Genomic DNA, 71,559 nt, shown 5'->3' with positions numbered 1-71,559 from the left:
CTGCCTGCCTGAACATCTCCATCCTTTATTCTGGAGAGGAACAGGCACTGAGCAGAGGGGCAGAGCTCAGTGAACACACCACAAACACCCTGCCCTGTGCTCACGGCTATTTTCACTTTTCACTGCTGTTTCCACACGGGCTGGTTGCAGCAAGGAAGCAGAGGCTGGGTTTGGACACTCCCCTGAGTGCTCTTTGCTGATTTTCTGGGATATATTAAAGCAAAAGGCCATTTGTTTGAACAGCACAGATGCCATGGCAAAGCTGAGTGTCTTTAAATGTTAGCTTTTATTTTATCAGCTCATCTCACTTCCACCTCATTGCATTGTCTGTGCTGCAGTGACACAACTTGCTGCAGTGTTAACAGTTCCAAAACACAGAAATTGCTTTTCCAAGACATCTTGTCCAAAACAAATATCCCCTTCTCACTAATTTAGTTTGATAGATAATCTTTATGAAACATACTTAAAATACACATACTACTTTAATCCTATGTAAGAAATGTATTTTTATCCTAGTATGCAAAGATTTCTCTGCTGTTTCTACTGTTTGCTCTTACTGTTACCTATATCTATTTATATTACATTATCTCAATTCTTACTGAATAGAGATTCACAATCTCTCTACCTTTAAAATAATGAGAGGTGCAAATTGCAGAACTACTGGGAAGCATTTTTGACCCAAGATTTCAATTATATTCAAGCACAGACACATTATAATTTACAACTGCATGTGTGGTTATAACAAGAGAATTTGTGGTACTCTGACTTGCAAATGCTCATTGAGTTGAAAAATCACAGTGACGAGGATTCATTTTGTTTTACTGAATGAGGAAGACTGTGGCATTTTAACTCATAACAACCTCTCTTACCCATACCATTCTATTAAAGCAGAAGAAGGAAACAAAAAATATCTTTAAAAGATGCTTTGAGTAGAATTTAAATTAAATATTTATTCACGTAGATTTTCTGACTCAAAACTGCTGCTGTGGGTCTGGCAGGATAAAACAAAATCACATTATTAAGCTTTAAGAGCACTTCTCACTTCAATTCTCTGTTGCTAGCAGTTGTGTTGCAAATTACCTTTCCTCCACTGAGTAGCTTTTCCACTGTGTGAGTAGTTTCTGTCATAGGAATTACAACTCTCAAGCTTACTTGTGTGCATGATCAGGCTTAGATAATGTCAGTAGATGTTACTCTTTAGAAATGTATTTGTACACTTTTGCTATTGTGAAAGTAACACTGTATGAGATTTCAGGTTCTTTTACGCTAAATTACCTCCACTCTGCAAGTGTCTTAAATAAATTCAAGCTCACATTTGTGTACATACAAACACATCTTCTACAAATTTAGCCTGCAATTAAAGCCCTGAGAGCAGCTGAACTGATTGATCAGTTATTTACAGCGTGCACAAACCCAGGGCTGGAGGAAGTAAATCAACACACCAGAGGTTGGTTGCTGTTACAACAAATCCCTTTTTGCCAGAATGTTTGACCAACACTTGCAACCCTGCACCCCCACCCCCTTCGAGTCCCCCTTGGATTGATTAAATTGGCTCAAGATGACACCAATAATTGGCTCAAGATGCCGCTTCGACAGACCCAATGATCCATATCTTTGCATTCCCTAAAATCAGCCCTTTCAGCTCTGTGTTAGATTTAGGATGGTTTACATTGGCTCTGTCACAAACATTTTAATAAAGTCCCAGAGAAACCTCAAACTGGTGACATCACTGGATGGTGTTAAAAAAAAGTTCCACTTTGCTGGTTAGTTGTTAGCCTTTATAATCCGATCAGAACCTTTTTTTCCACTATATTTTGTCATTCCTTTATAACTCTCTGCAATTAGGACCATGGTATTAAAAAGAGAAAAAAATAATATTAGCTATAAGGAGAAAACAATTTTAAGTATTTTGACATCAAGCAGTAAAATGAAAAAAGCAAAGCTTCAACATTTACTGTATCGTAATGGCAGGAGCTCGAAACTGCCGGGTGTATTATTTTTGAAATATTAGATGAATTAATTACAATGAAACTATTGGCTGTTCTCATGAGACTGTTGTATAAAATAAATAATGCCATCAAGCTCACTGGAAAGGCTAATACTCATCTAAGTACTTTTAGAAAATAAGTTGCAAATTCTTCAGCGTGTCTGAAGACTGTGCATGTGCCTGGTTCAGACTGCTGGGTCTGACTCCCCTGTAGTTTATGTGCAAGAAAGGCAGAGATTCCCACCTCCATCACAGGAGCAATGCCAGTCTGAGGCCTGGGGCTCAGAACTGTTCCCAAGCCAGTTGTCTATATTTCCTGAATGCACAGATTTTTAACAATTAGGGTTTTCCTCATTAATTCCCATCCACTTCAAGAACGGAGCTGCTGAGGAGCTGCGCCACGCAGCATTTCTGTTATCTGATACCCAGGCTCCCTGAGCTCTCCAGTTCTTTGAGTCTAAACAGATGACAGTCCTTGTGTCATCAGATGTTATTACTTAATTACTTCTAGCAGTGGACTTTATATAAAAAGGATACTCTGAGTATTTTTTTCCACAGCACACTGGAAACTTTGACGTGCTTTTCGTTTTAGAACTCAAAGGCTGATTTCACATCCTGAATTTCCATACAATTGTCCTTGAAAAGATGAAAATCCCAAGTAAATGACAACTGAAGTCCACATCCAGTTTAAAGCACAGGAACAGCCTGCCTTGCTGTGGTGCCAGGATTTCCTGTGAAATCTTATTTCTAAAGCAGTAGCACCCTGACCCTACAGCACAGTCTGACAGCTACCAGTGCTAAAAGTTCTGCTGATCTGTGGGTGATGCTCCAAGCCCTCATCCCAGGCTCCATCACTGGAACCCAAAGCAGAGCAGGGCAGCAGAAGAGGGAGCAAAGGGTTAGGAAATTACTGGCTCAAGGTCAGCAGCAGAGGCAGCATCTGAACCCTGGGCTCTCCTCTTTATGGTGGGGCATTATCAGCAAATTTTCTGCCTCGCATGTGCCAGACCTGGGTGCTCCTGCCATGGGCCAGGAGACACTCAGAGGGTCACAGGCACAGAGAGGAGCCCACAGGCACTCCCTGAGCTGCTTCCTCCTCCCCAGTCCTTCAACACAAGGTGCAGAGCAACAGGTCTGGAGCTTGCCCTGGTCCTTCCTAAAGCAAACCCCGTGTCCAAATGCTTGGCTGGTGCTCAGCACATCCTCATCCTCAATTTCCACTCCTCACCCAGCACATCCTCATCCTCAATTTCCACTCCTCACTAAGGAAAAGGCAGCCTGCCTGATTCCTGTAGCCATTCTGAGCTCCTTTGAAAAGTCAAGCACAAAGGACTTTCCTATCAAAACAGAGAAATTTATTTTTAACACATTAGTTAAAAACTCTATTGCATGCCTTAGTCATCTTAAAAATAAACTGGCTTTCAAAACTAAATCAGCTTTCTTGGCAGATATAATGCTTACAACCAGTGTAAGACCATAATGATACTTTTACACAAATATTAGGGAATTACAATGTTTTTTTATTTCTCTTCTTTTTCAGAATTCTTTACAACACTGAGATAAAATACAAATACATTTTTAAAAGCCTATTATCTAGAATATTTCTAGTAAATCTGAAAAGTCTTACTCTTTTATTCTTTTGGTTTTGGTGGGCTTTTTTTATTTTTCTTAGTAAGAAAAACCACACCAGGATAACTGCAAGCATATTTCCAAAATAAAACAAAAAAGGTGATTTTCCAGGTTTCAATATGTAACAGCTTTTTAAATTATCCAATACGCTGCCTTGATTCTGTACAAATGTTCCCTTCCTTCAAAGAGACAAAAAAGCATGTACTGCCAGATCTGATTGTATGTTGAGAGTGGATCTGATCCCCTTGTCACTAAGGTTACTAATCAAATTTCCATCCAATATGCTCATGCAGGATTTCCTGATCAAACACTTAAATCTGCCCCCTCTGCACCCCCATTAGCTAACATGTTTTATATGTAGTGGGGTCATCAAAAGTGTAATTCCCTTAAAGAAACCTAATCCTGCCCCTTGTCAACTAGCAGATAGCTAATAATGCTCTCCATCCTACACTTTTTGAACATCAAGAACATACCAAAAATTAAAATCTTATTTTAATCTCACAGCAAGTGTTCAAAATGAAGCTATTGTATACATGCGTTACATGTATTTAAAAAGCATCAGGTGAAGAAATAAGGAAGTTTCAAGTAAGACTAGCTGGGGGTTCATCAGAAAAATACCAAGAAGGGCTTTTTTTCTGCGTGGGCTGGGTAAGTGTCCTGCAGAACCCCACGAAAGAAGGTTCCAGAGGAGTTTCACTGGTGGAGTGGTTCTCTGGGGAGCTGTGGAGGCAGTGTGGATCTGTTCCAGTGCTTGCTCACAATTCCTGTGCTCACCCTCACTTTCCTTTCCTGCTGGATTCCTACAACTTTCTGCTCTGAGCACTCACAAAATGTGTTAGCACTGCTTTTCTTTCATATGAGGAAAAAAGCCACAGCACAAAGCAAACGATGCAAATTCCCAAACCAGTTTCACTGCAAACAAGATTCAGTCCTGTTAGTGAAGGTAGTTTTCATTATCAAGACCACCTTTTAAATTTTTAATAATAAAATCAAACCTTGAAGACTTGGTTCAAGATTTTTCCTCTTGTTAATTATTTTTTAACAGGTTGAATAAGAATTTGCACTAAAGAAATGTAACTTCCATGATTATACTTTTGGAGGCCTGTGTGTGGGTGCATTTTTTTCCTTTCTCCGTTTTTTTCAGAGCAATGGTCACAATCAGAGTAGAAGAAGTGGGTCAGGAAATTTAACCTGACTGGTCGAACTCTGGGCTGAATCTGTCAGGTCTGCAAGGCTCGGCTTTGTCAGAGCTCTGTGGATTCCATACATCTGAGTGGCAAAACAGATTTAAAATGCTGTCCATTTCAATGTAACATTTGCCCCAGACATCGCTGCATTTCCATCCGTACCCAGCCCACGGCCTCAGCTCGCAGCCGCCGCCGCTGGTCCCGAAATGAAATTGTTCAGTGCACGTGTGGGAGTTCATTTTTTAACTCTGACACACTCGCATTTAACAAACTTTTAATATGTGAAGAGAACAAGTGCAATGTAATCCTGGTGCTTTCAGTTTTTTAGTGCCATTTTATGAAGCCAATTTATAATGCTGACAGATCTGAATAATACTTCACAAGGAATTCTGTGGGACCCTTTAGAAATATTTTTAGTGTAACTGAATGATTTCAACTACTGTATATGGTAAGAAAATGTATTTTAAGCATATAAATACCATTTTGAAAAATGTCTGTTGAGTTTCAGGATTTTATTGGTTTTAAAATGACTTACTGAATAGAGTTAAAGAGAAAGAGCAGAAAGGGGTTATTTAATTTACTTCATATTTTTCTGTACAATATTTCTAATGGAAAACAAGTGGATGGCTTTTGCTTTAACTAGAACAAAATTTAATATAGTAATGTATGGGAACAAATTCAAAAACAAAACTAGGGCTTAAAGAAGAAAATACTTGTTATGCTAAAAATTAATTTTCTTTTTCCAAACCAGATTTTTTCAGGTTCTTTCTCTGATATCTCAGAATTATTTCTCTGATATGCATATTTTTAAACACTAAAATGATAATAATTTTTTAGGCGGTGTCTGAAGATGTTTAAATGAACTGCTAAGATTTTAGTTCCAGAAGCTTAAAAAAGAATTCAGCAAAACTGTTTTATTAGAATAAATTAAATAGCAAGAAAATAAAGTGGGCACTGTAAATTCTTATTTCTATATGTAGAAAAAAATTATTTGTTTACTTGTCAACTCAGAATTTTCAATTAGTGTCCTAGACTGAAATCTTCCATTTGTTATGAATAACACTGTAATTCCATATCTACTGTTATCTTCAGCTTCTTTTTTATTCCCAGCATATTAATGTGCTTCAAAATTTGAAAAGGAAAGAACTGAGTAACTTTCCAAACAGTAACATGAGTCTTAACGAGCGATTTCAAATGAAAACAGTGATGAGTTACGCAAATGCAGCTGATATTGCATCATACTCTCAGATCTTCTCCAAATTAGCTCTGTGTCAGAGGATTCTGCTGGGAGAATGGGTTCTTGTGAAAGTGTGTCAGATTAAAAAGCATTACAATAATATCAGCTTACTGCAAAATCTGACAGATCATTTAATTTCATTGCAGTGAGAAAAGATTTTAAGTTCCTTTTTTGGTTGTTTCATTTTAAAGCTATAGCTTCATTTGATATACATTTAAGAATTGCTTTCCCGATTTTTTCCAACACAAAGCATTTTCTGAGTTCAGTCCACCATGAGCTATAGATACAAGCAGACCTTGCTCACTTGGACACTTGGAGTGCTGGCAGAAGGAGCAGTTCTTTCCTACAAGCCGTGTTAGAATTTCTGAAGTGATTCTAGTTTCTGATGGGGATGGAGAGGGATGCCAGGCAAACACTGCATGCCACCAAGTGTGTCTGTAACTGAATGGAAATACAACAGAGGGAAACATCACAGACATTTGACAGAACAAATTGCTACTCTTTGGGGTGTTCCTGCTCATAAAGTGTTGGAAAATATAAAAAAGGTGAGTCCTCAGACTTAGTGCAAATCTTGGAATATAATTGTGCAGTTGAGAAGGCATCACTGGCCTAATGAAGCTCTGCAGTATTTGATCAGTTGCCAACACAACAGACTAAAATTTAGCCAAAATGATGAACATTAGCAAGAACACAGTTATAACTCAGCTAGAGAACAGAGTTAAAAGGTGCAGAACAAAACCTCTCACCAGGGGTTTGTGTGACATGTTATATATGACTACAGCACTGCAGTGACTGAACTGAGGACCAGAAATATGACTGGGATGCAATTGATACACACAGAGAGAGTATCAAATTCATAGTAGAAAAGTTGTCTGTGCATATCTATGTTTGGCTTACATTTTTATGTTCCTAGAGATGAGTTTCATAGGAGAATAATTAATTTTAGTTTATACACACAGCCTTTTAAATTATTTTGTAGTAACAAAGATATAGTAGTGCAATATAATTATACAGAATATATAATTTCAATGATCTTCGGGAAAGCTTGCTGTGGTTATGCCCCACTAAGCTGATATCATTGCTGAGAGAAAAGACAAGGTTCACATCTCTGAACATCACAACCATTTTTCTCATTTGAGCAACTTTTCCCTGTGTTTCTCTGTTTGTTTTGCTGTGATCATCCCTCTGCACGCCCAGATGAATGTTCAGTGTTTCTGATTAAAGTTCAGTGTGTCAGCCTGGTGCTGGGGCTGTGACTGAGCTCCACACGTGGAAGTGCTGCTGCTGGCACACAGGAGTTGCTGGTGACACCAACTGGGAGGCAAAGGCCAAAGCTCAGCCATCCCAACCCCAAAACCTTCACGTGCCAGCCAGGCAGCCCATGCTGCTGTGCTGCTGTTTGTCTCTCTGTGACGTGCACAATCCCCCTTTTGTCTCTCTGTTACGTGCACAATCCCCCTCTCCATCCCAGGTGCATCCCACAGAGCCCTCGTTTCCCCAGCAGCATGCTGACCCTGGCAGGGTGAGCCCTGCTCCAGGCAGGGGGGACACTCACACCACAAACCACAGCAGCAAAAGAGCACTGTTAGCTCTCTCTAAGCCTTTCCTCCTCTGCTCACTTGGTCTTTTCAAAAAAATAAAATCTCCAAGCCCCTAAGTATTTAATGTACCTGTAACTCATCCTTACAGGCAGAGCAACGAGCATTTATTCAGAAGGGCCATCTGGTTAAATGAAACTCAACCCAACTGTCAGGCTGCCTGAAAATTGAACTCAGAGTTTTCTGCTGTACTCTGAAGTGAAATAGAAGTTGCAGCCTCTGACTTTTTTTGTGGTGCTGCTGTGAACATTTTTTCATTATTGGAGTTTTCCATACTCCAGAAAATCCACCCCCTGGTAGAGGACACGGGGCAGAGGAGCAGGAAGGGCAAACCATAGCTGTGTGTGGCATGGGAACACTTTTTCTTTGGAAGAGAACAGAGACTGTGAAAAAAGGTGGCACTTAACGAGCTCTTGCATCTCAAAATTCCTTGCCCTCTTCTCTTGCACATTGAACATATAGAGTGCATATGTTTCAAACCCTCCTTCCTCACACCCACAGGTACATCAGGCTAAAAAATAAGCTTAAAATGCAAGTGTTCAAGAGTAAAATGCAAAATGGTAAAATGAAAGATTTCTTGGGAAAACTGTGAATAACTCTGTGTCACAGTCCTGTATCTCCTACTCCAGGCCAAAAGGTAAATATTTCTTGTTTGCTGATTATGCTTAAAGAACCGAAGTCTTCATACCAGAAGTCTCACATGTTTGGTTTAGACAGGAATATTTTGATTGTGAAGAGGGAGATTTTGGTACTGTCTGCTAATTGTTTAAAAATAGATATGCGGTAGAGTCAGTAGAGAATAAAAACAAAGGAAATTTTCTTCTTTAAACAAGCTTTCCATTATTTTCTACTTATTTTGTCCACTGCAAATGAAAGGATTTATGATGGATTTTTCTTTTCTTGTTTGGCTGTATCTTGATCAGAAATAGCTGCCTGGCTAATAAACTTTGTACAAAATTTGAACAAAATCCTCATCTTTAAGAAGTCTCCTATTTTATGTTTAGGGAAACAGACAATTTTTGTTGGTATTTGTGGAGTAAGGATTTGAATATATTTGCTTAGACATTTTCCTCAAAATTTATAAAAACTAAAAGATACCAAAATACAGAAAAAAGAAGAGAGAAACCTCATCCTGGAATCTCTAATCAAAGAATAACTTTTTTGTTTGCATAATGACACTTTGACTTCAGGGAAATAATAATTTATGTTTTGTCAATTACTGCGTTTCCCCCACATTTTCTTTTTTATGGTTGAAACTAAATTAGTCAAATTAGACATTCTGTTACTCCATAAGAAACAAGTTAGAAAGCAGTGTAGCTTCGGTTACAAAATACACAACCAAATCTACTTGCTCTGCCTCATGTCATAAATATGGCCACAGGGCACTTCGAATGGGCTCTGTGTTAAAAAGAAAAAATAGTAGAAATACTGAGAAATGTGAGTCTGAAAAAATAATATTCATGCTCCTTCTCAATGGGACTTTCACTGAAGTAAAGTCTGTGACTTACAGCCTTTGCTGCAGTCCTGCAGCATGTGAACATTCAGAGCAAACTGCAAACTCCGATGCACAATACAATTATCAGAAAACCTAAACTGAAATTCAAATGAAACGAGCAGGGCACCATGGCTAATGAGAAACTGCACGTTCCCTTCAGCAAACGCCACCACCATGGTGTCAGGGTGCTGACAATGAACAATTTCAAAAAAGAGGAGTTTTCACTGAAAAATCTGCCATGAAGCAAGAGGCACCCATGAAAGTTAATTCCATCTTTAGTGATTGGCAGGAATCATCTCTTGGAGAAAGACAGAAGGAGACAATTAAATACCTGCCTCTGGAAACGGAACCTGCAGTGCTGCAGCTCCCTGCCTGGTGGCTCCTGTGCTGCACAGAGCAATGGCTGAGCCTCGCAGGTAGGCAGGGAAATCCTTGTGATTCTTCCACCGGTACCTGCTGGGCACAACTTTGAGAGTAGGACTCACTGAGCAGCCTGCTGCTACCAAAAACACAGAATCACTTCATGCTGATCCAGTTTCAGGTGTTTGTACACTGCTGCACGTGTGTTATATGCAACACGAATACGTTGCACACAGAACGTGGGAGTTGTGCCAAATATTGTTACTTTCCTGCCAAAAGCTCTGACCCAGCAGTGGCAGAATGGAAATGAATAAACAAGTTACTGAAGAAAATTATTAATGTACGTGCTGCAGCTTCAATTCCAATCCAAATTCCCTGAGTTGGGCAGGCAGAGCTGGAGCTCTTTGCTCCAGAAAGCCAGTGTGGAACAAGCAGTGAGCCTGTCACCAGTGCCCAGAGATACTGCAAACACACAGTAACTCGTTTTTGGTAATGGTTCCATCTGTGCCAATGCCAAAATGAGCTTTCATTTCAGCCTTGTAACTTCCCAGCTGTGCTGAGTGTGATGTAGGGACATGCCCAGGTCCCAAGGGGTGCTGAGGTGCTGTGCAATGAGGGATCCCACACACTTTTATTTGAAGTGCACCTACCTGAGGTGCATCCAGCTGAAGAGATGGGATTTATATCATTATTTCTGCAGTAGCTGCTTAGCAGGATCCCAGCTACAAAGCATTCTAAAGGGAGAACACTGCTGCCTGTGCAGTGCTGGAACTGCTCAGGATGACAAAAGCTTGATCTACACAGCACCAGTCCCCAGGAATCATTACTGTGCTTCCTTTAATTCCCACTCTAGACAAGCTCTTACTCAATGAAGTCCAGGGGTCTCTCCTCTGTCTCTCATTTCACAGTCAGGGAGGTCCTTTCAATCTCTTCCACAAGCTGAGTGCCAAGGAAGGGCTCAGCCATTTGCTAAAATGTGTGGCTCAGCCATCACTCCCTGCTTTTTGCTTTCTGAAAGGGATTTGGGAGAAAGAAGGGCAGTGGAATAAGAACAGATTGGAAAAGGGAGCAGAGGAGAACAGGAGAAAAATCACTGAGCAGTTCTAGGAGGAAAATGTTTCAGGAGAGGGAACGCCTGATGCATATTACTTTCTGAACCAAGCCAGGTTTTTAAATGGTATTTATAGTCAAGGAGAGGAAAGATGAAGAAAAGCTGTCTGCCAATAGACATGCACTGAATTCCTCAGTGTACGGGCTGCAAACCTTCTCCAGGGGATGGACAGGGGGCCAAACCCCGGGAACTGGATATGAAAGTCCTAATTAGGAGAACTCAATCATCCTGCCTTGAGAGAGGCTGGAGCCTTTTCCAGTCTGCTCTGAAAGCCGAGTCTGATGTACAACAGAAAAGTGGGGAGCACAGAGAGCAGCAGTTCTGACTGAGAAATGATGAAATGATCCTGCCCAATCCTGGGAAATAGACCTTGGCAGCTCTAACACACATTACAGCAGTAGCTTTCTAACAGCTATGAAAATCTATTTGTTATTAGGTGCAGCCACAAAGAAACATGCAAATATCTTCCATGTGCCTGTATTAAATATTATTTATTGATTTTTTTCATTTAAGGATTTAGTTTTGTTTTATGGCAGCTAACAGTATATTTTTCTTTTTAAAATGAGAACCACACCAAACAGAACCATGCTGACCGTCAAAGACAATTTACACATGCTATAAAAAAGCAGAAATCCTTTTATTGATTAATCATAAACTGTAGGTTTCTACCTAAAAACAGTTTAACATACCCAGAGGTCAGAAAAAATCTGAAAAAAAAAAAAAAGAAAAGAAAGTAGGGAAGAAAGGCATACATATATCTATATATATATACATCTATCTGCTTCCTCATAGACAGTAAATACAGTGGGTACTTGAAAAAAATTGTCTATTAGAAAGCCAAGCATTCATAATTCTGTAGAAATGTCCAAAATAGATAATTGTTATGGGACTATACAACAGTATTTGATCAACTGTATTATCTCAAATAACACCATCCTTTTAAAGAACATTTATCTGGTCAGGATCACTTTAGGTTACAAAAGGGCTCATCCCATTCTGACCCCAAGAAATTCTTGTAACCTGAGATATCTTCCTGCTTAATTCCTTAGCAGGAACATTTCTGTGAAATGCCAGATCTGGCTCTGCTCAGGTCCCCACGCTGCTCCATTTGCTCCTGAGATGATGAAATGTATTTTACAGGTAAATTGCACGGCACACCGAGCCTCAGCAGCTCACTCTGTTCTGTCTGGGCTCTAACTTCTCTGCTGATGTTTCTGTCACACTTTAGCTTTAAGGCCTCTGGGACCAGGCCCAGGGAATACTTTACTCATAGTGGTTATGGGCAATGAATCATGAATGCTCTGCTCCTAAAAATAATTAGCACTGCTTGTAACAAATGAGAGCTCTCCTATGGCTTGCAGCAAAGCCTGCCTCTGCCTCTCTTCAGCCTCACTCTGCTCTTGTCTGTGCACCTGAATGATGCTCCACAGCTCCTCCCCACATGCAAATGAGAGCAGCTTTGCCTCAGTCTGCTCAGATTTCTCCTTTTTTTGTGGCAGCCTATATATTTTTTTTTTTTTCTGGGGAGTGTAAAGCTGCAAAACCTCATTGCAGAACTATTGCAATAAAAACAAATAACGTGGCAATTGAGGTAGCAATTCTGGCAACAATCTCTCCTGCCCCTTTAAGTGCAGAATTAAGCACTTTGTGCTGCAAGAGGGACGGGCCTTCAAAAGGCAGATGGCAGAGGACCAAAATTATTCTTTCCTGCTTGACAAATTGTTTGCTTATACAGGCATAAGATGTTATGCTGGAAGCTCTTTAATGGTAGTGTTTAACAAGTGTCTGCTGCTCATCAAAGGCTGAGTGAGACAGCTTTCCACACTGGGAAAAAAGCATTTGAATGTGTTCTTTGGTAGAACAGACAGGGACACTTTCAGCTCTGTAAGTTGTGGCTCTGGGAAAGGATTTACCCACCAAGAAAGCTGTGGTATTCCAGAGGATCTCTCAGGTGCATTCAAATAGGCTGAATTGCACTTCCCTTCCACCTTGGGAAGTTTTTCTCTCATGGTGGTTGACAATATTTCTGATAATCCACTTCCATACTATGTTCAGGCAAGCTTTGTGAATGATCATAAAACGTCCTAGCAGAAACAAGTAAACCAATGAAAATACACATCCCTACTCCATCTAGGAGATTTTTATGCCAAACATGATGGAATTTGTAATTATTTCATTAATTTAGCCTACACATTTCTTTACTGAGGCAGGCAATATTTATATAACTGCTGAAGTAGCATTTATATCAGTCACACAGAAGAACAAGGGGATGTTTCCACAAACTGATATTTCAAATGGCCTAAAACTTGCATTTCCACTTTTAATAATCTTGGGATTTCACTTTGGCAATTCAATATAAACATAAAAGACCCTCTTTCTCTGCATTAAGTTTTATATATCTACATGAACTCTCTACAGAAGTGTGACTAAATAAGCACACACAGCTTTCGAAGCTGTTTATACGTTTAGTGAATTGCTGATATGTGTTTATTTTGGGGTGGAATTCTAGAATGCACAGTTCACAAGACAGAGAAGCAGAGGATGAAAAGGCTGCTTATGTCTTCCATTTGCTCAGCTGAATTAGCAAACAAGAATTTGATTGTATCAAAAGTAGCTTATCACAGACATGCTTAAATTTTTGGTAATTCTTACAGTAAGTTTTGCTATAAAAAATTAGGTTTATATAATTACTGAAAGTAACCTCAGTGAGGATTGAATTTGATTGAAACTACATGACTCTCGTTTCAATAGTCACCCTATCCATGAGAGTTGGAACAGGAAAATAATTTGTGTAGCATAAGCCCCACTTGTGAAGATACTTTAAATCTTCAGGCCACTTGTGGTTGTCTGTGTGGATGGAAAGTGGCTTTAATCCCTGGCTCCCAGCATTGCTGAGAAGTGTGGTCCAAGAAGATCTCACTGTCACAGAGCAGCCAGCTGTGTTTGGCTGAGTTTGTAATTGAAATCCAAGCAGTTTGTTTGGAAAATGATCTTTAGAGAAGGGAGACCTTTCAAGAGATGCTGGTAGACAGCAATGTTCAGTCTATCTGATCAGAGATAGCCATAATCTGAAAATCTAAACTTTTGATTGTTTGCAGTATAAAGAGGCATGGGAGGCCTACGAAGAAGAAAAAAGTCTAAACTCCTCTCTGGAAATCCTACATTAAGATCAGATCTGTGGAATGGAGGAAAAACCTGTAATCTTCACCATATCCCATGCAGATGGAGAATTTAAGGTGTGCATGGGCTTCATGAAGTCAATAGGAAAGGATTGCAAATATTTGTTTTTTCCGCTTTAAAAGGATATAAGAAAACCTCATACCAAAGACTGCTGGTGGGAAAAAACAGATCCAGAAGTGCACATGCTTTTCCAGTTTTCTGAAGCCAAGAAGTAACAACATATTTCCTGGTTCAGCCCCTGAACAGCACCAGCATCAGCATGGGATCCTGTTCAAAAAGGTTATTGGAACCCAACATACACGAAAGTGATGATTTCCTTCACCCCAGCAGAGCAGTGCATTTCAGACTCTCTTCAATGCAGACATCACATAAATTCTGAGAACATCAAAATGGAATTCTCTGTGCACTGTTATGAAATGTGAGAATAGCAACAGGGAAGTGTTACATTTCTGTTGTGCAGTGCTTAAGTGAATGCTTATAAAATAAACCCTGGAGTTTCTACTGACACATGTCTGTGTATGAGATTGTCATTTTCATAAGGTTTCTTGTCTGAAGTTTGTGACAAACTCTGCCTCTGATGCCACTTTAGGCAAAAACATGAATATTTTTATTGAATTTCTTTCATTGCTTCTTCCCTACATGTGCTGGAATACTTTCATGGACTCATGGCTGTGTAGAAATGAAAGGTCTTAAAGTTCTGTTATATTGTTTTGAACACTTTTGCTGTCAATGGAATTGTAGCTGTACACCTGTGCAGCATTCACTGCTGGATTAAGCAGTGCTCTGTGTCCACACACTGAGACAAGTTTCTTTTTCAGAATCGGAGGGGGGGTGGGGGGGTGGGGGGATGGTTGGAGGTTTTTAAAATGCAGAGAAATGTCCTTCGTCCACAAACTAGAGCAGGTTTGGAAATGAAGCAATCATAATCAGAAATGTTTAGTCTCCAATTCCTCTCACCTGAGGTAGGTACACGGAACAGATGAACTTCTCTGGCCATTTCCCTGCACTGATTGTAGGAAAGCCCCAGTCATAAAAAGGAAGCCCAGCCAAATGGATCAGGCATCCACACACCCCATCCCTACATCTCACACTGCCCAGGTGAGCCCCAGCTGCCACATCACTAATTCCAACTTCCCTTGGGGTGCAGAACTCTGCATGAGGTGGATGTGGAGCTCAGCCAGTGCTGAGGGCACAGAGAGGCTCAGGGCCACAACCTGAGTGTGCATTCACACATCATTGCAAAACAGGCCTTGAGATGCCCAAAGTTTGACCCAGATCACCTGTCCTGCCTTGGGCAGAGGCTCTGGGACAGTGAAGTCTGAGATTATAATACTAATATTTTTTAAAGTGCTACAGGTATATGCAACTGGTCCCCATCCCTGAAGGATTTAAGATCAGATCCAGCCCTCCTGCAATTTTTGTAGTCTTTGCATTAATTACAACAGGACTTCAGGGGGCGGGGGGACCAGGAAAACCATCCAAGACACTGATTTTCTACTTTTTATATACTAACATGTACCTGTAAAAATCCATGCCTGAAAGAGCTTTACATGATTTAAAACCCCATGATCTCTGCAGTCCTTCTAGTCTGTGCTTCTTTGTACTAGGTATTGTACAGAACTAGAATTAAGACCTAGAAAAAATTCAAAAGAAGAAAATTGAAAAAAAAAGTCTGGAGAGAATAGCTCCACATCCTAAAGCAATCTGTGTGGTCTTTGCTGTCAGAGAAGGTATTGCAGATACAAACATGCAGCCCAGCACATTTCTGAATTATACTGTGAATGCATTTTAAAAATACACATTAAAGAGCTGCTCAGAAGGATTCTCTTTTTCTCTTTCACAATAACTTTGCAAACAGGGGAAAGAAATATTCATGACCAATTGTATTGCTAATTGTTCAGTGTCCAGCTGTTTATCTTTATTGTCCTTTGTTTCAGATCTAGTTAACTGCATGTTTTACAAATGAGTGGGTGGATTGGATTCAAGCAAATATTTTAATGTCTTGTTGCAGGTCATTTTTGCTCTCTCTTTTTTAATCCTGCATCTATTACTTTCCAAAAGAAAGTCTTCACAGAAAGAAGAATTTCCTTATCATGAAAAAGGTTTCTACTTTGCTACTTACTATTTTATTCTGCATGGCAAGAAGAGAAGATTTCTGTCCTCCAAGGAAGTCAGTTGGAGTCGCACATTCCAATTCATGAGGCAATTATGGCTAAGTGAAGAGGAAGTTAATAGCAATGTTATATTTGGGGTGGCTCCAAGCATGCTTTCACAGCTTTGATAGCTGACACAGAGATGGTCATTTTATGCAAGACAAAATCCATTTACCACTGAGGCTGCCTTGCCAGATTTTTCACTCTGTCTCTGGTAATAAGCGGATGTATAAATGAGCACCGCTATGAAACAATAAGCCCTGGTTAAATCCTGTATTCTCCAAGAGAAATCACGTCACTCTGGTCCTGTGCTGGTGCCTCTGAGGCAGTGCCACCCCAGGTGCTGTCAGGCCGAGCTGCTCCTGCCCACTCCGATGATGCCCAGCTGAGGATGGCTGGGGTGCTGCCGTCCTTCCAGCCTCTGACAGAGCTCAGCCACTCGGGATTAGTGCATGGGCAGATCACAAACATTTGTAACTTCTAATACCTGGCAAAGCTGCGAGGCAGCAGCCCAAGCCTTGGCTCCAGGGTCATTGCCATCAGGCTGGAATCTCTCACTGCAGCGAATCCTTACATATGGTTGTCTTTACTGCTCCTACTGATCCTTTTTCCCATGCACTCACTGACCCCGCTGACTTTCTGAATAAATCTAAGAGTGGGACTGTCCAAAGATATCCTTGGAAACTTGAAATCTAGTGACACCAGGGATATGTTTCTGAATATTGAGACAGTTATCCCTAAGGATACTTCCTATTGCAGGGCTGGCAAGTGTGGAAGCTGCTGTGGTCTTATTTTATGCTCAAAAAAATGGTCAAAAAGTGAAGGAACTGATGCCAAAAATATGCCTTAAAAATTAGAGAATGACAGAGCTAATAATAAGTTTTTGAGCTAGTGAAGAAACAGCTGAGATTCTGTTGCTCACTGTGATAGTCGGAATGAAGGTTGGTGGATCACAAGAAAATTTGAAAACACACCTGAAAGATTTTTCAATGTCCACCTAAATGCAGAGTCTTGGTCACCAAGAGAGCTGAGTTTGACACACCAGGCATGAAAATTTCCCTTATTTTCTACATAAAAAAAAATGTAGAAAAGTAATTTTAACTGATAATATACACTCAAAGCAAAGCATTTTGCTCTTTCTCTAAGTTTCTAAATTTGTTCCAAACACAAGGTGTGGTGGATCAGCAGATGGAGAGATGAAGGAAAACTGAGGCACAGAGCAGAGATGTGATTTCTCATGAAGTCACAGGGAACCAGTGGCCAAGTATTTGAACTGACCAGTAACCATGTTATCTCTAACCAGGAACATAATTTAAACTGATTTATTATGGAAAGTTATTTTCCAAAGTTAACATCTGTGGACTTGCATGACTTTTAACACCAGTGGGGCAAAAGATGTCAAACAAACGTGCAGCAAGATGTTGCAAGTTTAATAGAGTGCACTGAAAAGTGACACAGGCTGTGATGTCTAATCTGATTTTTCAGACGACTTCAAAAACAGCCCGTACAAAGACACCAAGCATTTGTCTCCCAGTTCCTGTCCTATGAAATACCATACTGGAGCCAAGAATATTAAATAATTCCTAAGAACATGTCAAAAAAGGATTGAGTTTTTGTGAAGGCATATTTCTGTAATTTGCAAGAACAGGAAGAGCATGAATCACTTTCTGACCAAAAATAAAGCTGAAGGTTGCCTAGAGCTCCACTCGTACAGAGCTGATTCGAGTGTGGGGCAGCCCGGGGCCCCTGGGCTGCTCAGGTGGCTCTTACCCTTCCCAGTGTTCAGCCCTGGGCCAATACCTCTGGTTTTTGGTCCCTGTGAACAAGGATGTCCTCGCACTGTGATGGGCAATCCTCTACACTGAGAAACCACTGCACAGCTGGGAGTGCTGAGGGTGACATTTCCATGGCAATGACATGCAAAATGCAACAGCACACTCAGTGCAACTCAGATCCTGCTCCAGGGAAAAGATTACAACAAAGTCTGTATATGGATACAGTATTCCCCTTAAATATAGTTTAAATGGCTTCGTTTCATAGCAGGAACATGACATTTTTCTTGTGCAAAAGTAACTTCTAGGAAACATATATCAGCTTTAGCCAGAGCCTGACCCATTAATTATTTCTAAGTTCACCACCACCTTTTTTCATGTGATAGGCCATGCTCTGAATCTGGTCCATGCTTAAACAAGTATTCAGGCTGAGTCAGAGCCCCAGGCTTTACCTAATCACAACACTTCATAAATAAAATTTAAAAAGGAGAGATTTAATTTTAAAGAGAGGAAGAAAAAAATTGATCACTGTGATGTCCATAGCACAAGAAAACATAATATTTAAATAATATCTGGTACTATCTGTATTTTTAGTAATTTGACATATATAGTTTGGTCTAATAAGCCCACTCTTAAATGGGCAAGCTATGCTTCCTCTGAAAATCAGAAAATTGAAACTACCTTGCAGAAGTTTATGAAAAATAGAAACTGTTTTGACTCTGTTTCACAAGAAAAGAATTCATTGCACCAAGCTGTCAGTCACTAACACTGAGCCACTCAATTTTCCTGCAAAAAGACGCACAAATGGCTTTAATTATATTTTACTGCAGCTTTAAGAAAATTTAATCAACTTAAACTGTTTAGTCTTTTTCCCTGATGAGAATCATAAAGTCAAATTCACATTTAAACCTGTTTAAACTGAAGCTCCTGTCATCACCTCTGTTTATATTAAATCTATCAGCATGAAATGCATTAAAATAAGAATAATGATATAATGTCTTAAGTGTATAATGTTAACATAGGTCCCAGACAGAAAAGTGGGACAGACAGGCTGAACATTGTAAATTAATTTTTAATGTGTTATATTTATAGCTGTCAACTTTTCTAAATAGTTGCTCTTGTAGCTTTTACACATTCTACTTGTCCATCAGTCTCTGTTACTCAATGTCTGTCCTTTACCATCAGAATTTCAGCAGAAAATTGCTATTTCCACTTTTTCAGAGTGGGTTGGCACACTGGATATCGAACTCTCCTGGTGCTTGCTTTCAGAAAGAGCAATAACACTTACCCAGAATGGGAAACCTGAGATACCCCAGGCCCCAAAAAGCAGTGCCAGTGCTCCTCCAACTCTTCAGTAGCCACGGAATCTATAAAAACCCAAGGCAATTAAAAGGGGAAAACTGCTAGGAAAATACTGGAATTTGTGTCTAACCCCTCTTCTTATGAGCTTCCATCTGATTGATCTCATGAATTGCCATCTTATCAGGAATAAACTACCCCAGAGGTCTCAAGAACTCACTTAAAACTTTGGGGTTTTTTTGGAGCATATTTCATGCTCTGTTAAAATACCATAAGGTTAAAAACCAAAGTGCAGAAAACCCCAACAATTCTACTTTCCCACCGCCCCAACACCCACCCCCCCACCCCCCAAGGTGATGTTGCAGATCTTTTTTTGGGCATTCCAGTCCCATTTTCAGAGAGCTACATTAATATGATGGCTCTGCCCAGCAGCTGCCAGGGTAACACAATTTCTGCTGATGTGAATATTGCAGTGCTGCTTCTGGCCATTGGCTGGGAACTGGCCTTAGCATATCACACCAAGCAACCAAAAGGGCTCTTTTTGCTTGAAGATTGAAGACAGAGCAATGGAAATCAATTGGTCAACTACTGCATTCCAGGCATGCCCAGCTCTCGCAGTGATTTTGCAAAAAAAAATATTTTGGAAGGCCAGGAACCCAGTTTTACATCTGTATTGACAGGAGCACAGCAATGCTTTCTGGAACTTGGTGCCCTGAATACTACCAAGCACAGTATTTTATAAAGCTTCTGATAAATGAAGCTATATGTGAGTTCAATAGTAAAGGTGCCCTTAAATCATGCTAAAGAAATCAAAAACCTATTTCCTCACTTACTGTACATAACAAGAATGGTCAAACATCAGGACCCATGAGATAAAAGTTCATGATTCTCACACAGTCCATTTGTGGGAGCAAAAGATGCAATCAGTTCATCTGTTTTCTTTCCCAGTTAATCACTGGTCACAGTAGGTTTGCTGGATTCTGACAACTCCTCTTGTCTGAAAAGGAATTTGTATTTCTTTCTGCAGAAGAAAAAATACACTGGCTGTGGGTGAAGTGGCCTCTGAAGCAGGTAATATAAAGGAGTGACCAATAAACCTTACTTCTGTGCCTTGGTTTTGTTTTCAGGTACATTTGTGAGAGGTGCACTTTGAACTCCATACAGTGATACTCAGAATATCATGAATATTCTATGATTTAACAAGGCTTACATTTAAATAACTTATCTCCCATAACATTGAAATTAAAGGAATTTTTGTCAAAGTCTTTGTACCATAGCTAATCAGGACAACACTTCACACTACATTTAATAATTTCAATTTGGAAAGCAAAAATAGGTGGGGAACTTCTGTTATATGAGCATGCCTGAGATTCCAGAAATCCTCCCGTGTGAAACTGAGAAATTTGAGTTACTATATGCAGATTTTAAATAATTTTGATTAAATCATTAGCTGTGAGAGAGAATTTCAAACTAAAAAGAATGATACTGTGTTTAGAAAATACCAAAATAGGCCTTTGCAAGGTTTTTCAGTTGAAAATCAGATTTACAGTTTATTATTTCAGATGTGTGTATGTAGGCAGACACGTGGTTGTTGGTGTGCACATGCCAGTTTTTGTCTGAACACGGAAATTCACTCAGATTTCAAAAGTGAACCTCTCCAGGAACTAAAACCAGCATGAACTGTAATTTTCTGGATACACAGTGCTCATTACCAGAGCTTGGGAAAGTACAGAGTTTGTAATGAAGATTATAAAACCTATCATGTAAGATAAATTGTGCTGAAAGTGAAACACCCCAGGTTTTTTGTTAGAATGCCTCCGATAAACTTCTCACTGAAAAACCAAAGTTAGATCTCTGAGGCCACAGAAACTAAAAGTAGTCAAAGAATCAGTCTCAAAAGAACTTTAGCATTGATATTAAAGTAATGAATTTATGTATCTAAGCCTTTATGCTTGTTTACAAATGACTCATTATGATTGGAGCTAACAAAAATTTCATTTTGCATTCTCTAGATACTTTCTGCTAACAAATGAACTAAAGCCCAAGCATATCACACATTTGAGTAACATTAAAATGCAGCAAACTTAATTCTCCAATGACTGCAAAGGCTTTATTACTCCTACATTATGTCAGTAACTCCACAGCTATGGAATCAGCCATCACCCACCCATTTGACTGACAGTGTTATCACTCTGATGGTTTTCTGTGCTACACATACTATAACTTTCCTTTTATTCCTATTTTTGCATTTAGATTAGGAACTGGATTTGTCTTCCAAGCCATGCTACTTTCTCCTCTCTATTGACAACACATTCTCTGGAAAATTCCCATTTTCTTACCCAGCCTGCCAATTAATGTGTTTAAGCTTTCTTCCCTGGTCTTCAAGTAACAATTTTTGTGCTGTTAAATTCAATGGGACCAGATGTGACTCTTCAGTCAACTACTCCTGAAACACAGAGTACACCTCTTGAGTGTTCCTTCCCATTTTACACTCTCCTGAGTTCCCTGTGAATCTTGGATTATTCTCCTGCATCCTTCAGTGCCCATGACCTTAGTGGACCAGGCTATCGACCAAATATACAAATATTTAAATATATATGAACCAGTGTAGCTCTATGGAGGTCACTGGAATAGGAGTGATTTTACCAGTGTCCCCAGATTTACAGTTCAATGTACAAGGCATTTTATCCCAGCAGAGCTACAGTGAAAAGAGGGAGAGAGAGATGAAGAAGAACTTATGGTATTGTTACTGTGACACAACAATCAGTGATCTGCCACATCTTGTGCAGTGATTTCACAAACTTGCAAAAATGTGAGGTTTAGTGGAGGGTTTAAAAGACAGTAAAAAGGCCCAAAATTGAGGAAGCTGTTTTTTTCATTTTAAACTCTGCTTATTTCCAAAAGAAGTAAACACTGCACACACCAATGACTCAACCAGCTCATCCTCCACATTCTGCCACATCATCTGCAATACAATTCTCAAGTCTGTTTGGTTCTCCCTTGCTTTGTAAATAGAATTTTCTTGTAAATAGAAAGGGAAAAAAGATAGCAAAGCGGTTCATCTTTCTGGAAGAGACAAGAGAGTCCATGCCACATGAGTGGGATCAGAATTTCAAAGAGGAAAATCATGTCCCTTTTTCTTACATTATCAGTTGCTAATTCATCCCTTTTAGATTCAGACAGGACTTTGGTCCAGGTTTTATGTTGGGAATCTGACCTGTCCCAACTGCAATTTAGTCAATTTGGTTATCTCTAGTCAGGCTTCTTCTTTTTTTTTTTTTTTTTTTTTTTTTTTTTTTTTTTTTTTTTTTTTTTTTTTCCCCCAATACAGTCTAATCTTCGCTGTTTACATTTTAATTGCCTGGCAGTGCCAAGTTGTTTTGGTTCAGTGGAACCAAGGAGGCGACATTTATCACAAGCCTTACACTGGAACCAAGTTCAGTTCTCACCAAAAAGAACTGTTACTCCCATCAGTGACTTTCTGTTCTGAAAACAAGGCTACTGATTTGGCTGAAGGAAACAAAACAGCCTTTCCCACCCTGAGATAGCTGCAGGACTCTCATCTCAGCAGAGAAGCAGAGGGGAGGTGCCATCAAACCAAGGATATTGTGCTTCTGGAGGACCAGGTGCTGATAGAGAGGCTAAATCACAGAGAAAGAAAGAGGCTTCCTTTTTCAAGCACTCCTCGTGGATAAAAAATTCAAAGTAATTTTCATTGATGTGTTAGCCAGACTAAGCAAGTGTGAGAGAGATCCTGGTATTTTTGAGAAGGGAAAAGGATCAGTTCTCTATCAGCCTGTGTTCCTGTCCTGCCCGTGACACTGGGAGCCGTCAGCAGTTTGTCCTGCTCCTTGGACAGCACAGTCGGGCCAAAGCAGGCTCCGAGTCACCACAGCTGATTAATCAAACCCTGGATTACTTCAATAGCCATTGAAGAGTTTACTTCAGTTTTGCCTTAAGGAGAGGGGAAGCACAGCAGCTGTGTGCTGATCCTTGGGGGTGCCTCCAAGCTGAGCTGTGCTGGGATTCCCTACGTGGATTTCCTTGGATTAGCTGTGCTCTGCCCCGAGGTGTGGGCCCAAAACTGAGCAATTTTGGAACTACAGGACTCCCTTGATTAACACAATAATACGCAAAAATGTGTACCCATCTCTGAAAGGAGCAGGGGCTCTGCTAAGCAGCACTGAACTATGGTTTGAACCCAGCGGCTAAGGAACATCAGAGGAAACAATGTTGGAGGGGGATTAAAGGGAGGTAGCATGTCATTATCCCAGCTGGAACCCAGCCTAGAGCTGCATTTCAAACTGCTTTTCCTTTTTCAAGAATAATTACAATGAAAACACTTAACCAACACTGTCAAAAGAGAAGTCAATATTCCATTCAAAATATGTAGGAGCTTTCCATTATTAAAAGGGAACAACTGAGAACATCAGAAGTTACAGATTTTACACATCTCTTTGTCAGCTGCCAGAAATAAAGGTAGTGCACAGATCCAGCTGGTTAGAAGGAAGAGGTTAAAGTCGGCTGTGGATGCAGCAGTAATTTAAAAAATCTGAATAATGTGTGTTTATTCCTAAACAGAGCTCCGTGGCACCACTCAAGGCCTGGCTGTGCCCTGTGACACAGCTGAGGGAGCAGTGGTTGTGTCACAGAGCAAAGTGCTGGAGGTGAAGGAGCGGGAGACATTTCACCTCTGCCACTGACAACATTGTGCTTGCCTGGACCACTGCTGCAGGCTCCCAAATCCCCACTGTGCTGAAGCCAAAGAGATGGGAGTTAAAAGAGAAGTGCTCAGTCTCTTTCTGCCGGGGAGTAAGTGACCATGCATACCACATTACAGACAGGAGGATTTTCTGAGAAGTTAGTGTCCTCTAAGAGTTTATAGGAAAAGGTTTTTCATGTTCCTTTTAAGTAAAAGAGCGGCTCTGATAGCATCTACTTCTATTGAACTTTTTATTCATTCCAAGCTTTCTTTTGTTCTGCAGGGTTGTTTTTTTTCTTGGCAAACACAGGGAATTTACTTGGGTACAGAAGTACATCTTGACCAAGTATTTTGCAGTTAAAATATTTCTCTCTTTGTTGGATGGAATAAAAAATCCCACTGTGACATTTTGCTGTCCCAAAATTATTTCTACCATCTTGAAAGTTCTTCTATGCCAGGATAGGAAATAAAACATAATGGATTTTAGGCATAGAAGGGAGCACTTTACTATTTTTTTTTTTTAAAGAGCAATGAAATAAATATTAGTAACAGTAAATAGGAAGCAAAATTTATCATAAACATCATCAGTGTCTGTGTGTCTGAAATAATTGGTGCTTTTATACTTTCAAGTAACCATATGAACAGACCATTTCTGACCCACCTGCTGGTAGGCTGGCACACACAGTTATTTATAAAGGGACAATGCACAAGTTAGCTCAAATTTGCACCAGTGGAAATTTCTTGCCATCAGTAGAGCTTGCCCCAGTACAAATTTGGCTTTAGAATCTGAGTTTTTCCAGAATCAGTTTTCCAAAGAGATCTAAATGAAAAAGCTGGATGCAGAGTGAACTCTTGGAAAGCTGTCTTGATTATTAAAAGCTGAAACCAGAGAAGCAGCCTTCACAATTAATGGACTACTGATCCAAAGGCAATTAATTTTAACTTTGGATGAATACGAACAGAATTTGCCAGACTTTAAAAGCTTGCCTTTCCCATCCTGCCTACTTTCCTCTGTGTAACTGACACCACACAATTTGTCTCACATGAAAGCCTATATGGATATTATGGAACATTAGGGGAAGTTTTACAGTTTGCTATCTATGAGAGAAAAGAGAACAGCTCTTCTTTGTCTTCCTCTGAATGAAATATGGCTCTTCTCCACTGCTGGATCCTGAATTCCGTGACTCAAGCAGTCCCCAGCTCATTTCAGTGCTCAAACTGCTTGTCTGTGATGAATGGATTTTTAAACCTCAAACTTCCTTCCTACATCTTTAGAAAGTTACTTTTAAATTGTCAGATGAGCCAGGTGTGAGTTCTGCATGCAAAAGGAGCTGCAGGGAGCAGCTGCTGTGGGGAGCTGGGGGCAATAATGCAGTGCCCAGCCAACCTGGCAGTGCCAGCAGCAGCCTCACAACATCCCCAGAAATCAGCAATCCTAACTTGATTTCAACAAGCAGGTGTATTCTGGTTGCCTAAGCGAAGGCTTCACTTTACACACAAGAAAGTCATGGCTAAATGCAGGAATTTCCCTCACCTCTGCTCCAAAAGCAAGATTAGCTTTACATATCAAGGTACTTTCTTCTAGAATAAACAAAATGTCTCTATTAACCTTACCTTCACCCTGTTCTGGAAAGAGGGAAAAATTCTATTAAAACATTTGATAAGAAATTTTAGGGAATCACCAAACAGCACTACCCACAGGCATCTCAATGAGTGTATTTGTGTGCATTCTTAAATTGCCCCAAGCATACCTGAACACTTCCTAGACTTTAGTCTGACAACTGAAAAAAGGAAACTCAGTAACCACTTCCTTCTGCTGTGGGATTAAAACTTTCAGCAAGCCTTAATTCCTTTTAGTTCAATTCTAAGCCAGTACAATCCAGCTGTTCTGGTGAACCTGCACATGCAATTGTAGCCTTGCCATTTGCAAGATCAGGAACAGCTGGAGGCCAGGCAGACCCCAGCTCTCCAAACATGGGCACAATTCCTTTCTCTTATCAGGTGCAAGTGCATCATGCAAATGAGATAATGAAAATCAAAATATAGGGTGAGTCAGAGCTAGTGTTGGGAAGGTTATTTTGGGTCTCCATTTTAGTTAAGGGTGGCAGTTGTAAGAGGTATGCTCAATACCTGTTGAAGAACCCTGGCTTTTTATATACTGTTTTTTAATAGAAAATTATTTTTCTTTACACAGAGTATTAATACAAGGGTATTATTGGATTAGCCTCAGATGAAATTTCTATATCTTCCTTTGCTTAAATGATTGTCACTTTTTTTTTTTTTTTTTTTTTTTAATTTAACTGCTGCTTTTCCACTTTGCGAGAACAGAATTCAACTGATATTAAAGTGAAAAATTGTGTGTGAAAGCATATTACAGACCAGGTCAGCAACTGTATTCAATGATCCTACTTTTATATTGTAGTTAGTCACTTCTGAAAAACTGCAACTGCTTTCTTATTCTTACTCATGTGACTGTCAATATTAGCAGTTACAGATATTTTAGTCTTTTACCTGTTTTATCTGAACACAGAAAGACATAATCATGAAAAGTTTTTACTTTTTTTTTGATATGCTGACACTGAGTTTATATGACCTGGCATCAAACTTGCTCTCACTGAAAGTTGTGGAAGATAATGTTTAAAAGGCTACCTGGGACACAGGATCCTAATACTGTATCCAGACTGAAAATGTGGGAGTCAGTTATTTAACTTAATTGCAGTATAAGGTCTTCCTTGTTTAATCCCTCTTACTAACTGCTAAATGAAGTAAAATTAAAAATAATGAAAACAGAAATCTTGACTGAGTAGTGCTGACAAATCCAGTTACTAAATACTTAAGTACTTAAGGGAATGTTACAGGGAGTAAATATTAGGCAGGATTTCACTCTTCTTGGTTATCTGCTGAGGACTGTTCTCAGTACATTTGGTTCTCCAGTTGGCTCCTCTGTACCACAGAGATAGCAATTAATTGCTTCCCTTGATTAGAACTCACAGCTGCACCTACAGCAAGAAGGCTCCTTCTGAAATTAACTGAGCTATCAATCAGCAGAATAATTTGCTAGAGTGAAAAGCAACCGGTCAGCTGTGCACTTATCAACAAAAGCAGCAAAGTTTCTCTGGGAAAATTCCGAATGTTTGATAAAACAATCATATGCTTCTCTCCAGCTTTAAATATCAGTATAAATCATTGCCTTCTGCACTTTAACTGTTCTCAAGGCTTTTGCCAGCTTTCTTGTCTGTGTGCTACTGGGTTTTCAGAGAAATCCTTACAGGTTACTCCAGTGGATTTTTACTTGTGCCCCAGTCATGTGCAAGGCATCCGGGGGCTGATGAGGCTTTCTGATTCCATTTCTGAACGACTTGCTCATTAGAACTCTGTGATGTTCTCTTTGGAAATGATGCAAACCTGAAGTTAACAAGGACCTTGCTACATCTTACACTAACTACTAACAAAGTTCAGGTTCCAAAGAAAGCAAGCATAAGAAATTACCTGCTCTGAATATTTTAGAAAAAAAAGTTACATAAACAGTTACTACACTAATTGTTTCAGCCATTGCAGCCCATGGTGTACTTTGAGATTTTGTATATCCTGCCAGACAGCACACAGAGTTGTTGAAGTCAAAGTTATTTTTTAAGAGAAAACTCAAGTTTTTTTCTGCTATAGGAAGCCTAGGATCTAACTACATTATCTGTGGTAACTCCTTTAGTTCAAATCCCAGCCTTCAAATAGATGTTCATCAGTTTTGCCTCATTTATATTTCTTAATTCTGAACTAAGCTTCTTGATGCTTAATTATGATCACTGACAGGCTCTTCTTCCCCCTCAACCAGTGCACAGAAAAAAAACGAGTAAAAGTCTTTTCTATAGAAAACCAGGTACTCATTGCCTCTCATGTAGCTTCCTGACCTTGGTGCCATAAGAGTAATTGCAAGAACATTTGTCACAATTGTGTTTCTGTACATTTTCTAAACCCCATGCCCGTAATGGCTCTGCATTATGCCCAGTAGGTAATATTTTACAGGCTGCCTCTGAAGTACTTGCATATAGAGGATCATCTGACCTGTGCACCAAGATCTTTGCAAAGTGATGTCTGAAGCCAGGTTACTGGAACTGTTTATCAAGCTCAGGAACCTGTCAGGACACTTGAACACAGAATCCATGCCAAAAGCTCTTCCCTCACACCTCACGGTCTCATATTTACAGCTTAACTATCAATTTAAACCTTAAACTGGTATTATTCAAATACCTATAAGAATTCTACTGTTAGATTTATTAGCAAAAAGACCGAATACATAGTAGCAAATGTTTTTGTCTAGTTTTATCTGATCACTCAGTGGGATTACTAATGTTTTCTATTTATGCACTTTGAAGGTACCCAGCACTCTGCACAAGAAAAACACTGATATTCAAGGGTTAAAATGACTGAATCGTGCCATTCAATAATATATCAATAATTTCTCCATGTCATACTGCATAAATATTAGGCATGAGTTCAAGCTTTTGCTGCAGAGCAGGAGTTTGTCCAACATAGTGTAGTGATTTTCTGGAGTCCAGTATGTGGTTGGCAAGTGGGCAGATGAAATTCCTGCAACAGAGACAGAATTTTCCCTGGGTATCCCCTAAGTGTCAGGAGCTCCAGGTTCAGCCACAACTTCCTCAGCAGGAACATCATTGCCCTTCGAAGTGTGGGAAGGGGAGGCATTTTATTAACTGCAATTAGAAGAGAGTTAAGCCAGAGATGAGCACATTATAAACCTCCCAAGTGTCTTTCTGTAAATAACTTGGACATTTTTATGTCCCAGGCATATTTTAGACATTATTTCTTGAGGTTATAAAGCACTTCCTGCCACACAAATGAATGCATATAGTGCCATAGTGAATTTGCTTGTTATAAGTCATGATGGCCAATTAAGAACAAAAGATTAGCCATCAGATTAACTTGTTTTAGCAATTACAACTTTACTGCGTTAGAAGTAATTTTCTACACCAGTGACCTCCTTCAGGGTCTTCATGATGGAATTTAAAGTTCACAGAGTAGACACTGTGCTAGAGCACTGAAATGCTGAAGTGCCTGTGCTTCAAGGAAATAGGAAAATGAAAGTGTAATTTCCTTTTTTTAGTGGAAGATTAACACCATATTTCCAGCAGCTGAAAAGTCAGGCATCCTATAGGAAAATTTCAGCATTATCAGCCCATTCCCAGACACAGCAATAAAACTGGACTACATTAAATGAATGTAAGTGGAGAGCAAGGTCAGCCTCATAGTTAAGATTATCAAGAAGCAGAACCAAACACAATGTCAGCTCAGTATATTTTGTAGTATTATTTGTATGTTTCAAACAAGTTCATGAATTCTTTTAAACAAAGCAATTGGGTGATGTTATGAAATTTTGGTTTTAAATTTTAGTTTTCTAAATTGCTTTCTATCTGTCTTTCCTGCCACAGGACAAAAGGTTCTAGTTCTACCATTCTCAGAAATATTTCTGTGTTCCAGTTAAATCAGACTTGGAATAACTGGATTCAGTTATATTAAATTATAATTATATTATAATTAGATAATTATAATTAGAAAGCAGCATGTGTATAGGCTTACGTATTTTTGAACTGAAAATATACATCTCAATCTGCTCAAAATCTATTTTCAGAGGTAAGAGAACCAAAACAAGTAAATGTTCTCTTTGCAGGGCAACTGTAGCACCAGTAAACTGATTTTAATGTTGCTGCAAACACTGTGTGCTGTATGTTTCAACGTTCCCCCTAAAGCTGGAAGAACTTCCAAGAAGCTGCCTGACAGAGGGAAGCACTGCAGCTTCTCTGGGCTGGAAAGACAGGAATGACTCCAGAAAACATGCTGTGCTGTGAATTCATTGTGATCAGACAGCCCAGGCTCTTTAGGAGCTTTGCAGCACTACCAATGTAAATTTTATTCCTTGGTATTTTTTAGAATCTGGAATTTTAACTGAAATCAATACAGCATTGAATAAAACGTGATGATTGCCTACAGCTGCCTAGAAGTTCATCAGGTTAAAAACAATTGTTTAGGGCTTTCACTCTCATGGCTTTGATTTGCATTCATTTTCTCCTGTGTTCCTGCACTAATTAAAGTTTTAGGAATGCTTTTTGGGAGCTGTGACCCAGCATCTCTGAGCGCAGTACGGGTGAGCTTCCTGTCGGGTACTGGCCCATAACTGTGAACAGATGTGCTGCTTTGAGGCAGACAGAGGTTACAGATGTTCTGCTGCCAGAAAAGCAACGCTGTTATTTCAGCGAAGCGAGCGCAGCTCAGAGCACCTTGACCCATCCGAGGAGCACCTTACCCTTTGCTTTACTGTGCTGCCAGGTTTTGCTTCTTTTCATGCAATGTCATGATGAAGCTTTACTGTGTGGGAGACAAGGCTATTGCTGTTTATCAGGCCCTTTGAAATGTCCAAATGCATTGCCAGGACTGGGAAGCACAAGTTTTATTGAACTGACTCTGCAGTGAACTCTCTGCACCAGGGTATTTTTACTTCCCCTTCTGCAGCCCCCCCCAGTTGGTTTTCCAACAAAGCAGCAGCTGACTCAGCAGGTATGCCCTGCTCTTTTCATTATCATTTCAGGAAGCTTAGAGGACAGGATGCTGTAGAAAGCAGCTTTTCCAATAAAGGGGAGTGATGGTTTTGGGGGAAAAAATCTCAAAGAATCACTTTTTAGTAGCACTTGCATTGCTCCTGATCTAGTTTCTCCTTCACACTGAGGAGGCAGCAATGACAGCACCAAGGGGTAGAAGGAGGACTAAGGGGTGACCCTCTCTGTTACTCACAGCTCCCATTCCTATGGATATTCCCTGGGAATGCTGATTTTTTAGCCAATAACAATTCTGAATTCAGTTCAGAAACCTTCCTGAAACAGAGAAGGTTTCAAGAATATTTTTAAGATCCCATTAGTCAGTCTGCTAAAAATAACAAACAAGAGAAAATATCCACTGGAATAAAACTAAAAATGCTTTTTTGTGATTCCAAAACATCAAGGCAAGCAGCACAGCATTTCTTTTAAAACTGCAAATTAGAAATAAAAAAAAAAAAGCCATAACTTTTTTTCTTACCTATTTCAAATATGTGTAACGGCTGCTGCTTCCACATGTGTGGAGATTAGAAAGAGCTTAGGCTAAAACGTTCTGCAAGAAAATTCATCTTTTATTGTCTGTCTAAAGCATTTTGGCATACACCTGGTGATTTAAGCAGTTCTACTCCATTTTTTACTGTCTAGTTCTACATTTATCTTTGCTCACTTTCTGAGAAAACAGTGAAACTGTTTTCAAAGTGGAACAATAACAGATGTTTCTAGAAAGAGAATGGTTTCCTTTCCAGATAATACCGCACAACTGATTTTTCAGCCTGCATTAAAGCACTGAATACAGGTGGTTTGATAATAAATCCTTATAAAATCATGTAAGCGCAATGGTTAAAAATTCTACTTTTAAAATAATTATTAGACAAAATAAAAACAATCAGCAACTAAGGGACATTAGTACATATTAGCTTTGAACTGAGTAAAACCCACTCATTTGAGGAAAAGCAATCCTGCCCACCAGCTTTGGATGATTGCTTTGCAGAGGTGCAGAACAGCCTGAATTTTCTGTGGGGGGAAAATATCACTGCAAGTCCATCCTGTCCATGCCATTAAGAACGTGAGGAATCTTAAACTGCAAGTGCTGACATATAAGCAACTTGGCAAACAAGTAAGTCAACAGGAGGTGGAATATCAAGTTTTCTGCTAAAGCACTGCAGCTGCACTGCCTCAGCTCCTGCCTCCCTTGCTGCCAGCAGCACACCTCTCCACCAGCTGGCTGCATCCCTGCAGGCAGCAGAGCCTCACCTGGCAGCTGCTGTCCTTCCCCAAGAGTTCTGCAGTGGGGAAAGCTGCTCTGGCAAAGTGGGCTCTGCACTTGCTGGGGGCAGCCCTGCAGCCCCTGCTCGGTTTGTAAAGCCAAGGTGCTCCTGGGCTGAGCACTTCATTCTGCTTATAAATGGGCTCGTGTTTACCTGGTGTAAACCAGCTCCTTCTTGTCTGGCAGAATTGGATCTGTAAATCAGGAAGGTATTAAAAGAGGTCTGTCCTTATCCATAAAATAGGCACTGGATGCACACAAACAACAAACAGGAATTAGGAGGGGAAAAAGAGCCATTTTAGGCAGTAAATTGAGAATGGCTGTTGCTGTTCACGGTGATCAGGTGCTTCCACAGACAACTACAGTAAGAACTGAAGGTGGATGTTCTTCACCACTCATATAAAATTGAAATCCTGTGCCTGTGCTAAACATCACTGATTATATTTTTATTATTTTAATTGCTACTATTTTATGATATGCATTATTAATTATTTATGCATACACTCCGTACAAAGCAGATAAGATTTGAGTTTTTCTCAAATTTGCAAAGTGTGTATAGTTACATGATGTTTACATTTGGTTATAAAGCACCAATTAAGTTTCATTTAGAAAATTTAACTGATTTTTAAAAAAAATATTTGTATCTCAGATCAATGTAGAAAGAAACAATAGAAACCAATGACTGTAACAAGATGAAGAAAGAATCTATGTCTGCAGAACTCTCCAGATGCAGCCAGCTGTTATTAGGGATATTCTAATCCTGCAATCAATCCTTAGTCTCATAGAACTAAACAGCTTTCTGACTTCAGAACTATGAGGTTTGCTGATTATGTCTTTGAACTCAGATAGTCCAAGTACAAAACAGCTGTTTTTCACAAAGAAATCAGACTTACTAAAAACAGCAGCATGAAGAGACCTGATGGTTTCTGCTAACACCACTACTGCATGTAGCCTCATTAACCAGGCAGAACCGTTGTAAGCAACCAGATTAAATAAAGGGTACATTATGGAAAAGACAGAATATTCTAACTGAAGCCCGTTTGTATTCTCTTTAACTTGTCTTAATTGCAATCAAAATAATGACATAAATTGCTAGTCACATCACTTTGGATTTACAAGGCCTTACAGAAGTAACAACAATGCTACAGCTACAGAGACATATAAGTATTTCTAAACTACAAAGATAAAAGGGAGTCTAGAGATAACTGTCAAATGAATATGGAGCAGTTCAGCTCTGCTAAGTAAGAACCACAGCATACTCTTTCTCAAAAGCATATTCAAACTGAAGTTCTACCTTTTGAGTGCTAACTCTCTTAATGCATTGTCACAGTCTAAGAATTGGATAACCACCTGGGTTAAGACCCTTCCCCTTTACACTGATTTAAGCTGGAGTTCAGTTTCTGGATCTGTGCCATGTCGCTCTCGTGTTCATTAAAACTCTGTGAGGGAGATGTCATCCCCCTCACCATCATCCTCCAAATCTTCATTATCCTTCTGCCTTGTAATGGGCTCAAGTGAACAGTGTCATCCCTTAAGTTGATATTTTCTGTTTTATTTTGCAGGGCAGTATGTGATGTATGTACTGCTTCGGAATCAGTACAGATGTTACAGTGGTAGCACTCACCCCAAAGAGTAACTTTTCCCACAACAAAAAGTAACCAACCTTACATGAAAACAATTGTAATCCAGCTGGCTGCCCATTATCCCCTGAAATGGGAGCCAGAACAGTAAAGGGAAAGCCAGGCTGAAATGGGAGCCAGCCTGCACAGTGCACAGAGAGCTGTGTGGGGTCAGGCAAGGCCCACCGGGATAATGGGGGGTGGGACAAACTCACCCCTGCAGAGCAAAGCATTTCTGCACATCTGTGCTCACTGTTCTTGGCTGTAGAAGGAGCCAGGGGCCATGGCAAAGCACCCACCCTCTTGTGGACCCACATCTGCTCCATGGAAAAAGCTTCTTGGGCCCCAAGAAGCTGTTGGGACAGTGCACCAGGCAGGTGTCCTTGGGTGTCCCTCATGTCAGCACTGGTTGGGTTCCACTCAGAGCAGCTCCCTGCAGACTCGTGCATCAGTTTCTGTGCTGGAAGTTAGGTTTTGTTTTTAAACATCTGTAGAGCACAAACCTTCAGCATCCTGCTTTTGAAATTGCCCACTGAAGTCTACAAAGGTCTTGCATTCAAAACAATCACACCTTTAATACATGATCTAAATGCCATGTTATAAATTAAGAAGAGGGTGTTCACACACAAACCTCATTTGTTCCCATGTGTCTGTTCAGTTATTTAGCAACAAGAAGATGGAATGAAATTCCATAGCTGTACTGCATTAGAAATGCTGTCAAGACTGGCTGAAGATTACTGATTCAGCTTCGGCTGGAATTTGTACAAGTAATGTTATCTAAAGAAGAACCATATGATGGCAAATTGAGAAGCACAGAATGAAAACTATTAATGTTTAACCTAGAGGCAAAGTAATTAAAAAAAAGAAAAGAAACATTTGGCAGTCCATGTGAACATCTAAGATACCCAAAGAGCAAACCAAATTCCTCCAACTTGCCTTTCTCAAGCCCTAGTAAAAGCAATAGTATATTCAGAGCATCTCATTCAATTATAGAGCCACTAGTTACTTTCCGTGCATTGGTTAATTTATAATTCATTGAAGAGGAATGATGCTTGGGAACAACAGAACATGCCAGTCTTACAAAGTGGCATATGCACAAAGGAAAATTACTTATCCAAATAATTTAACACTATCCGTATGTATTATCTTAGCACAGGCAGTTATTTTTTGATATGTACCAAACCTGCTTCTCTGAGTGCTATTTAGATTAGAAGTATGGACAGTTTTGTTTGAAGAGGGTCTCAGACAATAAATTACTTTCACCTGCAAATACTCACTTTTATTGAGGTTTGCTTGTTTAAATGATGGAGTAGTGGTACTCAGCATTACCACTGCTCACTGTACAACACTCATGCATGTTCTATAAAATACAATAAAAAAAGAGTCATAGGGTGAACAGGCACAGCCTAACATATGGCAGCAACTTGTGCAGTGAACTGAAGCAACAGTAAACCAGAAAAAGAAAGATAATGTTGGACAGCACTTTCCTCAGCTAAGAAATCCTGGGCCTGGTGTAGTTACAGCTCAAGTGAAAGAGACAGGAAATATGTGATTTATTCTGGGATCTGTCACAGATTTCCTGCATGGCTTTAAGAAAGTCCTGTGGGGTTAACTTCAGGCATGGGGACTTGTTCTTGTGAGAGCAGCTCAGACCCATATCTCAACTCTCCTGTACAGTGTGAGCTAATTAACACTAAGGGAGATGTTATTGGTGCAGCTTTTGTACAAAAGAAACAGCAGAGCCAGGTCTAATGCAGGTGAAACTCTATGATCACAAGCAGCCTGGACAATAATAGGAACCAAGGCAGGCAACAGCCCCGTCCCCAGGAGCTGGCAGGGAGGGAGTAAAAAGGACCTGCACTCCAGTGAAAGTGCACTTGTGACACTGCTGGAATCAGGAAACCGAAATTTGTCTCCACTGGAAGCCAAGACTTCATTTCCCTACTTTCTTCCAAGCCCAAAAACGAAAGGGGGATATAGAGACCTTGTAATTTCTTGAATGACACCTCCCTTTCAGTTGTCACACAGAGTACATTCTCCTCGTGCAGTCCAGCTGTGGGAGTCCAAGACACTCATTCCTCTAAAAGACACCTTCACATGCTCAGCTAAGTTAGCCCAGAGTTTTCAGTTACAGAAAGCAGTATGATAATTTCAACAGGTCAGCTTTATTTCTCAGGCCTGCGTGACTTAATGTCTGAGATTTGAGCAAAACAAAATAAATCCCACACGTTCCTATTGGGAGATCATACATTTTTGGGTTCTTCTGGCTGGAGAGATGGTTCCACTCATACTCTGAGGATCATCCCAAAATTAAGATAACTAATCCACAATAAACCACTTCATGTTTTAGGTCACTTGTCTGGTGCTCCTAGATGATCCCTTTTGATCACTTGTGTTCTGAGCTCTTTTGTTTCTACTCAGTGTTGCTGTCTTCAAGGGAAATAAAGACAGTTCAATGATGCTCTCAAGTTCAGTTAACAAGGATCTGGCATTACCAATTGAATTTCCTACCCTCTAGACAACAGGGTTATTGAATCACAGCAGGTGTTTCTACTTGTTTCATGATGTTAATAGATGCTTGGATGCTGAGTTTGCAATGCATTTGCAGCTTTTGGTTATTTATGGAAAATGCAGTCTAGAAAAGCCTTATTTTGACTTTGGTCTATGTGAAGAATTTATCAAACTTCTGTAGTGATTGATTTTAGTATGTGCATCAAATATTCAGCTGAAGAATGACTTGTTTGAACTTTCATTTTCAGAGAAAGACAAGACTGGAATTGGAAACTTGGGTCATAAAATAATATTGCATCCCAATATCTTAAATCATCCTTAAGAAGAAAGATATGGTAACATAAAGCTATATCCATATAACCCTAAATCACAGCTTTTGGTACAAATTGTCTTTATAGACAGTTGTGGGATTAAATTTCTAGGAAACCTGAAACCACATTTAACCACTGAAAATGAGGCGTCTGGTTTCTCAAAGATATCCAGCTCCACTGGATCTGCTGGGCACTTGTGAAAAACCAATCACTGAAATCCTAACTGGAAAGTGACTTGTGATCCTATTCAGTCCCACAAGCAGCACAACTCTGGAAATAAAACAGGAAGCGGGATAACAGCTTGTGTCCTGAGCTTCAGGCTCAGCTTTGAATTCATATTTGATTAGTGATGGAAATGGAAACCTTAAAATCAAAGCTTTATAATAGAACAAAAAGTTCAGGATACAGGGCCACAGGATGCTTTTCTCCACTGTAAGTTTTCTCCTGGTGTGGAGGCAAATCCCAACAAACTCTTGCCCTACATTGAAATGGTTGTGTCTGTCTGCTCACACTCATCCTCTTCCTCCTCAGCCCCATGTGCAGCTTCACTTTCCAAGAGTTACTGAGCAAATTCCAACATCATCCAAACAAACAAACCTTCTCCTGATTCAGGGCCACTTATCAGCACTCTTGCTCTTCACTAGCTCCTACAGAGACCTACAGGAATATTCCCAGTAACAGGTCTAATTACCCATCACAAGACATTAGGCATTCCACAGATCCTAAAGAGGTGCAGTGTTAGACCACACCACAATAACTGGCAGTGGGCTTTCCCCTTCCTAAGAGCCCTAAGGACAGTAGAACAAAAATATTCTGGACATATTTTTTTTCTGTTTAAATCCACTGTGACCCTAAAGACATTGACAGGAAAAAGATTTCTGCCCTGAGGTATAAAACCAACATCTTCCTAAAGTCTATAGGTTTAAGTTCTATGACTCTTGTACATAGCACAGGCCATGCAAATGTCTGTCCTAGTAAAATGCATCTCATTGCCACTTATTGTTCCAATTATTTTTTCCTCTGATGCTGTATTAGATTCTTTAAGAATATTCTCAGAAAGTTGAAAATTTAAGTTTATGGTAAAAATATCTTCTATCATGGAGTTTAAGATGCAAGACAGTCAAATCTGTAGAAAAATTAAAGATGATGAAATATTTCTTCTGCATGAGATGCATTTTGTGTGAATTTTTATATTCTCTTTTCCAGAATCCACATCCATCGATCTAAACAAACCCTGCTCACCTGCATCCACATTTTCTAGCACGAGTTTTGCTACTTGTTCCTATTCTTGAGTGTGTTAAATGCAGTTATAAATTACCTGGGGCTGCTCTTCTTGGCCTGCAAGTGGAGTTGGCAGAGGGACACAGTGTCAGGGCTCAGCTGCTCCAGCTGACAGGACAGCTCGGTGCTCCTCCTTTGGAGCAAACGCTCCCTGCCCACATCCTTTGCTTCCCAGGAACACCAAAACCAGGCTCCAGCTTGGAAACACAAAATGAGAGAGCCTTTTCACATCTTCATTTGAGATGAGAAAAACAAAAAGTCTTTGCTTTATTGTAGTTCTAAGTATGACTCAAACTTTTAAAACAAAACATTGAGTGCTGCTCTTTTATAGCCTTGGTCTGTCTAAAGCACCTTGGGAAGGCTTCTCCACACTGTGCTCACAGGAACAACAGGAAAAACCTCCCAGTTATGACTGCATCAACTTTGGGGCATGCCTTTTTCAGTGTTTGTGGGCTTCTAATGCTGACTCCTTCCTGAGAATACAGGAAAACAAAAACACAAAAGAGAGGCTGAAGGTGATGCTGCAATTATGGTTGGGTCATTTTAAGCATGGGAATGAAGTTCAGCTCATCCAGAAGGGATGGGAAAACCAGATTGTTTACTATATACAAAAAATGCAGAGAGTTTTTAATAAATATGTTTTTCATGCTGTTACTGCATTTTGACAACAATGTAATTTTGTTAAAATATCATAAGAATAGTTTATTACCTCAGAGCATTCCTTCAAAATCTAAACTGAGTTCCACAGAACAGTTCCAGATAACTGACATCAAAACAGTGCCCATCTGTTTTTCTTCCTAGAAAACTAGTACCTCAGAAATGAACAGAAATTAGCAATCACAAAAATTAAAAAAAAAAATCTCCTTCAAAAGAAGAAAACGTGTGAACTAAAGGCAACACATTCAATGACTGGATAAATATTTTACCACAGTCCTGTCTAAATGACAGTATTGCAACTGTTTTGTTTTCTTATATATTAAATTTCCAGATATTTTTGTGTTATAGAAGAGAGCACCTTTAGAATATTTAATTTTTTAAAAAATTTTGCTAATTCTTTATTGCCATGAAACAGGCCCTCAGCCAGAGTAGTTTCTTGTATATCATAAAATTTAACGGGGGTTTGTCATTTTTTGCCAGTATCTTACACTATGCATTTAGGAAATTACAGAAAATCTGATATAGCTCTTTTAGGAAGTTGAGGAAGCATAATTATCCCTTTCTAATTATTGCACTTTGGCTTCCTTGGATTATTTGTTTAGCATGAAGATTTGTTTATGTTCGCTGATGCTTTGGTTAACTTTATTCTTCATTCACTTTAATTTGTTGTTCCAAGGATATTTTACTGAACACTCCCTGTAACACCTTCAACTGTGGCCACCCATGTCCTGAAATTTTCTCTCCACCTAATCCTGCCTCATGTCATAACACAGTATATATATATATATATATATAATTTGCAACACCAATTTCTTCCAGCAAAGTATTCCGAGTATTTTGTATGTTATTTTAAAAAGCTTGTGTAGCATTGCACTGTGTGTGTGTATACATAAACATGTGCACTTGCTAACCCCACTAAGAACACTAATGCACAGAGCTATTGTTGAAAATTTTCATTAAAATTGTGTAAAGGAAGTCCATCTGCCACAGCTCAGGATGTCCTGTTTCTCTGAGGGGCTTCAGTTATTGCTTGGCCATTTTCTCACTGAAAACATAAGTAGGAGACTTGAGGGCACTTAATCTGCTATTAAAACAAACTGATTTGGAAAGGGTGTTGTGAAGAGTTTCCCCCCACCAGCTGAAGAGCCCTGAGGCACATGGACACCTCCCAGACCCAGCACACTCAGTTCTGTGTCCTCTGCACTGGTGCCATCAGTGGGAAGGATGGGAGGAAAAATTCCTTCTGCAGGGAGGGGATATCACCTGGTCATAGAGATAACCTCAAAGGACAGCTTTGCTCCCAGGCAAGCTGTGCCCTGCTTGTCTCCCGAGGCAGAGCACAGCAGGGCCAGGCTCGGGGGCTCCTGGAGTGGCTCCTGCCCTGCCCCAGCCCCTCGGCACAGGTAGAGGGGCAGAGGGAGGCACAGAACCCTCGGCTTTAAACACAGTTTGGAGTTAGCATGTGCTCATGGGATAGAGCTGCTTGCTCCGAGACCGATTGCTTTGCAAGAGGATGGGGACAGCTCTGTGGCCAGTTTAGATTCCCATTTTATTTTGAATCATTGAAAGAAAACCCCAAAAGTTCAAACCTCAGGAAAATTCTTTCATGATTCATTGGGTGTATTTTGTTTTACTTTAGCACTGCTCTCCAAAATGTTCAGCTTTAATTTTACAGTTGATCAGTCTGCAGGAAGTCCCAAATCTCATTTCCACTAAACAAGGGCTTTACTTGCATTCATTCCTCATTGAGAAATAAAAGATTGTAGCTGTGAGACGTTTGCACTTACACAGAGTACCCAAACCAAAATGTTTTCGGTGGGGACTGGTGTCAGTCCCAACCAAACAAAACCAAATGCCATAGGGATACACCCTATTACAAGGAAAAGGAGAGGAGGACAGAAAAAGACAATGGGTGGGGAAAAAAGGAAGTGCATGAGTGGTCAAAAATGTCAAAATAAAGCACCAGTGGGGAACATGGAGCAGAGAGACCAACAGTAAAACAGAGACTGGGGGCAGAGAAGGGTCCTTAATAAAGGCCATAAATATCTTAGTTTTCCCATCCAAGCTTCCTTTCCCAATGGAATGACTGCTGGTGTTTACCACAAGACAGCACTGGATACTGCACTAGGATGGAGAAGCCAACAGAGAGAAGCTGGAAATCAAATGTCTGCTCTGGGCTCTGCTTCTCCTTTTGGGCATGGAAAGCAGCATTGCCTCTGAGAAGACAAAGAATGAGACAGTGCTCCCTTCATCCTACATTCCAGCAGGAACCACAGGCCATGGATGGCCCTTCAATTCCATCAGAGCACAGCTCAAACAGCCTTTTCATCCTGCTGTCGCAGAGGCAGACACACCTGCAGACAAAAACCCTTCCTGCCCCAGGGTGGGAGCAATAAACCATTCTGGGGTGCCTTAGGCAGACTGCCCACCCCTGATAACCATGGTGGGTCCTCACCATTCCTGATTTCCCCCTTATCTGAACATCAATAATATACTCCATGCAAAATTCCTTGAGAAATTATTTCTTCCTGCCTGTCTGCAAAGTGAGATCATTAACCCTGACAAACATAGGGCACCAGCTTATCTCGATAAAAAGTGACCCACACAGGCTGGTCAAGAGGGAGACCTAATGCAGTGGGGCAGAGGTAGGATATGACATGGAAAAGTAGCACCACACCAGGGGTTCAGCTCCATTCCCAAAATGCACACAATATTGTCTAGAGAGCCTGTGCAGGATCAGGTCCTTCAGCAGCTGTCATTTGTGCAAGGTCAGTGGTTTTGGAGCCACTTCTTTTGAAGTCATCAATAGCATTCAAACTCTGACAGAGTGACAGCTGTTGCACTGATTGTCTTTAGGCTGGCTCCCTAGCTCAAAATAGGGATATAAAGTTGCTATTGCCATCTAACACCTTTTGCTTTTACCTGAGTCTTTAAATGTCCATTCTCATCATTGCCCTGACACCTAGTAAAAGGTTAATTAAGGAGAGAGGGGAGGGCAACATCCTGTCATTGCTCCTTCCCCTTTTCATGGTAAGGAACAGACTGACGATGCCAGGAACTGAAAATTCTGCCTTTTGATAGATTAATCAATCGGAGAGCTTTACAGTAGACCAGAGAAACAGGTAAATGTTGTACTCACCAGTCGAACTCATTAAGAAATGTTCCCCGTGTAGTCATAATGCAGGGAAAATAAACTTTTTAAAGCTTTTAGACTGCAAAAAAAGGAGCATTTACACATTATAATTGTTTTCATAATAAGAAGGCAATATTACAAATATTTTTGAAACACGAGGACTCGCTGTGCTGCTGCCGCTCCCTGATGTCGCACAGCCACATTGCCATCTAGCGCCCGAGCCACCCGCAGCGACAGCGACACCCTGCCGAGGATCTTCCCGAGCAGCTCCCAATAGCACACACGGATCCATTTTGACAAGGAAGATTTTTTCCTTTTATTTTTTTTAATTGGACGGAGGAAACTATGAGCAGAAAGCAAAAGAATGTCTGACTGTAAGCAATGTTGAACTACCGCTAGAAGAAAATATAATCATATTTAGAGAATATAGTAAATTGCACATATTGTATCAGCATTTAGAAGAAGTTTAATTGGGTCTACAATGAAAAAAAGAGAGAGGAAAGGAGCAGGAAAAGGAGTGGAAGACTAATTCAAATGATGCTCTGCTTTAAGGGTAAATATTAGTCCTTCAGGCAGAAATGTGCATAAAAATTGCACAGTTAATTTTGGGCTGTTACACAAAACCCTCCAAGCAATACTTTGCTTAATTGGTACGTATCAATCAAAAACTCCCCTGCCTCCCTACAAAAGTGAAATTGTCTCAGTGCTGCCAAAGTCTCCTGTGAAATACCCTTGGCTTGGCTGCGTCTCAGTAAAATACCTTGCAAGGTTTAGGAGAGGTCTGTGCTGCGGCAGAGCCTCAAAAGGGATGGCATTCAGTTTGCTTTTCTATCTAAGCTCCCTTTCAGAGTCAGATCCTGAATTTCTGTGTCACAAACTACTGTGCTGTTCATCAAAATTCATAAGAAAATTACTGACTCTGTTTAGTGACTTTTGTTATGAAGAACAAAATGTTTTTGGGAGGGCTTGAACAGAGGAAAGTCTGAGATCAGTTTTGGGCAGATATAAAACTGCATCTTGAGGCTGCATGTACCTGAAAAGCTGGTGACAATCGGGAGGTTTGCTGCTAACAAAGTGGGAAGATTCTGCTTCCAGTTTTTCCTTCAGAGGGTCTGGAACTCAGTGGGTCCCTCTGTGACTTGACTCAGCTCAATAACCAAAAAGAAAATGAATTAATTTTTTTCACTTAGATAATATACTGAAGTTGTTTATGAAAAGATATAATGTATGCATTTTGAGTGGATATAACGGGAGGAATCAGAGACAGTCTGCCCAGAAATGGGTAAATAAAAGGGAAGACCAAGACATTCCCTTTTCCTGTGCAGTTGTAAAAAAATTAAATAAACAAATAACATCTAACCAGACAAAAACACTTGGACTTCTAGCACTTTTCACTTTTTATTTTAATTTTCAGTCTGCTTGCTTGCTGAAGGGTTGTTTTTAATCCTCTTCCCCAACAATGAAAGAATTCCCTGCTCTGCATGTCCCACACTCATCCCTCTGACAATGGGGACACCCTGCATTGTGCACAGGGCAGAGTCAGGTCTGTGTTTTATGTTTCTGTCACTAATATTTCCCTTGCCACGCTTGGCTGTTTGCTGGCTTTTTTTTTCCTTAAAACATTTAATAAAACTGCTACTAGATGCCTCCAGCTGCCCAGCTCTATTATTTATTAAGATATGAAATACGTGCCTTCACCAAATGCCAGCACTTGCTCCACCCCGGTGTAGGAACCCTGACATCTGTTAGTGCCCATTCCATTTCTGCAGGGCATGCAGGAGAAAGCCCTGTGGAAATGCAGAGCTCTACCCATAAACACCCTCTGAAAATCCCCAGAACCATAAATGCAATCACTTCCTCAGTTGCATAGGTTTAAAACAATTTATGAAGAGCATACATATATATTTTGCCCCAAATACAGCAGGGATAACACCAGCTGAACCATTTTCTTTTGTGGCTTTTCTGGAAATCATCTAGTGACATCTCATTCTCCAATCAGACAGTTTGTCCAAAAATGGATGGAAGTCTTCCTATTAGCTCCAGTGAGCAACCTAATAAATGTCAAGAAGTTCACTTGGGAATAAATGCGGAAAATAATCTGGTAACTATAAGACCAAATTAATTATATTTCTGTTTCAGTTTCTAGAATTTTCTTGCTTCCTTTCTACTTAAGCAAATCAATTAGAACTGGGAAGTGTTCTTGTGAGATTGACTCTTCACTAAAGAGATGAATAGCCATTTTTTTCCTCGACCTAAAGACAACCTTTATATCAAACAGGTAAAGGGAGCTGTTTGATTAGCAAATAAAAATGCTCCTGGTTAAAATGAAAAAAGTGTTGGATTTTATGAGTCTAACAGGAATGGCTAAGATTTTAACTGACACAAAATTATTCTAGCTCTGCTTCTGTGAGATAAAAATATCTTTTACTTTCTGAGGCTTTTCTTTCACTTATTTGATCCTGAAGAAAAGATACTGTAGATTTATGTGTTGTTTGTCCTGGAGAGCACAGCTGGTTTAGCTGTTCTGTCAGACCCCTAGGATCTTGTCTTTAAAATGACTTTTTCAAATGCGCAGTGGGTTTGCCTAAGCAAATTGAATTTGTATTACAGTCTGGATCCAAAGGAAAGAATAAGAAAAAAACAGAAGGAAAAAAACAAATACACAAACACATCTCCAGAGCCACCTTTAAAAGAGAGGTGATTCTATTTCAAATAGTGCGATATTGGTATGAAATAGTTAAAAAAGTTGGCCTTATCATGCAGGCTATTTATATATATGATAGCAAGCCAAAGGTACACATTGCCCTTTATCAACAATAACAAAGTAAATTTAAAAGTGCAGACTGTTAAATAGTGAACTACAGGAGCTATTTCCAAAAAATTTCATCTGGGGAAAGACAAAAGAAGAATCAAGGTGACAAAACAAATCCTAGTAAATCCAGATGAATTCAAAGTAATATGAAGGCAGGCAGGCTTAGGGGTACTATGAAGAACAATTGAGAGACTTAAAGAAAAATAATTGCATAGAAGGAGAAGTGAAATTGTAAAAGAATCCCAGACAGATGAGTCTCAGGGGGAAAAAGAACTTGAGAAGGGAATGGCATGCAGATAAGAGTAGTTTCTTGGCATCACTAAGCAACAAGATGTTTGGTGTTAAACTGGCAAAAAATAATCAAACAAAATTATAGAAATGGAACCAGTTTTGCAGACAAAATTAATGCATTTAACTGTTACAAGTCACAAGAAGACAAATATATTCACCTTCTGAGGCAACTGAAGAGTGAAGTAGTTACCTATTAATAAAATCAAGAACAGGCTGGAAGAAACAAAAATTGGCTGTTATCACTGAGTGTTATTGAACCAGTTTAGAACTAGGAGGATGTGTTTCTTTGCCAGGTAAATTAATTGAGAAAATGATTAAATTAAAAACCATAAAATTAGACAATAGCCCAGATGAAATTTGGATTTAAAAAAGCAGGAAAACTAGACATCTAGGCTTCTTTTTAAGAATGGCAAAACTTGAAAAAGTGTAACTAGCAGACACATGGGATTTAGATTTTTATGCAAACTTTGACAACAGGCCAGGCAATACACACAACACACATCTAGGTTTAATTTGGACAGTTTTGGTTTCAGGAGATTCTCTCAGGTGTTGGATTTCATTGAAAAACAGATAAAAATACAATTATGAGAACAAGGTGTTGACTACTTGAGCTAGCAACAGGAGAGAAGGAAAATATTATAATTAACCTTTGAATTGGAGAGTGCCATCTTCTGCTAATTTTTCTGTGCCCAAAGAACAAAACAAACCAACAAATCTGCCAGGATATTGCTCTTCCTTCCCCTGTGAAAACAAAGGGATCACACATCCCACCTGCCCACACCTGCCCACACCTAAGAGTTTGTGCTGCACACCAGATTTACAGTTCACCATGCCTTGGCAAGCACTTGGATTCAGAAGGACAGGACTTGAAATTGTGATAGGATGTAGAGGAAAGTTAAAAACTATTAAGAATGGGGAAAAAAACAGTTACTGAAACTATACCTCACTTTGAATAATACAGAATATGTACTATTATTTCTTTCCTTGGTAACTATTTTTAAAAGATAAGTATTACAAGAGGAGAAAGAAATTATAAAACTAATTTGAAAAATAGGGACTCCTAATTCAGAGCACGCTGAAGTTAGGAAAGGACTTTAATGGGCTTTGGCTCAAGCCCTTATAGTGTAGCAAAGAAAACAATATAAACTGAAGTGGAATTTATATTCCTACTATAAATAATGTATGTAATCCCAACTAGTGGAAACGGTCTTTGTGTGTATCTAATTTATCATTATTAAAGTGAGATTATGGCAGCTTTATGTGAGACAGAGGCAAATGTGGGTCATTAATGAAAACAGTTTATTTACATTACTCTCTGCAGCTCCTCAGGCACTTCTCCTTGCTCTAAGCCCTCGCTCCTGCCCCGCTGTGGCCCACAGGAACGCAGCACAGAGTGCAGGGCAATCGTGGCTGAAGCAAGGCTTAAAACTGAAAATAAAGTGCCCGGATAATCCTTCCTGCTTTGTCATTTCCCCTTCGAATTGAAACGCAGACGTCAAATAGTCACGGCACAAATAAAACCTCGAAGGGCATTAGGTCCTCAGCCTGTGCTGAGCAGGAGCACTTGCTACAAGTGACAGAACCAAAGGAGCAGCTTTAGGAGCCTTTTGCATCACGTTTCCTCAGGCCCTGGGGATGCTTGCAGCAGCAGAAGGCAGCTGGCACACAGGGTGAGAATGCTGTAGCTGAGCTCCAGCACCTGAGGTTCAGCAGGCAACTCTGAAAATAGGAAATCCTATTGAAAATGACAACTCCAACAATTTTAGCAAAAAATACCCGCTCCCTCAATGTACGTGGTGAAACAAAACCATTTGTAGTATTTAATTCCTCTAAAAAGTGGTTTGATGATATAGTAAGGTTTGTGTCATCGCTCCTATGTCAGCACTCTATGCCTTCTCTGGAAAAAATAATTTATCTTCAGACTAATCCAACCTGGTCCATTGTGTCCTTCAGAATAATGTTCCACAGCATTGCCAGACTTTTTCTTATCAGGATCAAGAGAATCAACTATTAACTCTAAAAAGGTCACATCATCAGCTGTGTACACATGCACAGCCTGACTGGGTTCACTCTGTGTTCTTCACGTAACAATTGGATGCGCAGTTACCGAACCTGACATTTTGTATTTTTCTCTGTATTTTTCCCAAGAAAGAATTCTTCCTTCCAAACAACTTCTCACTACTAACTTGACATATTTATGGTTCAGGAAGACAAGTAAACTACAGCCCCTTATTTTATCAATTAAATAAGCAAAGCAACAACACAAGCGCCTAAGCTCCTCGTTTGTCTCCTCTTTCCCTGAGATGTCAACCAACTGGTGCACTCTCAGCACCAGCTGCCTTCTGATCCTTTTGCGCTCCTGAAACTGTCAGTGAAAAGGAAATTACTGCCAACTGTGCAGGTGATTTTGTATAGACACTTTCCCAGTAGAATCCATACTTGGACCACCAATGGGTTTCACTGGGGACATCCACCCATCATCATCAGATGGTTGCAATTTTCCAACAGCAACTGTCCTGGGATGCATTGAAAATAATAACAGAAGCTCAGAAAGATTCATTATTTCATTATTGATTTTTACAACACCGATTCTTCAAGCTGGTGTTACATTTTTAACTACATCAATATAAAATATCCTACTTAAAGCTGTCACTTCAGTCAAAATTTAAACCACAATAAAATATAACCAACCTACCCGTTATAAATGATCCTACTTTATAAATTATGTTAACCTGCTATACTTCCATCTACAGTATAGTTAGTTAATATTTCCTTTCATCCCACCAATCAAAAAGGTTAATCCTCACAGCAGCTGTTACTACTCCAGTACAGACTGAATGTGAATTTAACCTCTCCTGGATATTGCCCAATAAATTCTGTTGTTTTTCTAAGCACTTTTGTGAATTAAAATGGACGTTGGCTTGCCATCCAAACTTATGAACAGGTCTGAAGTGGCTTTTAGGCATGTTGCCAAAAACTTCCCAATTCCCTTATAGGGTATAGCTCTCACTCCAGAGATCTTCCATGCAAGAATTGAAAAACAACACCTTCTCCATTTCATCAAAATTATTTTTCAATTTCTTAGCATTATTTAAATAAATTCTGCACAAAATTGCATTAAAATAATATTAAGGGTTTCATTTGCTCTCTGCAATACCCAGTAATTTCAACTTAGTTGTATCAAGGCAAATATGAGAACAGCATATTCTCCTGCAACCTTCCTGACAAGGCCAGGATATTGAAAAGGCTGAAATATTAAATTCAACCCAGAGCACGTGTTTGGATATAAGGCTGAGAAAAACAGAAATGCTCCCCAGTACAAAGACCATCAATTATAAGAAACAAATACACTTTTTTAAGCTGATACTTAACTTTATTTTAACTAAAACCAATATACATTTAAAAAGCTTCATTTTCTCCCAGACATCGAATCATAATTTTCAAAAGTAGTATAACTTAGACTTTGATCTGGCAAAGCAATGAACAACCCTCTAAAGTTTAAAACAGTTGGAGATCTACAGAACACAAGCACATTGCTTGTGTTGCTCCTCCTGGAGATGAAATCTTCCCTGTTTCAATGGGAAGACAGGAGCCAGCTTGCACTGATGGGTGGCTTTGATATTCCAGAACTTGAGGCTTTCCGGGCTCTTGGACACAGACTTGCCTGCCTGCTGCTAAGAGAATAATAGATTAATCAAGACTGGAAGAGGTCTTCAAGATCAAATTCAGTTTCACGCCTCCCTAAGCACAGTCTGTAAGAGCGAAATTCACAATGGAAGGTATACAGACCGGCTAGAATAAATAAACTTCAAGTCATAATAAATTTACAGGCCCCTGAAACAGGCCCAGTTATAAGAAGTCAGTATCCCTTCTTCACAGACTTCAGAGCCGATGTCATAATTATTGAGTATAACGCTAATTTTGGTCTTATGGTTAAGTGCAATTATGTGTTTTCCTTTATTCACAAAAGCGTTACAGCTCCCTGAACACGAGGGCAGCAGCTGCTCCCCACCCACGGCAGTGGGGCCAAGGTCGGGCTGACGAGGCCGGTGCCCCGCGCGGGGCAGGCGGCCCCGGGCACGGCGCAGACGGGGCCGGGTGGGATTTAATGTTTAATGTTCCTCCCTCCGGGGCAGCCTGCCCGGCCGCGGGGCGGGGGTGCTCCTCACAGCGGGCAGCGCGCCCACGGCCGCCCGCAGCGCTCCGGACCCGCGGGTACAGCGCTTTAGTCCCGCACGGTGGCTCCACGCCGCTCCCCGCTGAGGGGGCAGCCGCAGCGCCGCGCCCGCGGCCGCGGGAGCCGGCACACGCGCTGCGGCAGGCGCTCCGCAGCGCGTCAGGAGCGCAAAGCGCCGGCAGCGGCCCCCGCGCTGTGCCTCGGGACCGCGCGGCCCCGCGCCGGGAGGAGACTCCGGGGAGACCTCGTAGCCATCTACAGCTTCCGCATGAGGGGCAGGCACTGATCTCTGCTCTCTGGCGACCAGTGGACAGCACCCGAGAGAACGGCCTGAAGCTGTGTCAGGGGAGGTTTAGGATGGATAGCACGAAAAGGTTTTTCACACAGAGCGGCCAGGCACTGGAACAGGCTCTGCAGGGCAGTGGCCACAGCGCCAAGGCTGTCTGAGTTCAAGAAGCACTTGGACAAAGCTTTCAGGTACAGGATGCCACTCCCGGCACACGAGGCGACTCTCGGCCCAGCCCGCCGCGGCTCCGTTTCCATTGGGCCGGCCCGCCGTGACTCCGCGGCTCCGTTTCCATTGGGCCGGCTGTCCCGCCGCGACTCCGCGGCTCCGTTTCCATTGGGCCGGCCCGCCGTGACTCCGCGGCTCCGTTTCCATTGGGCCGGCCCGCCGTGACTCCGCGGCTCCGTTTCCACTGGGCCGGCCCGCCGTGACTCCGCGGCTCCGTTTCCGTCGGGCCGGCTGTCCCGCCGTGACTCCGCGGCTCCGTTTCCATTGGGCCGGCCCGCCGTGACTCCGTGGCTCCGTTTCCATTGGGCCGGCCCGCCGTGACTCCGCGGCTCCGTTTCCATTGGGCCGGCCCGCCGTGACTCCATTTCCCGGCGCGCCGCGGGGCGGGCAGGGGCGGAGCGAAGATGGCGGCGCTGGGGGCGCGGGCGGCGGTGCTCCCCGCGCGGCTGCGGGCGCTGCGGGCGCTCCCCGCGCGGCTGCGGGCGCTCCCCGCGCGGCGGGCGCTGGCCGCGGCTGCGGGCGGTACGCGAGGGGACCGGGGGCACCCCCGGCGCGCTGCCGGCCGGCCCGGCCTCGGGGCCCAGCCGTGCCGCGCGGTGCTGGGCGGCTGCGGAGCGCGGGGGGAGGGATGCGGGGCGGGAGGAGCCGTGAGGCCAGGGGTGACCGTGGTACCTCCTCAGCCCGGTAACGGCGTGCGCCCTCTCCCGCAGCGGGAAAGACCGCCCAGCCCAAGCCCGCCTTCACGGATGAAGCGGTTCAGACGCTGCTTTACAAAATGACGGGACTCGACCTGCACAAGGTGTTCCGGCCTGTGAAAAAGGGCCTCAAGCCGCCCCACTACAAGCTGATGACCGAAGCTCAGCTGGAAGAGGTAGGCTGCTCTGCTTCCTTCGGAAGTAAGTGTTGATTTTAACAAAATGCCTGTAATAGCCCATATTTCTGCCTTCCTTACTGCTGCGTTTGAAAACATTACGGTTTCTTTACTTTGTTTCGGATTATTCCCTAAATCAGTGTAAATCAGTGTTTCTTCACTTGCAATATTTTGGTTTGTCCAGTTTTGTGCGATTTGGATGGAATATGGGAGGAAAACTTATATTTTTTTGGTGATAGTTTCTCTTTATTAAGCTGTTAATGCTTCCTAACTCTATCAAATACCTTCATATGATACTTAAGTTATAGCCCTGGGAATTCTTTGACAACTTATTTCCCCTCTCCCCTCTGGTCTGACATAATTCAGGATGACAAAGGGCCTTATTTAAGCCAGTTCTGCTGTAGCCACAATTAAACCTATATACAAACTGTTGGTTGTGGTTTGTATTTTGGGGGAAATTTACCATGGAAAAACACCTAAAATAAACTTGGTGTTTGCCTGTTGTAGTTTTGTAACTTCTGCCAACATTTTGTCCAGGTTTTAGTAGTGGTAAATTGTTTTCATGAAATCCACCTACCTAGAGGTAGAATTGGTGTCTCATTTTTTGTCAAATGCAGAAGAAGAAAACCAAGCTTCTAAATGAAAATACTTGTCCCCAAATTGTATATTATCTTTCCAATAGGATGATAGTTTTAATTGTAAAATTAAACTACTTTTTTTTCCCCTGCAAGGCCACAAGAAAAGCCATTGAGGAAGCTAAAACAAAACTAATCATGCCCCCTGTTTTGAATGAACGAGAGCCAATTGATGATGTCTTAGCAGAAGACAAAGTCCTTGAAGGAACTGAAACTGCAAAATATGTGTTTACAGATTTAAGTTACTCCATTCCACATCGTGTAAGTAACGTGATCAACAGTATTTTTGTTCTCAAAATAAGCTTTAATGCAAATGTAGATGCGTCAGTTTGCAAAGGGCTGAGGAGTTGAAAGTTCAGTCTGCTACAAGGCAGTAGAGAAAAATGTGTTTCTAAATACCTGCTTCTAACTGATAATCATAAATTACATTCTGCTACTCAAAAGCAGACATGGGAAAGCTGTATGGTGAGTAGTTAATTATTTTATAAGCAGTGAATGTGATATGCTAGGACTACCGAGTTCTTCCATGCTCCTAGAAGCTCTTTGTAGGATTGGATTCCTTTGTAAGATGGAGCTACTCCACACTTGCAAAGATCTGATGGAAAGCTGTAGAAATGATGAATGAGTTCCCAGGAAAGCTGTGAAGAAATATGGAATTGGGGAGTATAAGGATAAATTTTCCTTTGTGTAATTAAACATCTCAATTGTCTTTAAGTACCAGTAATAAGAGGCCAGAAAAATTCTTAACCAAGTTCTGATTCCAGGAACCCTTCATGGTTCAAATGTGCATATAGTGATGATCCTCTGAAATGAACTGGCCAGTCTTCCATTTATTACTCTGAGAGCTTTCTCCAGGAAACTGCTGTTTATCCTCCTGCTGCACCATTGCCTTGGTTTGAAAGACAGGTGTCTGCTAGGGAAGGCAGAAAGCATCCCTGGAATGCAGAATGTGAACCCCCTCCCTCCGAATAATTATAATTTTGAAATTAAGGAGCGCTTAGGCAAATATATGGGAATAGGAATAACAGTTCTTTACTAGGATGTATAACAAGGCAAACAAAACCCAGTAACTACAGCACTAACAACCAACAGGACCAGGGACCCGGTAACAGTCTTCTCGACTGCAGGCACCTCCCCCTTTGGTGCAGTTACCGTCACAGCGGCAGGAATGAGCAAAATCCCGGGCTGGGGGGTGAGATGTACCAGGGGTTTCCCGGCGGTAGCTGGAACTGCGGGACTGGGGCGTGGAGAAGCTCAGAGCAGGAGCAAAGAAACAGCGGGGACGGAGCAGCGGCGGCCCGGCTCCGGGCAGGGCAGGGAGAGACGGGGCTCGGGATTGCCGGGGCACACGGGGGATTGCCGGGCACACGGGGGATTGCCGGGCACACGGGGGATTGCCGGGCACACGGGGGATTCCCGGGGCTCCAGCGGTGCTGGTGAATTGTCCCCACAGTAAGTGACAGCCGGGCCGTCCTCCTCTGATGGCAAAGAGAGAGAGAGAGAGAGAGAGAGAGAGAGAGAGAGAGAGAGTCCCCAACTCCCCAGCGCTGTCATTTACCTGCCTCTATTCTCGTGGTATCTCTGTTCCCCCCCTCCCCCCCTCAAAGAACACTCCCAAAAACCAGAGCACCCAGCCATCAGTGCTTCTTAGCAACTCAATGGGAAGAAGTTCCACAAGTAACAAGAAAAACCCAACCCCCAACAACCATACTGAAAACTTTCCTGTCCAGCAAACTTTCCCATTTGCCACCCTAAAGCAGTTATGCTTCTAAACAGATCTGAGTATATTGTTTAATTTGTTGTATTTTTTGCCTTGCACTTACTCTTACTTTATTCTAGCCAACCTCTGGAAAAAAGGTACAAAAGTGAATGACACTTGCATTCCTAATTTTTGTATGAGTTATTAAATGATAAAATCAGGCTAACTTCCTGTCTGGGTATGGGTCATGTTGCCTCTAAACTTCCCAGAGCCATGGCTTTCAACGTTGGCACATGCACAGTTGTCAGACAGCAAAACTGAGGTGCAAAAACAACACTTATTCAGCAGGTAGTAAGGCAGAAATGATCAATCTGGCACATGGCAACAGTCAAGTAGAAACTGGTGTTATTAGGGTGACTTTAGGAGTAGAAGGACTTAGACAAATGAGGAGTTTTTTAGGATGGTTCTGGCTATGAAGGGAGAAGGCTTTAGACAATGTTTTGTTTTTACCTCATTTGCAGGAACGTTTCATTGTAGTTAGAGAACCAAATGGGGTGTTACGCAAAGCCACCTGGGAGGAACGAGACAGGATGATCCAGATATTCTTCCCAAAGGAAGGGCGCAGGGTGATTCCCCCAGCATTATTCAAGGATGAGAACCTTGGGGTAAGCTCTTCTTGGCTTTGAAACTGAGCACTTTTACTTCATTGCAGTCTGATTGTGAAACTCTGCTCTCTGGGCAGAGTAACTCTGAATAATCCATTCTGCATGTATGTGTAGAGTGGCTTGAATTCTGTTTTGAAAATTGCCTTTCATTGTAACTTGGTTGAAATACTTGAAATAAAGTTCCAGGTCAGGGCCAGGTAAATCCTAGGTAGGTGTAATACTGTGTCATACTAGAAACAATTGTACATTTAATCTGGAAATGTGAACTGGTGTTTCAGAATCAAAAACCAAGAAACATTTTATTAATGTCGTCAAGTAACTTGCTGTACCTCTGTCCATTTTGTCTTTTGATGAAGGGGTTACTCATTGTAAATGCTGCCCAGAACAGAGTTGTGGCTGCTGTTTTGATTTTGGGATGTTGGGATGGTGTGATTACATAATCTACCCCTGAATGCAAACTGCTGTTTCAGACTGTATTTCAGCAAGACCGTCACGAAGATGTCCTGAACATGTGCATTGCTCAGTTTGAGCCAGATTCGCCTGACTATATCAGAGTGAGTTCACTTTCTATTTTTCTAGCAAAAAAAAAAAAATCCTAGTGGAGAATTGTAGGGTTTATTTTGTAAACATATTCATCTGGGGAACAAAGGTGTTGGTCGTATGTGCTCTAATTTTCCCATATAGATTATCTTGTGATGAGTTTTGGGGTTTATTTTTATGCAGAACAGTAGAAGAGGATTTTGCACAAGTAATTTTTGCCAGCCTACAAAAATAGTCTTTATTCAGGTACTTTTGGTAGCAAAGCAGAATTGATGGTAACATTTGTCAGGGGCTCTGAGCAGAGTTTTGCTGCTGAAGTCACACTGACTGCTGGCTTAGGAACTAGTAGGAACAGCTAGGGAGCTGACAAAGTGCGTTTTGAGAAAGAGCACTGTGCACAAAGTATTATTTTTTGATAAAAAGCAGCTACAAAAATACAGTTCCAGCAGAATAAAATTAGTAGCTACAGCTGCTGGTGAATGTTAGTCTACACTTGCTTTTAAAATGTTTACTTCTCTTTAAACTGTAATGTTCTCAGTGAGTTGAGAAGTTGTTACTTATATTAGGCAATTTTTCAAGTAACCTGTTTTCCTAAATTTCACAGCTCCTTGCTCTAGTTAATTTTTCTCCTGAAAGGATAGCTGCAGCTTGACCACAGTGCAGAGAAGGACCAGAGCTTATGTCCCTGTCTCCGCAAAAGTTCAGGAGAGAGGCATAGACATCCTTATAGTAAAAGGAAGCTAAATCCTAAGTACCAAGGACTCGGCTAGCCCGGTGTTACCCTGAATTATAACAGGCATATGGTTCAGCATGTGGCTTACCCCTGCACCTTAGGGAAATGAAAAGGATTAAAAACTGAGAGGTACAGGGGGAAAGCTGTCACCAGGCTCCAGTTCTGCAAACAAGCACGTATGTGCGCAGGTTCACCACCGCACCTATGAGGACATCGAGAAAAACGGCAAGTACGACCTGCTGCGCTCAACCAGGCACTTTGGGGGCATGGTGTGGTACCTGCTCGGCAGGAAGAAGGCAGATGGCCTACTCATAGACATGATCAACAGAGACCTGTAAGTACAGCCTGGCACTTGGGAATCCTGCCTTGCCTTAGAAAAAGTACTGCCTTTCAACAATAAAATAAGTATTTCTGGCAGATGTAGGATAGTTCTCACTTGCATGACATTTTAGGCCTGCTGTAACTAACAGTTAGCTGTGTAGCTACTGTTAGCTGTACAGGAGCAGTAATAGTCCATGAAGTTGTAGGGTATATATAGGTTTCTGCAGAAATTAGCTTTCTGTAGTCTTTTGGTGTTTATTTTTGTTTCCCATGTAATTGTCAGAACACTTCCAGCTCTGAGTACTTCTGATCTTAAAGTCTGGCATTTCCATACTGAGCTCAGTTTTGGCTTATAGAATTGATACACTCTAGGTTTTTGAGCAATTCCTGAGTAGCTTAGGAACATGTAGATAAGGTTTCATTTTAAATAGATGAATTTCTATAAAACATGGTGCTAAAGTTATTCAAAGTTCCCTGAAGTTCAAAATGTCACTAGAGCTGGGAGAAATTTGTACAGTCAGAAGTCCAAGTTGCAGTGATAATGGCATTTATTTCCTGCTGTTTCAGTTAGAAACTTGAAACAGATGGTCAGATCTTGCTTTTAAACCTGAGCATATGGAGAACTCAGGAAGGTTCCTGGCTTAGAATCAGATTGGTAAAGGGAGAACTCGTGTATCTGGCCAATTTAAACAAGCAGCATTTGGAATGTCTTTTTCTGCCACAAACTTCAAGCTGAGAGCTCAGTGTCACAGGATTTCTCATGCTGCTTCTGTAAAACATACTGGTCATCACAGTCAGTGTTAGAAAACTCCACTAAATATTCATTATTAGTAATTAATTGTATTTTCAGAAGGATGTCAGCTGTATTACTGCTGAACAGGCCAGCAGGCTTCAGCAGGGATATATGTAGGTATTTGCCTGTGTATTCCAGGGACTGGATACTCAGTGGAACCAGCAGCTTGAGAGCCTGTGCTATGCAAAGTACATTACAAATACACTCTCTATAAATATTCTGAAGAGAAAGGAATTGCTAAAATGAGTCTTTATTTGTTTAGGCTGGATGATGCTACAAGTTTAATTACACTATATCATATGCTTCACCCTGAATGTCAGTCGGCAAAGGCAGCTAAGGAACAGAAACTTCAAGGAGTTGATCTGATCAAGGTAAGCTTTTCTGCTTTCAGCTGCGTAACCTGCAGAAGACAGCTTTTCAAGCAGAACCCTATTAGTAGTTAAATATCTCTTTACCTTAGGAAGCAGATACTTAACCAGAACTCTTGTACGTGCCACACTGGGGTTTTTAAACTCCCTCTGTACAGCTGCACCAGGATTTCAGTTGTGGGTGGCTGATCTGCCACTGGCATGATGACTCTGCTCTTTCATTAACCTCTCTCCTGCCATGGCTGCAGGTATTTGTGAAAACTGAATCCCAGAGAGAAGGTTATATTCAGCTGGCCCTGCAGGCTTATGAAGAAGCAATGGCTACTTCTTCAGCTTCATGAAGTAAACATCAGCTCATCAGAAGTTTTAAGTCTGTTTATAAGCATTTTCTGTACACCTTTCCACAATAAATACTTGAAAATGACTGCTATAGAATGTATTTTTCTTTACTGAAATACGTATGAATCAGTAGAGCAGTTCATTTTGAAAAGTTCTGTAAGTGAACTTAGAGCAGCCATCATGACTTATTTTTGCTGACATGGTACCCTAAGTTCAATTTTTTTTTATTGTTGCATCTTAAATCTAAGGAATTGCCCACAGTTAATTTAAGTTACTGAGGTAAGTGCAGGGTCTGGACTGCTTCGTTTAGGAAAGGGTGTAACAAACACCACTTCTAACCCTTAAGCTGTATCACTGCTCTGCTGGAGCTTTTAGCTGAAGTAGTGTCTGAAAGAGTAACTGAGCTGATACTGATGGTTACCAGTGCTAGATGGCAGCACAGTGAAAACACAATCACATACCTCAGTGTAGGTGCTGAGAATAGTAGTCAGGTTAAAATACTATTTTTCAGCTACTGTGCTCCTCTTTCACAGATTTGGAATATACACTATGGAAGCTGGGTTAGTCTTAAGAATTTTACTATTTTTAGTAAATATTACTACTAATTGGAGGACTGAGGAGCAGAACGTTTAAAAGGATTTATTGAATCACTTGATAAATGAAAACATTTTGTAGTATGTTCTGGAGGAGGCTTACATCTTGAATTTCAACATACTGGAAACTGATTCTCTTTGTACAATTGTTAGCTGTATGCTTCCTTCTACATGTACATGGCCCACTTGTGATACAAAAATCAAAGTAACTTGGAGCAAGCAGTCCACAGAACTTCATTCCTCTGTGTTTTGACCAAATTATTTCCTGTTTTGGTCATCTATAAAAGGATGTTCACTCATCTAAGATCTCTTCATCCAGATTGATATCTGTGGTATCAATATCCTCCAGATCCAAGTTGTCTAAGTCATCTTCCAGGTCCAGCAGTGTCTAAGGAGAGAAAAGACTAGATGAGGGAGATACCACTGTGGTTACATGTGATGCACCTTATGGGATAGATGGGTCTGCACACTGCAAACCACAGCCAAGGCCTCATGAGGAACACAAGTGCTAAAGGAGGCTGGAGAGCAGCTGCCTGCTCGATGAGGAAGCCTCTTCCACCAGTGCAGCTCTTTACCATGCTGTGAGCAGCTAGGTTTGAACACCCCTTGTCACCCCCACCTGCTGAACTGGTCTGTTACTGTGTGCAGGGCTCTGAACACTGCTCTGGCACTGCCAGAGTCATGTGTGCAGTAGCTTGGTTAAATCACACCCATTGAAGTCTTTACTATAAAATGAATTGTGAGAGCTTGTATTTCCCCTCATAAAACTGGGTACCTTTTGATCTCTTGCTGGCAGGTTATCAGAATTCTGCACAACTGTCTTCATCACTTCCTGTTTAGGAGAGGGAACTGGTTCTTCAGCCTTTTTCTAATGGCAAAGAAATTCCTTTAGTTTTCTTTCAACAAAAGGAGGTAAACAACAGCAGATCTCTACTACCCCTTGCCCAGTGGTTCTTTTTCAGCTTCCCTTAGTTACTCTTGAGCCATATCTTCTCTGTCAGAAAAGATTCTAGTCCTCACTCCATTATTTCCTGCCCCAGTATATTTGATGCAGTTGATGATGGAACTGATAAAATGAGAAGCTTCAGAAATTAACAGTTCATTTTAAATACTGAAGTGTTGTTAGTGATTTTCAACATCTTCAGCAGGAGAGACTAAGTTGAGACTGACAGCAGATTTTAGTAGTTGTTGGGCTTTGTGTTCCAAATCCTATAATGGTTTAACACTTTCTTCTTGCTTCACTTGTGCACAAGTTTTATATTAAGATAATTCATCAGTCAGTATCTTACTGAAGCAATGGTACTATTCAATTTACTGTATTTAATTATAGAATGAATCTGTCTCCTACAAAACGTCCCATATTCAGCCTCAGCTGTAAGAGGAAAATGGGGCTTATGGCTTCTGTGCAATCATGAGCTGAATGCAAAGATAAACTGAGGTCTTGTCAGCTTCTACGCATGCTAGTTCTTAGTTCTTTCCTTTTGTTTCCATAGGTAGTCCAGACAATGTTTGATTTTGCTTTAATAGTATTTCCTATGATGCACAAGTGGCAGAGTCACTACAGAGGCTTGAAAGTAACCTAACCTCTCTGCTCTGTCAGGGATGTCCAAAACTATGTTTTATAGTGCATATCCTATGAGGAAAAACATACAGACAATGGAGAGTTGTAGCTTTTCTGTTTCTCCTTCAGTTTCCAGCGCAGTTTTGATTTTAGGTATTTATAGCCTCTAAAGAGTTGTGCCAGCATCACTGCCTTTAAGAAACCCTTGCATTATGATTTTCACATACACTGTAGTGTATTTGACTTGAGCAAAATTAGAAGTTGTCATCTTCTAAGGCTCTGGAAAGCTTTAAGTGTTTGTTTCAATCTGTATGCTTATACCTTATACTTGTCCTATTTTCTGCATAAGAATTGGACTACTGAGGTAGTAAAAAAATTAGTTCATTACTTCAGACATTGATTAGAACCTATGTTCAAGTACCTGAGTAGGATTCCTGGTCAGTTAGTTACTGAGCAGTGTTATTCCATAACCATGGAGCACACCAGCAAAGAACACAGAGCATTTGTCATTGCTGTAATAGGCAAGAGTTTACATTTCCAGCTACTGAGCTTTTAGAAAATCAGCTGCAATCAAGGCAGTATTTGTAAATGCAACTGGAGTTACTTTTCTGTAGGATTAATTCAACTGAAAGACTCTAGAACTACTCACTCTACACAGGGTTACCCAAGGTGAGGAAGCACACAAATAATTTCACAGTCAAGGTACAGATGTAGATTAAAAAAAATCTGAAGCAAAAGAACATGAAGCCAACTGCAGCACTTACAGTCAAGGTAATAAAAGCAACATTTTGTCCATTACCAGTGAAATATTCTCCAGGATAGATGTTACTGTAAGATAGCAAAATTCTACTTTAGATTCATCACTGACCTGAGATGTCATTATTCCAGAGGGCTCGAATCCTTTTGCTTCTTCAAGTAAGTTTCTTTCTTCATTTGGCTAAAAGTTAAAAAAAAAACCAAAACCAGACACATTTAAGTGTTGCACTGAGTTGCTTAGAGGTGATTTTACACAGCACCAAATTTTACTTTTCTAGAGACAATAAAACGTTCTACTTACAGTGACAAGGGGATATTCCCTGGCTGGTCTCAAGTCAGCAAGACTTTGCTTAACGTACTCTTCAGCAACAAAAGCTTCCTTTAATCCAGGGAAAAGATTTTCATATTCTGTAGGATCAGCAAGGGACTCGGCAGCCTTTTGATTGACTTTAGAGAGGTTCTCCCGCCAGAGTTTAACAACCCTGGAGACGTAAACCAGATTTGTTACAGACAGCTCATTCAGACAACACAGCTCATGCTCTGCACATGCTTAGAAATTACCTTGAAACCTGGCTCGGCAAATACGTCCGTGCAAGGAAAGCAGCTTCAGGGAGACGCCCAGTTTTGATCAGGAGCTCCAAACAGGAATCAAGCCTAAAAAGATTTCAAAATGTGATTTGGACCAGTAAACTTAATAAAGGTAAAATCTTGTATTAGAAAGGTGTTTATTCTATTCCATTAATTTAAGTTGCTTTCATTTCAGATTTTAAATCTAGTAGCCATCATAGAATGAGCATTTCTGAGAAGGTCCTATGCCCATCTTTCTCCATGAAGTTTTCAGTTAGCTGAAGTTAACCACTTGAAGAACCCAAGGGTCTCAGCACTTGAGAAAGAAGAACAGAACAATCAGAAGCTCATTTGCTACTTACTTTCCCTGCAGGAAGTAGCTCATAAATGCCACATTATTCTTGCCATCTTTTTCTGCACCTTCGGCCAACTTGTTCACCATGCTGGCATTCCCTGAAGCTGTGGCAAGGAGCAGCAGCCCTCCGTAGTCTTGGGCATGGTGGAGACACTCCTGGGCTAAGCCAAACTGGCATTTACTGATGGCAAGCTCTGCAAGCTGCTTCCACTTCTGTTCTGACTGATTGTACAAAAATGGGGGAGGGAAAGAAAAAACCAAACCACTCACATTTCTGAACAGCATTTAAAGGTTTTCAGAGCACTCAGTATGAAAATGTAAGTTGACTTGTGAAGGTGCTGTATCCCATGACTACATCTGTCTTCCCACTGAGGTACTGTGATTATTGCAGCTTCCCAGCATGACACAGTGAGTGTTAAGAGATCCCTCCCTACCTTACATAAAATAAACAGCTTCTCAGTAAACATGGAGGGGGGAGGCAGGCAAAACTCTGGAAATTTACCTATAACAATCTCTTAAAACTCCCAAGTTAACCCTCAATACTGAAAGGTTAACTGAGTTAACATTCCTTCTAAATAACTTGCTTAGGAACAATGAGATTGACTCTCTGCATAAGAATGATGGGAACAAATCGGTTTTTTAGTGCAGCAGTCTAAGTTTGCCAAGGCTAGAAAAAAGGTCTGAAGGCTTCAGCCCTATCTTTCCTCCTCTCCCTGTTAAGTCCTGGAGATTAAGGCTTGGTTCTGGACTCAAGTTTCATATTCTCCAGGAGTTCCTGCAGCTTTCTGAGCAGACACTATTCTTTGTCCCCATCCCACAGCTTAGATTCCTTTGAATTATGGGCAGAAGAACTTCATCAAAGGAATTGGAGGCATTTCAGTTTTGTTTAGGGAGTTGTATCTCCACATACCACTGACTTTTCTTAAAGGGCCTCTCAGACACCTGCTAATACTCAGAATCCAGGATGAATCACCCAAATTTGTATTGTTACCTCTGCTTCCACTGCAAGCTGATAGGCTATTTTTAATTCTCCAAGTTGAAGAGCAAGTTCAAAACGATGCTCTGGATCTGTAGATACTGCAAGAGCTTGTTGTTTGAAGCCCTAAAACAAAAATCTGACAGTGAAGCTGAGACTTGTCAGGTCAAACATAATCCTAAATACTTTAACAAAAGCACTCTGAACAGAAGGTTACAGTGTTCTCAAACAAGCAGGATAATTAACGAGTTAATGTTCACAGATAATATCACTGGGTTTTGCTTACCAAACTCAATTAAGAATAACTAAGAAATAGTTTTCTTGCCTGTTTTTCAAGAAAATGTGCGACCCTGGTTCTTTGTTCTTTTGGGATTGTGGGAAGAACTTTGTCAGCCATGCCGAAATCTCTCCTCATCACAGCGGTTTGATATTCAAGCACTGAGACCAGCAGGGAGTAACTAACAATGTTCAGCTCTTTATCGCCCAAATACAGCCTGTTGTCCTTGGGGATGTACCCCAGGAGATACATTGTTCTGAAACAAAACAAAGAGCACTCCACTTCAACAGATCCGCACAAACAGTCTTTAAAAAACCATTCCAGTAGTTCTTATGGTAGCAAGGATACTCCCATCAACACTCTGCTTTTCCTGGATGCACTCTTTCACAGAGCACTGTTCATCCCTCAGAACTGCACTGCTGTCCCACTTGTTCCCACCTCTGGTGCTAAAGCAGGGCACAGCAGCAGCTGCCAGGGTTCACCTTGAACCCCTTTCACTGAGAGAACCTTGAACACTTTTAAGTGAAGCAGCAACTCACCTGTCCAGGTGGGCAATGGTGACAATCTCTCCTCCAACGTAGTAGTTGAGTCTGTTCACAGAACTGGTGTAAATAAAGCAGTCACCGACCCACAGACCTGTTTTCACAATCTCCTGGATCTCACCAAGAACCTGCAAAGCAAATTTTGGGTAATTAGATGCATAAAAAGGTACTTCTAGGTAGCAGAAAGACTACTGTAATTTAAAATATAATTCCACATTGTATACTTAAATAGTTGGGCAAGTTGCAAATATATTTAGATACAGATTGGAAGTACATAAATGATAATTTCTTTTTACTTGCATGCTACCCTAATTCCCAACTAAGCCAATTATAAATCTAGGAAACAAGCTCCAAACTAAGCATTAAGCAAGACAATCAAAGGTAACTTTCCTTCTGAAATTTTGATTCACCACATGAGGTTTTCTTTTCACTTCTCAAACTTAAATAACATTTCAAAACTTTAAAATTTTAGAAAAAGAAATTAAGCAATGACCCAAAAGTGTGTTTTTAAAAAAATCCGTATAACTCTCTGACAATAGTGAACCGATGAAGAGAAATGCAGGCATCAAGGTTTATTATGCTGGGTTTCAGACAGGAATACACTCCTCATGAATCCCATAAAAATTATTATATGTTCTTAGGCAGGTGCACAATGTGTGATATTAAAAATGGTCTGGAAACTAACACTTAAATTTGACTGTGTTAAGGACTAAGCTTGCCGCACTCTCTTGCTTCTACCATCTCTAATCTCATTCCACTTTTTAAATAAAAGGTACCTCAAAGGCATCTTCAATTCCATCTTCAGTGACCCCTTCATGTGTTTCTTGGGCTGCTGCCACTTTTTCTGACAGGTACTTGAGAATGAAGAATGACTCTTCTGTAGCAATGCACACAAGCTCACCCGAGTCAGACCAGAAAATCTGTGACAGCAGAATCAACAGTGGCAGTATTACACACCCCGGGCTAAGAAGGATTATGTGGGAATTAAGGGTAAAACACAACAACTCTAGAAGCTTTAGGACTGAGAAGCCAACACATCCAGGAATTTTTCTGCCCTTTCTGCTTCATGACTGAGATAAACTCAAATTATTAGTTTATTATTGCCAGCTTTGCTTCATGCAAGAAAACCAGTTTAATAAAGAAAATATAAATCAGTAAACCCAAACAGGTAGTATCTTCAGTGCCATGCAGAAACTCACATGTTTGGGCTGGATTTCAATCCTGCGAATCAGCTCTGTATTCTCCCAGTCATAGAATGCCAGGCCATTGACAGATCTGACTCCCAACAGAAAGCCACCATAGATGCCTGCAAGAAAATAAAGGTGGAAGAAATCCACATTGTGCAAAAACCACACCAGCATATCTGTTTTTAAAGTACTTACCTTCGGCTCCAAAATCAGGCTTGAAGGACTTCTTCTCTTTGAAATTTTTAAATATCTTTACAACACTGTTGCTCTCCCTGATTGCATACCTAAATAGAGATTAAATTTTAAATAAACAAAACAAATACTTAGTTTCCGAAGTTGAAAATTACTAAACCAAAAGCTGCTATAAAACAACTGCATTTGAGTTATCTTCTAAAACCAGCAGAGTGCTAAAAGTCCAAACTTTTCAAGCAGGAGAATTACTGAAAATTCATTTTTTTGTTTTGGGTCTACATGGCCTAAAAACTAAATTAGCAGCAGCATATGTAATACAAAGGAAAAAACTTCCAAGACTTACTCTGAAGAATCATGTGCCCACACAAACTCCTGTGCAGAACCAAAGCTCTTGTTCCTCAGAGCCATGGCTGTATAGATGATGTATTCACCATCACCACACACCACCACGAACCTGGGGCAGGAGAGAGAGGCACTTGTCAGGTATCTGTGTCCAGGTCAGCAGGCAGCAGCAAGAAGGCAGATTATCTGTAAAGGCTCCCATGCCCAAGATTATCACTGAAACACAAAGCATGAGCTTTATATATGCCTAAAATGTCAAGGATCTCCATTTCCTTCCTGAGTCATGCTCCTTCTGGGTCTCCACTGAGCACCTCTTGGACCCTGCATCCCTTTTATTTGAACCTGCTAACAAAAGAAACCCAACCAGTTCAAGAGAAGTGATGAAGGAATGTGTTACCGTCCATTAGGGTTGTGCTGGATTGTCTGAGGATAGATTTCACAGCTGCCCATATCCTTCACAGCCAGTGGCAACCTCTCTCCATCTTTGATTTCAGCATCTCCCATCGCTTTCAAGTTAGCCTGTTGGACTTCGGAATGTTTAGCCCAAATAATTTTTCCATTTGCATCCATGGACATGGCAGGTTCTTCACGACCAAGCTAGAAAGTAAGTAAGAAAGAAGTGAGACTATGGAAAAAATACATTGTTGCTTTTCTTTTCAGTAGAAAATAGCAAGTGAAATAGCCAATCTCTATCAAAAAATGCCATCTAAAATGCCAAAATGTCAGTATTTTACGTATTGTCCCAGAATCAGAAACCTGTTGTTGTGCACACAGGACAGCGATGAATCACAATTTCTCACTTCCAACCATTAACTGTACCTTAACAATGATGCTGCCTTCATCATAGCCCAAAGCCACATTGTTGGAGCCCCTCAGGCTGGCCACACACCACACCCTCTCCATGCCGTAGTTCAGGGTGCTCTCCAGGCGGTAAGTGCTGGAGTGCCAGATCCGCACCGTGCCTGGGGAAAAACACAGGGATGGATCCTTTCATCTCTGTGGGACGGCAGCAGGGGTGAGCCACACCACCACAAGAGCTCTCCCCTCAGTTCTTTTCCTGTCCTTTCTACACCAGAAAACCCAAAATTACCATCTTCAGAGCCAGTGATGATGATGGGCAGCTCCGGATGGAAGCTAACACACGACACGTTCTGAGCGTGGCCCTCCAGCGTCTGAACACAAGTTTTATTCTGAAAGAAACAGAACACAATGTCCCATTTTAACCCTTATTTCTTAAAAAAATAAAAAAACTCTCCCAAATTGATCTGAAAATTCTATAGATTCCTAACATTTGGAAGGCATTCAAACAACAGCACTAAGCTATTAAAAGCTGATTGCATTGAGCTGTACCTCCTGCCCAGAAGAAAATATTTCCCTTGACAGAAGGGTTTTCCTCTATGTTCAGGTGTGTTTATGGCTAGAAAATATGCTTTCTCAGAGCTGCATAGCACAACACATTAAAGCATGATAGACAGCTGAGTTCACTGCAAAAAAAAAGTCATAACCAACCATTGCATCACAGGTGAAAATACATCTAATTTAGGTCTTTGGTAAGAATGTTCATTCATACACTTGTGAGACATGCTTGAGGTAACTTACACTGGAGCATGTATAGTGTCTCCAGCTGCATATGGTGGCAAAATCTCAAGCACTCTTGTGTACTACTCATGACTGCATTGAATACTTAAATTAAACAGTGCCAGCTTCAACCAGGGCAGTAAGTTTTAGTGACCAGAAAGTACCACCTAACAACTTCTGTCTTGCCCTTCTGGCCATTCAGACCCATAGACGGGAAGAACTTAGGAACACTAGGCTCCAGCAACAGAAGTGAATCCCTGGATTAGATCTCTCTTTCCTGAGGAGCATTCAAACAGAGCACCTCATCACTCCTGCCCTGTTTGGGGGTAGAAGAACTGCATGGGTGTGTGTGCCACACATGGTACTGTGCCAATGTGTACGGGATGAAACAGAAAGCTATAAAGAATGAAGGAAAAAAAAGAGAGGTGGAAGGATGGAAAGAGTTGATACATGAGCAATATTTACACTTGAACATAGAGGAGGAACAGCTTAATCCACAAACATGAGGCCTAAAAGGCAAGGAATCAATTTGTCACAAGAAAAAAATCTAACAAGAGAAACTTTATACCAAAGGTGTCTGCCTGCACAAAGACTTCTGAAGAGCTGAGCACACACCTGGTAGTCCCAGATCTTCACCAGACGGTCATCTGCCCCAGAAATGAGGTATGGCTTGTCCCCACCACTGTAGTAGTCAATGCAGTTCACTCCTTTCTCATGGCCTTCCAAGGTGAAATTGGGAGAGGATGATCCAAGCTGCCACACCTGACCAGTAAAACACAACCACCTGTACCCAGCAACCTGCTGTGTCTAGGTCATCCTTGGCACACACAACAGGTATCCAGAAGTACTTCTCAAGTCCAAAGAGAAGGAACACAGAATTCCAAAGACACAGTTGTTTTCTTAGGTGAAAAACCTCAACAACTGCTCAGCAGTCCTTCCCCCAATAAACACAAATAACATGCTGAATTGCCCATGCTGTGCTCATACCTCTAAACATTGAAATTAGTTGCTTTAAACTTTAAGGATATGAAACCATATAAAGCACTGTTTTTAAGAAGCACTATGTGTTTATAAAAATAGCTAGTAACTACTTGCTATTATACATGAGTTTTCTCCGTGTCCTGAATTTTAATTTTTCCAGTTACACTAAATATCAAAGCTCATGTTAAATGAGGAATCAAAATGAAGCAAGTGTAGATATACTAGTATCTTCTCATGTTTATCACATCAAATCAACATTTATGTGCATCTGATCTCAACATCTGTGGCCATATGAAATCAGTGCTGGCTTTTTACAGCAAATATACTGAGAATGTACAGGAAATCTGAAGAGGTATTACTGCTCAGTGGCTGCAAATCTGTAGTCACAGATATTTAGTAACAGCTGCACAGCAGATGAGACCATGAGAAGGCTGAAGGCATCTCTGGAAACAATTCCATGAACACACATCCAAGGACACCTTTACCAGGGTTGTTTTTTACTTTTTAGTGCACAGTTAAAGTATTTATCCGCTATACAGTTTCAATACTCATAAATTACTCATTGAAAATAAAACTATTACTCCTCTCCATTTTTCTGTGCAGTCCAAATGGAAATACAGTACTTAAAAGAGTTTAAAGAACTAATTTTCAATTGTTAGAGGCAACAGATAATCTGGTATATTTACTGAACTTTTCAGTCAAAATTCTATTTACTGCACCTGCTTTTAAGAATACTGACCTATCATCCATACAGGATTGTTGGTTTGTGTACACTGATAAACTCAATGACTAAAAAAACATAAATATAGTTTCTCTACCTTAATTGTCCTATCCAAAGAAGCACTGGCAAACTGGTTATTGTCTTTTGGGTTTATGACAATCTGCATGACGTAATGGGTGTGTCCTTCAAACACCTGAGAACAAGACCATTTCTTGTCCCAGTCCCAGAGTTTGATCAGCATGTCATCTGGAAAAAACCACAAACAACAAAACAGCAAGCTTCAGTGGGTGATAACAACCTCCTCAAAGTGCATAATCGTCCAGAATTTCATGGTACAGTATGGACAGGAGGCACTGCTAATAATCTATTTGCATCTATAGGATTATCAGTCCTTGCAGAAGGACCACAGGGAGATGAAAGCTGTCTGTTGCTTTCAAGTCAGATTCCCAGCTAAAATCTTACTCCAAGCCACAATGAAATTTTTTTAAAAACACAACCTGAACTGTTATTTGAGAGTTTGCCATGCTAATTAGCACATATACAAATGTCTCCTCTGGGAGATAATAAGAGAGAAGGCTCTTTGCTCTTCTCTGACAAGAACATAAGCCATTATATTTTAAATTTTAAGTGCAGCTGATATTCCATTAAAAAAACATGAATGCATCTAGCAAGAAACAACAAAATCACAACTGTCATATTGGCTTCTTGCTCAAGGACTCCTGAGTCTTCCCAAGAAGACCTGCAAGCCCTCACTCCACAGGAAACAGGAGCCTGAGAAGAGCTGAACATGCAAAGATCCCACAGGACTCACCACTGCTCGTGAGGATGAAGGGCTGCGTGGGGTGCACTGCAATGCACCGGATGTAGTCGGAATGGGCCTCGAACATGTGAACTCTTTCCAGGGTGTTGTAATTAAAAACTCTGATCTGCATGTCATCCTGGAAAAGGCAGAAAAAGCCACATGAAAAGAAATCTCTTGTGCAACCCACCTTCCGTGCAATGCCGGGGAGCTAGGAAAAGACATTCCACCATTAAAGACAACAAAATATTTAGGAATTTTTCTTGCCAATGATACAAATTATACGTGGATTCAGAAGGCTATAAATTACACACTGCTGTTTCGAGTAATTTATGAAATAGAAAAAACTTCAACCAAATTTTCATTTTTACAAGTCACTGAGTCATGGCAGCCTATGGTAATGAAATGAAGATACATTTTTACGCTTGGTACAGGGCAGAAGACTAGGAAATTAATGTTGAGACAAAAATACTTAGGCATTACCTTAATTTAGCCAAAAAATACTGACTCCATAAAGAAAAATGTGTTACCAAGGTCAGAATACAACTATTCCTTCCAAGGTACATTCATGGAATAAAAGCAGACTTTTTTTCTAGTGGTGAGCAAATCTAAAAAATTATTTTTAATATAACCAAGAAAAAAAGTAGAAGGCAATTTCAAATTCATTTTACCTACAACTATCAATATTTTAATCTGAGTTAAAGTAGCACATATGATACTGAGTCAGAACTCTGTGTTGAGTACGTTCCAGATGGCAGTAAAAGCTAAACTCCATCTACCTGGCATTACCTGCAAAGTCAGTCACCTTAGCAGGTTGCTCTCTTTTGAAATGAAAATTTAAGCTTCTAAGCTTCCTTAAAGGAGAAAACTTCTGGGAAACTGTATTCCCTTCTTCTCTACAAAATTGTATCTGCAGAAAATAATGGGATGAAAATTGATCAGACAAAGTACAGCTGAATACGAAATCACAAGAGGAAACAGCTTACAGCTCCAGTAACAACCCAGTTCTTCCTTGCCACGAACTTGGCAGCTCTCACAGGCAGGTCACACACTTCAAAATTCTTCACCAGAGTCTGAAAATAAAAACAGTTACAGTTTATAGCACTGGAGAAAATCACAACTTTGAAATGAGCTCTATTTTCTTAACAGTGCCCACTATATCACTTCCTTGTCTGCTGATACAGTGATTCCTGTACTTAGCCAGAGGGAGCACAGTCAGGTAGCAGCAGTGACTGAATATCCTGTACAAATTCAGTTTTCCAGCACCTGATAACATCTGCCAGTTACGCACATTTCCCAACAAGGCCCAGCTAGAGCCCTCACCTGTGTCTCGTGGTTCCAAACACAGACACTGCCGTTGTAGAGGCTGGCCAGCATCCATGGCTCCGTGGGATGCAGGTCCACGCTCTTCACGCGGTCAGAGCGGGCCGTCAGCTTCCGCTTGATGTCCAGTCGCAGAGGCTGGGGGAAACAATTGGGAGGACCAGGTGATTTCACAGCAAACCAGCTCAAAAAAAGGAAAAGGAGAGCTGCAGTTCACTCTGAGAAAAAAAGGATTCAATCCCGCTGTCCCTGCAGACAGATGGCTACTACTCTTTTCTCTCTGTGTATCTGTTTTTGTGGGTTATATCCCCACCAATGGCAGTTGCTCTGCTTAATTTAATTCTGTAACATTCAGAATTTCTTCATACTGCAGAAGTATCACCAGCAGAGTGAAAAAAAAAAAAAAATGCACTGCACATCCTCCTGGTATTCCTGAACTATGAAAGCAAAGCAAAAAGAACTTGCTTCTAATACAAATATTAGAAAATAAATCTTCCTGCTACTTCACCTGACAAACCAGGAAGAAAAGTCACTACCACAATAGAGCACAACAACATTTGCCCATTATAAATTTACTTCCATTCACAATTCAAAAATTATGTTTTAGAATGGAACGCTGTCTTGTAGAAACTGACATCAGGAAAAAGTTTAAGTCTTTCTCTTACAAAATTGGGTCTGACCTTCCACTTTAATCACTGGCAATGTACAGCCAGAGTATTTGAAATGCATTAAGTCTAGCAAAGTAATTTTCTAATATATTTGAGGCATTGTGGATTCCTTAAGACACTCACTGGAGATTATTTAATGCTGCTTTTATCTCACAGAACTCAGTGGATAATGACTGACCAAAGAACACTGCACATATTAATAAAACCTGCAGTTATCTATGTCACACTCTGCAAGGAAAAAGAACCACCTGATTGTCAGGTAGCACCTGTACCACAGCTGTGACATGGGATGTGAAGATGAATTTGGGTTCACCTCTCCTGCTGCAAACAGCAGGAAGGCAGGCACGGCTACACTTGGCACCGCGCTTATCCCGGGAACCGCTGGGACCCGCAGCTCCCGAGGGCCGGGAAGTGCCCCGAGATGCGACACGCACCCCGAGCCCGGGACAGCGGGACAGCCGCTCGCTGGGCTGAGAACACCACGGGCAGCACCACACAGCTCCTGCTGCTGCTGCTGCTGCTGCTGCCCGGGCCCGGCCCGGCCCCCCCATGCGCTCGGTCCGCCCAGCGCGGGGTCGCGCTGCCTCGCCGGGGCCGGCTCGGATGGTCACCGAGGCGGCCCCGGGCCCTGCCTGCCGCTCACCATGGCCCCGCTGTGCCGAGCAGCCGCCCGCCGTCCCCGCTCCGGCCCCGGCCCCGGCCCCGCTCCGGCCCCGATCACCGACGTGGAGCTTCCGGGCTCCGCTCTCGCCACAGCGCCGCCCCGCAGGCTCGCGAGAGCGGGCGCTCCCGTGGCATGCCGGGACGTGTAGTCGGCGGCGCCGGGCCCCGCGGCGCGGGGCAGGGTGGGAGTTGTAGTCGGCGCGGGGCTGGCTGGCGGCCGCGGGGACACAGCGTGGGACAGCACCCCTGGGACCGGGGAACCCAGCTCGGGCCCTCACTCCGCACCCCGAGCGGCACCCCGTGTGTCTGAGAGCGTTTACCGGCACCTTCTGAACCCTGCCAGGCTTGGTGCTGTGCCCCGCCCTGCGGAGCCTGTTGGGTGTCCAGCCTCCGTGAGAACGAGTTTTTCCTGATTTCCAGCCTCAGCCTCTCCTGACCCGGCTCTCTGCCATCCCCTCAGGTGCTGTCGCTGTCACCAAGAGCAGAGATCGCTGCTGGCCCCTCGCTTCCCCTCCGGAGGATGCTGGCGATTGCTGTGTCTGCTGCAGGCCGAGCAGACCAAGTGTCCTGAGGCACTCTGACGGCATCCATCCCGCCTCCATCGGGACTGCTTTGGACACTCCCGAACCGCCGAATGCGTTTTTCCGTACTGCGATGCCCAGACCGCGTCCCCTCAGGGCCGCGCAGAGTGCCGTGTGGGGCACGGCCCGGAGAGCTCGGCGGCGGCGAGAGGCTGCCCGCAGTGCCGGCCCCATCCCCGGCTGAGGCTGCCCGCAGCGCCGGCCCCGTCCCCGGCTGAGGCTGCCCGCACTGCCTCTCCCATCCCCGGCTGAGGCTGCCCGCAGCGCCTCTCCCGTCCCCGGCTGAGGCTGCCCGCACTGCCTCTCCCATCCCCGGCTGAGGCTGCCCGCAGCGCCTCTCCCGTCCCCGGCTCAGGCTGCCCGCAGTGCCGGCCCCGTCCCCGGCTCAGGCTGCCCGCAGCGCCTCTCCCGTCCCCGGCTCAGGCTGCCCGCACTGCCGCTCCCGTCCCCGGCTGAGGCTGCCCGCAGCGCCGGCCCCGTCCCCGGCTGAGGCTGCCCGCAGCGCCGGCCCCGTCCCCGGCTGAGGCTGCCCGCAGCGCCGGCCCCATCCCCGGCTGAGGCTGCCCGCAGCGCCTCTCCCGTCCCCGGCTCAGGCTGCCCGCACTGCCGCTCCCGTCCCCGGCTGAGGCTGCCCGCAGCGCCGGCCCCGTCCCCGGCTGAGGCTGCCCGCAGCGCCGGCCCCGTCCCCGGCTCAGGCTGCCCGCAGCGCCTCTCCCGTTCCCGGCTCAGGCTGCCCGCAGTGCCGCTCCCGTCCCCGGCTCAGGCTGCCCGCACTGCCTCTCCCGTCCCCGGCTGAGGCTGCCCGCAGCGCCTCTCCCGTTCCCGGCTCAGGCTGCCCGCAGTGCCGCTCCCGTCCCCGGCTGAGGCTGCCCGCACTGCCTCTCCCATCCCCGGCTGAGGCTGCCCGCAGTGCCTCTCCCGTCCCCGGCTCAGGCTGCCCGCAGTGCCGGCCCCATCCCCGGCTGAGGCTGCCCGCAGTGCCGGCCCCATCCCCGGCTCAGGCTGCCCGCAGCGCCGCTCCCGTCCCCGGTGCGGGGCCGGTGTGCCA

The 71,559-nt window shown here is 41.7% G+C and overlaps 2 protein-coding genes across 4 annotated transcripts; one reads left to right on the top strand and one right to left on the bottom strand.

Moving 5' to 3' along the window:
• Positions 1-48,724: 48,724 nt before the first annotated feature.
• On the top strand, positions 48,725-55,934 carry MRPS22 (mitochondrial ribosomal protein S22). Of its 2 annotated transcripts, none has more exons than XM_021555748.3 (8): positions 48,725-48,848; positions 49,596-49,756; positions 50,488-50,652; positions 52,612-52,755; positions 53,226-53,309; positions 54,217-54,362; positions 55,405-55,513; positions 55,759-55,934. In XM_021555748.3, the coding sequence occupies exons 2-8, from the start codon at positions 49,661-49,663 to the stop codon at positions 55,849-55,851; spliced, it is 837 nt and encodes a 278-aa protein (XP_021411423.1). In that variant the 5' UTR covers positions 48,725-48,848; positions 49,596-49,660; the 3' UTR covers positions 55,852-55,934. The 2 variants fall into 2 exon arrangements, with proteins under 2 accessions (XP_021411423.1, XP_021411422.2); XM_021555747.3 differs by lacking the exon at positions 48,725-48,848 and adding an exon at positions 49,290-49,407.
• On the bottom strand, positions 55,377-70,626 carry COPB2 (coat protein complex I subunit beta 2). Of its 2 annotated transcripts, none has more exons than XM_077785561.1 (22): positions 70,257-70,626; positions 68,600-68,737; positions 68,263-68,349; positions 67,289-67,415; positions 66,575-66,723; positions 65,391-65,537; positions 64,288-64,387; positions 64,017-64,159; positions 63,595-63,794; positions 63,199-63,309; positions 62,859-62,947; positions 62,676-62,782; positions 62,253-62,396; positions 61,474-61,604; positions 60,983-61,190; positions 60,673-60,783; positions 59,689-59,903; positions 59,321-59,413; positions 59,061-59,241; positions 58,872-58,940; positions 57,218-57,310; positions 55,377-56,830 (listed from the first exon to the last, which is right to left on the bottom strand). In XM_077785561.1, exons 2-22 carry the CDS (start codon positions 68,651-68,653, stop codon positions 56,735-56,737), a joined length of 2,655 nt encoding a protein of 884 aa, XP_077641687.1. In that variant the 5' UTR covers positions 68,654-68,737; positions 70,257-70,626; the 3' UTR covers positions 55,377-56,734. The 2 variants fall into 2 exon arrangements, with proteins under 2 accessions (XP_077641687.1, XP_021411420.3); XM_021555745.3 differs by lacking the exon at positions 70,257-70,626 and adding an exon at positions 69,911-70,029.
• Positions 70,627-71,559: the final 933 nt, after the last annotated feature.

The sequence above is a fragment of the Lonchura striata genome, chromosome 10 (assembly GCF_046129695.1).
Source record: "Lonchura striata isolate bLonStr1 chromosome 10, bLonStr1.mat, whole genome shotgun sequence".
Classification (NCBI taxonomy): Eukaryota; Metazoa; Chordata; class Aves; order Passeriformes; family Estrildidae; genus Lonchura; species Lonchura striata.
Note: the sequence above shows the minus strand (reverse complement) of the source record. Positions and strands in the feature narration are given on the sequence as shown.

Bases quoted from the DNA above. Each gene is read 5' to 3' on its own strand.
- COPB2 (XM_021555745.3), bottom strand. The intron at 62,948-63,198 runs GTAAGTCTTGGA...ATCTCTATTTAG, and splicing joins TGGGCACATGATTCTTCAGA to GTATGCAATCAGGGAGAGCA. The intron at 60,784-60,982 runs GCAAGAAAACTA...TTTTTGTTTTAG, and splicing joins CACATTTTCTTGAAAAACAG to GGCTTCAAACAACAAGCTCT.
- MRPS22 (XM_021555747.3), top strand. From the start codon at position 49,290: ATGGCGGCGCTGGGGGCGCGGGCGGCGGTGCTCCCCGCGCGGCTGCGG. The intron at 49,408-49,595 runs GTACGCGAGGGG...CCTCTCCCGCAG, and splicing joins GCTGGCCGCGGCTGCGGGCG to CGGGAAAGACCGCCCAGCCC. The intron at 50,653-52,611 runs GTAAGTAACGTG...CCTCATTTGCAG, and splicing joins GTTACTCCATTCCACATCGT to GAACGTTTCATTGTAGTTAG.